At 36.4% G+C, this 60,948-nt stretch overlaps 4 protein-coding genes across 4 annotated transcripts; 3 read left to right on the plus strand and 1 right to left on the minus strand.

Moving 5' to 3' along the window:
* The first annotated feature begins 11,611 nt into the window (after nt 1-11,611).
* LOC131894986 (olfactory receptor 6C6-like) lies at nt 11,612-12,571 on the plus strand. Its single transcript, XM_059245362.1, has one exon. It carries the CDS (start codon nt 11,612-11,614, stop codon nt 12,569-12,571), a length of 960 nt encoding a protein of 319 aa, XP_059101345.1.
* An 11,869-nt stretch (nt 12,572-24,440) lies between these two features.
* Nucleotides 24,441-25,403, plus strand: LOC131894925 (olfactory receptor 6C6-like). The gene has a single exon (XM_059245292.1). It carries the CDS (start codon nt 24,444-24,446, stop codon nt 25,401-25,403), a length of 960 nt encoding a protein of 319 aa, XP_059101275.1. The 5' UTR covers nt 24,441-24,443.
* Nucleotides 25,404-43,383: 17,980 nt separating this feature from the next.
* On the plus strand, nt 43,384-44,343 carry LOC131894950 (olfactory receptor 6C6-like). The gene has a single exon (XM_059245318.1). The coding sequence runs from the start codon at nt 43,384-43,386 to the stop codon at nt 44,341-44,343; it is 960 nt and encodes a 319-aa protein (XP_059101301.1).
* A 13,725-nt stretch (nt 44,344-58,068) lies between these two features.
* LOC131895327 (olfactory receptor 6C6) lies at nt 58,069-59,019 on the minus strand. Its single transcript, XM_059245771.1, has one exon. The coding sequence runs from the start codon at nt 59,014-59,016 to the stop codon at nt 58,069-58,071; it is 948 nt and encodes a 315-aa protein (XP_059101754.1). The 5' UTR covers nt 59,017-59,019.
* Nucleotides 59,020-60,948: the final 1,929 nt, after the last annotated feature.

Below are 60,948 nucleotides of genomic sequence, written 5' to 3' on the forward strand. Positions count from 1 at the left end.
GTAAGATGAGGCATAACACTCAAATAAAGGCTGGACAAGGTAAACCAGTAGGAGGAAAGGGGTCCTGTATTCAGGCAAAAGAGTCAAAGACACCTGCCACTCCCACTATTAGGAGTCCAACAAAAAACCCAAGCTAAACAACCACAGCATGTGTGCAGAGGACTTAGTACAAACCCATACAGGCTCCGTGATTGCCTATGTGCTCTGCCTACTTGATTATTTGGGCTGTGTTCTCCTAGTGTCATCGACCCCCTCAGGCTCCTACAATCCATCCTCCCTGTCTTTGTGGGATTCCCTGACCTCTGCCTAATGGTTGTGAGTCTCTGCACCTGCTCACATCAGCTGATAGAAGCCTTTATGAAGATGATTGGGTTAGGCACTGATCTGTACCATCACATGGGCAAAAAAGTACAACACACATCCTGATCTAACAAAAATGAGAATGTGCTAAATGTCACTAGCTGATTCTCCTGAACAAAAGAAGAGATTGAGTCAATAGAATACTGTGGGTATTTGTTATCTCCAAATCTATACTTCTGTGTCTACTGACAGGCATTCATCACATTTTGGATGTTTTCTTTCTACTTGGCCAAACTGTATCTTCAATGTCCCAAGTAATCCCACATTTATTCTGGCATAAAATGGACAGGAATAAGAGCAGAAAGTGTGGTGTAGGACAAGATAGAAGAATGAAAGCTTACACCTCTGAGTAGAATGTGCTTTTATGTTGGTTACCTTAAGTAGTCTTTATAAACTCTCCTGAGTAACTGCACTTCATAGAGCAGAGAAATAAGATGGGGAAGTAGGAGAGAAGTAGGCATTCTATGTCCTTAAGTATCTCATGATTGTTTTATGGTTAATAATAATTGTCAACTCAACACCTAAGAGAAAAGCTTACAAGTACACTTGTGAGGGATTTTGGAGATAAGGTTAATTGATGCTGGAAAAACCCATCTTATTTGTGGGTGGGAACACTCCCTGAACACTAGATCATGGACTATATAAATGGATAGGGTAAGCTGAGCACTAGTAAGCATGCACCAATTCATAACAATTCTTGACTGTATATGTAGTGTGACTAGTTGTTTCAGTTTCTTGCTGACATATCTTTCCCTACAATGAAGGGATGTAACGCAGAATTGTGAGCCAGACAATCTCTTTCTCCCTTATTTTGTTTGTGTCATGGTATTTTATCACACCAATGGTGAAAGGAACAAAGACAGTTTGTGTACATGCATATGTTGTGATGGGTTTTTAACTCCTGGATCACTGTCTTCTGTGTTAAGTACCACAATTTCAAGGAAAAAAATTCATGATGTTAAGCAGGAAAGAATAAATAATTATTCTACTATCTCTTTAGCATGACTTAACTTGAATCCAATGTCTTAGGGGTGGTCCTTTCTTCCTGAGAAATGGTCTATTGCTAGGTGATTGACTTTCCCAGCTGAAATAATGGATCTCTTTCAAGGCCAAAAATTCTATTCTATTGCCTAGGAATTTTCTATTAATGAACATTTTTTGCTACTCTAACATCCCCCATATGAAAATGTAACTCAAAAATTATTTAGGAACCAGATCAGGGATCAAAATCCCCAAACACTTCTGACATCTCTGGCTTCTGGGAAGGACAAGAGGCCCAAGTATGTTTGTCTTTATCCATGAAAGGAACTGGTTACTTTTCTTGTGAGTCTTTGTCCTAAACTCTGGAGCCAGTGTTCACCTCCTTTTTCATCATCATCTCCACCCACTCTAAAGAAGTACCACTAACTGCCATCATGGAATTTATGCAGTGACTAGTCTGCCTTCTTCCATCTCTGTGGGGCTATAGGTGTATAGTTAAGGATATTCCTCCAGTCGGCCCATCTAAAAGGACCCAAAATCTGCATCAGCAATTTTATTTATAAAACTCCACAATATAGAAAGAAAAGCAATTCTTTAACTAGTGGCCAAAAAGATATGTGAAGGAGAAATAAAGACAAGAGTTATTAGCATTACATGACCTAGGCAGATAATCAGGAAAACCAAAACAAAGCCTAATTTTTACATGTTCAAAACAACATCTTCTACAATCTCTTCGATAGGCTTTTGAGAAAGGGTCTTGCAATGTAATCCAGACTGGCCTTGAGTTCCCCATTTAATATCAAGTATTCCACAAACATGTAGGTATCCTTATCCTCTTCCCTTATGTTCTTCCCTGCCCACTAATTCCTATTTTTAAGGATCTGAACTGATCTACAGAGCCACAAATACTCTAATACCAAAATTAAATAGAGAAACAATGAGCCATAGATCAATTCTTCTGATGAAGATAAATGCAAAATCCTTAACAAAATTCTAGAAAAATTGCATATAATAAAAACATTTAAGAGATCAAATGCTATTTTGTATATGTTTCATTCTACAGATGAAAAAGGAGTTTTACATACACAAAATATCACAGGAGTTAAATCAAGAATAAAAATCACATGGTTGATCTCAATAGATCAAGAAAAACCTTTAACAAAATTTTACATACTTTATGATAATTATGATAATATCTGAAAAATTCTAAGAATAGAAGTCTACAAAATATATATGACAGACCCACAGCCAATATTATACTAAATGGACTAATGGAATATTGAAAATGTTCCCCTAAAATCAGGAACAAGGCACTTTTATTCACCATCCTCATCATGTTCAACATATGATTGCATTCTTAGAGCACTAAGTCAAGAGAACAGAACTAAAGGGTACAAACAGAAAAAGCACTAAAATTCCTCCTAGTTCCACATAACTATATTTTATACCTAGACAACATTAATTACTCCATCAGGATATTTTTAGATCTGATGAACAAATCTAGTAAAAACAGCAGAAGAAATTGATTTATAAAAATATGCAGCTTTTTAGTACTTACAAAAATACTAAGCCAGGCGGTGGTGGCACAAGCCTTTAATCCCAGCACTGGGGAGGCAGAGCTAGGCAAATCTCTGTGAGTTTGAGGCTAGCCTGGTCTACAGAGTGAGATCCAGGACAGGCACCTAAACTACACAGAGAAACCCTGTCTCAAAACAAACAAACAAAGAACAAAACACTAACCATGAAATTAAATATGTATAATAAAAATATACACTGGAGAAAGGTAATACAGGATACTAAAACATGCATAATATCCCATGTTCATTATCTTGAAAAAGTTATATTGTGTCAGTGGCCATATTATCTGAAGCAACCCACACATTCAGTGCAGTAACAATCACAACACCCATGCCGTTCTTCATAAGAGCAGAAAACAATACCAAAATTCAAACAAAATCTCCATAGATTCAACATACCCAAATGAATCTTGACAAAAATAGAATAGGACTGAGGTTTCTCAATAGACAATTTAAATTTATGCTTCAAACCCATAGTGACAAACCATAGTGAATGGTATTGGAATGAAAACAAGCAGATGAATTAATAGAATATAAATACATTCAGCTACAGCCATGACTCTTGACAAATGTAAAAACAAATGGTAGAGAAGAGACAGACACCTTAACAAGTGGTAGTGGTACATCTAATTTAAATGATAAAAGCTAGATTAATCTCTCTACTCCTGTATATCAGCTTCAGATAGAATCATGATCTCTTTATAATGTATTTTCGTTCTCCTTCATAAATCAGTTCCTTATCATGTTTTCAAAAATTAGTTTATTGGACAGTTTCACACAATTATATAATATACATTGGTCATTTTCACCTCTATTACCTTCTCTTGTCCTCCCAGTCCTTCTAGTGGAATCCTTTAAACTTGAGTGGGGAGTCATTTACCAGAGCATGGGCAACATACCACTGGCTATGACACTGAAGAAAATATCTTCCTATCTATCAGCAGCCATTCACTGTTCTCATGGGAGAGGAGAGATGACTCAGGCTGGAATGTTGAGGGACTTACCCATGTGCAAGTGACTATTGGTGTTGTTAGACCATAAGTGCAACAACTATGTCATACACAAAAGATAGGGGTTCATAGCCTACCTCCTCTTCCCCTGACTCTTAAATTTTTTTTTTTTTTTTTGGTTTTTTGAGACAGGGTTTCTCTGTGTAGCTTTGCGCCTTTCCTGGAACTCACTTGGTAGCCCAGGCTGGCCTTGAACTCACAGAGATCCGCCTGGCTCTGCCTCCCGAGTGCTGGGATTAAAGGCGTGCGCCACCACCGCCCGGCGACTCTTAAATTCTTTTACTCAACTCTTAGGCATTGTGCTGTTCCCTGAGCCCAAGAGGGGAAGACATATACACATATATACATATATACATACATACAAATATGTATTAGCATACATATCAATAGTCACTTTTTTTAACCTGTTGGCCAGTTACAAGTCTTCACAATAACAGACATCTACTCTAATCAACACTAAATACTCTTACCAATACTAATGTTGATAAGTGCTAATCTATGGCCATAAACAAATACTTTGAAGACATAATGATAGCCATAACATGTCCCAATAATAGCTTATTCCCCAAGACCTAGAGCCTCACTAGTCATGAGCTTTTGATGAGGTTTACAATAAGCAGGAACTTCCTTCTTCGAAGCAGCAATAAGTTAAATCAAAAAGTGATTAGTGACTGCCATAAGAATCATGCCACTATTGCACCAGGGATGCAACAATTTGCCAGACCATTTAACTATTTGGTCTTCAGAGTCCACAGCTGGGTAAAACACGGATTTTTCTCTCTCAACAACCTGCATGGCAAATTCCTCCAATATGAAATCATGCCATCAGGGCTTAAGCTTCTACCTTAGTTCCATCTTTATTTCTGTGTGTATTACACCTAAACAATGAGATATCTTCAACAATATAGTCATCACTTATCTACGGTGTGAAACCATAAGAAATGCCAATAGCCTGTTTGGTTTGGGAGGCCCTAGGAGGCTCCTTCACTAAATTCTAGAAAGGTATCATACTTTTGGCACTGATGTTTTCCTTTGGTAACACATGGTTCTGGGATGAATATTATTCATGCTGGCACTATACTTTAATTCAATTCATTGACAAAAGTTAGATATACTATTAAATTAGCTTACACAGTAATTTGGTTTCTATGGGGCTTTTTTAACTGTCTTTAGTTTTGATTAACACCTCCTACTGTTTTCTCTCCTCTGTATTTCTTACCTCCCACCCTCTCTTAAGCCTTTTCACTCTCAGTATCCCCCAACTTTCATATCACACCTGTTCTCATACCCTCCATATCCTGCCCTCTTTCTCCTCCTCCTGTGGTTCTTTTCTAATTCTCTCACATGTACAAACATTAACTTCAACTTGAGCAAAGAAATCTAAAATTTTGAAGGTAGAATCCACATATGAGAGAAAAGAAGTGACATTTGACTTTCTGTGTTACCACTTTTAGGTAAACTCTTCATTTAGATTTACCTCTTCATTTCAACCATTTCCACACAAATTTCATAATTTCGGTCTGTTCTTTCTTCTTTATACTCCTGAATAAAATTCCATTGTGTGTATATATCACAATTCCATTTTCATTTTATTAGTTGATGACCAACTAGGGTGATTCTCATTCCTAGCTATTGTAGGTAGAGAAACTATGAATATTGATGTACAAGGGTTTTTATGGTATCCTATGGTAGCTTAGGAAGTGGGGTAGATTAGTCACACCATAGTTCTGTTTTAGCTATTTAAGGAAATAAAACACTGAGGTGTTTTTAGTATTTAATATGGCTTATATCATGGTCATAGATATGTTACAATCTCCCCAGAATTTACCACACTTTTCCATTTGTTTCTTTGATAATAGCCACTCTGGCTAGGGTATGCCACATAGAGTATTCAAAGTAATTTGATTTTCATGTCTTTGGAGCTAAGAATATTTAACACTTTTTAAAATGTTAATAGATTTATATTCTTATTGTCAGGGCCTTCTTTTTTATTGAATGGGTTCCAGGGCCCAATTTTATTGAATAGCTGTTTTTCTTGATGTTTGCTGTTTTGAGGGGTTATTTTATGTTCTACATGAATCCTCTGTTAAATACGTACTTGACAAATATTGTCTGATTTTGTGGACTTCCCATTCATTCAAATAGCAGTTTTTATTGCTATACACTGTCTTTTAAATTTCAGAGGATTCCATCTGTATGCCTTATTTCCTAAGTAACATATTCAGAAAGTCCTTACCTATGCCAGTATTTTGTAATTTTTTCCTGCTTTTTCCTCTTGCTGTTCAGTTATTCAATGTGATGATTTTGTCCTTCTTTTCTTTTTCTCCTCAGTCTATCATAAAATCATTATAGCAACACGAAATAGAATCTTCTTTCTAAAAATAATGAATGCTGGTAAGGATGTAGGCAAAGGAACCCTAATGTACTGCCAGTGTGAATGCAGATTACTTCACTCACTCTACAGTATAAAGACATCACAAAATAACTATAAATATAATCACAATGTTTAACAGATCAACCACTCCAAAGTATACACTCACAGGTGTCAGTCACTATACAAGATATGAGTGAATAGCCATGTTTACCATGTTTATTGAAACACTTTTCACAATATCTATATCATGGAGTCAGCCTAAGTGACTGTCAATAGGGAGATATATTAAGAAAATAAAGTAGATAAACATAATTAGTAATTTTCAGCCCCCCAAAACAACAAAATCATGTTAGTTTCAGGAAAAGGGATAGAACTGGAGCTCAACATATAAAACAGTAAGTCAGATTCCCCAAGACAAAGATCACGTGCTTTTTGTCATATGTGGAAAAGAAAAATGTTTTTATGAAAGTAGAGAGAAGGAGTCACACAATTATTCTGAAAAGTATGTACAACCTATAAAATGCACTTTGAGTACATATATGTGCATGTCTCTGTGTGGGGTTGTGCATGTAAGTGTAGTGTCTCTGGAGGCCATAAGAAGGTGTAAGACCTGAAGAGCTGTAGTTACAGGTGGTTGTGAACCAGGCAATGTGGGGCTTAGGAGAAGAGTTCAAGTCCCCTGCAAGGGAAGAACAAGTTTGTACCTCATCTTAAGTATTCTTAACTATTGAGCCCTCCCTACAGCACCGATAAATGCACCTTGAATAGAAATTTAAAACCAAAACCCCACTCTGTGGTTGAGGAGGTAAGAAACAAGGGTCCTGATACACTGCTGTTGGGAATTTAGTTTAGATTCACTTATGGTTTACTTCTTATTCAAAAATTCTAATTTTAAGACTTCATCCAAATACTAAATACTGTTGTTAAATATTAAGGGATTTTGAAATATTCTGTCTATTCTTTGAGAATTTCATACATGTATAAAATGCATTTTGAGCGTAGTCACTGTCCAGCTCCTCCTGAATATACCTCTAACCAAGTATCTCCGAAGCTCACATCCCTTTCTTTTTCTCTTTTTATAGTCCTCTGAGTCTAATTAGTGCTGCACATATGAACATGGACTTAAGTTTTTAAATTATACTTTATAATGTGCATGTGCACTATCTTAGACATTAGTGTACTGTTCTAATTGCTAAAATTGAAGAAATTTTTCTCCTAGAAATTGACCTCTAAGAGAGGAATGGTATTTCCTTATAAAATAAACTATGCAGCTGTAGGCAAGGTTGAAATCCCTCCAAGCACTTATGTGATGAATTGTTAAAGAAATAAGCCAGATGAAATGGGGTATTTGTAGAATAGCACACTCAGATTAGAGTTAATTGGTCTATGACAGGTTGTCTTTTCACATCTAAAATTATCAATTTTAATAGCCACTTGAAATATTCTTTATTTTCTCTGATTCTAAACCCAGAACTGTGTAACTATAATTTCAAAAGATGGACATGTGATATAAATCAAACACAATTCTGGAACTAATTTTCTAGAGTCATAGCTTTAAAAAGGAAAAGTTTGTGCATATATTTTTATTTCCATAAAAAGTACTTCTGTACCTAAATCTGTCAGTCCCTTAGGAAATGATGGTCTTGGTTTACAGTCACCCTGAGAATTCATGGTTCTTAGATGATTTCCAATAGGACACAGATGCACAGCTCTTCTATTACGTCAGACACAGTGAATTTTCATATTGTTCTGTATGTCACACTTAGCCAGGTTTATAATACTCCTGATAAGTGAGTTGTAGTAAGCAATAGAAATGGTGATTTCATGCACCTTCCCACTAAGCAATAAATTAGTCAAAACTATATCTCTAAGACAATGTGAAAATCAGTCATGTATTTTAAGTTAGGATGAAGTAAGCCAGAATGATCCAACCATACTCTATGTTTACCAGGATAATGGCTGAAATATGCAAGGGCACATACACCAGGAATCTACATATACAAGTGAGGAGAGCCATTGAATCAATAAAAGGCTAGTATTTTAATATCTTTTTATAGAGAAGTAATTTTAAATTATTACAAGTGAGATGTAGCAATGATGTAACAGCAGATAATATTTAAATTTTTATTCGATATTTAAAATATCCAACAAAATTCAATGCATTTATATTTACTAGATTGTGATCACATCATCTCATAGTGTAATTGGTGTTGTTATCCCTTTCAGTATATAGTGTGAGGATGTGTGGTTATGTAATTGTTGAGGCAGAACAAACCAATAGTTTCAAATGAGGAAATTCCATGGTAAGTGTTACAGTATTAATCATGTGGTTATATTATAGATGAATAAATTTGAGGATGCTGACTATTTTTTCAAGCTGAAGCTGGCTTGGTATATAGTTTCTTTATCTAAGGCTGCTTCACCTGCCTAGAGAACTCTGTCTCAAGTCTTCAATCCTTCAGAAACCATTTACAGGTCCAAATGCTCAGAAATCTCCGTCAGTAAATTCCTGTAACTGACAAAGGAAAGTACATTTATTTTCAATTATCATTTACTGCCCCATATGTTTATTTCATATTTGTACTGTTTTCAAATGAACAGTTTGCAGGTTGCAAATGATTCTGTTATCATCATCAATGCAAAACACATGGTGTACCTAAAATAGATTTTCTACTTGAAATGTCTTAAATCATTTCATTGTGATAATTTAAGAAGCACCTAGTAGGAAATTTTTCCCTAGAGATGTCACTAATTCTTCATAGTAGCCAGGCTCTACAGACTGACTTATAATTAGAATTTGAGTAAAGTGTTGCATAAAATCTTTTATAAAAAGAGTAATTTTAAAACTATGACTTCTGAAAACAGCCTCTCTTAGTTGTCCCCTGCAGTAAATTCAAATCACAGTAGGTTTTTTTCATGTTTGATCTAACTCATTTAACTTCAAGTATATAAAATTGGTGAAATAGTGATACATATATATATATATATACACATATGTGTGTGTGTGTGTGTGCATATATATTTCTCAGTACACAAAAGATTGTTGATATGTTTCAATAATCTAATGGTACTATGAATAGAGTCTAAAATATGTGTCCATTTCATTCATACTCTGTAATGTGTTTTAAATTTATTATGGACTTTCTATGTGGTTTTTTTTCCTTCTGATCATGCTCACATGCTCCTGCCTTTGTTTGTACACTAGGAAATAAGCAAGATGCACATTAATAACATAACCATTCCCTGTTTAAAAGACCCATCCATTGTACACTTATACTAAGAAATTATCTTCCACAATATTACATTTATTTTCCTTGAGTTAGTCACATGAGTAAAAAAATAAGAACTCTTTAGGCTTTCATAATTGTTTATCATTCTCTTCACTCCATGATTTTCTTAATGTGTGAAGATAGGTATATATTTCTCTATTTGTACAGTAATTTTCTGTGTGTCTCACACCAGTAGATCCTATCTATTTTAAAACCTCAGAAATACGAAAAGCATGATATGTTGCTCTCCTTAGGAACATCATCAAACTACTCCAAATGATATTACATTGGAAAGGAAGTTGAATCTGGGATAACACTAGAGATGCATAATTTGGATCCTCATAAGAAAAACAACTGACCTCACCTGTGTTTGTTATATGAAAATATCTAAAAAAAAAATGGTATCACTAGCCATAAAACAAAATCACTAAGAATGAATTAGTTTAAGTTTTGTTGGATTGAATGAAGTAAACTCAACACACCAATTCTAGCTACTAAACAGTAGATGTGTTCATGAAAGCCAGATACAGATTGTTGTTCATGTGTCATTTTAATCTACTAACAATTTAAAAGTTTAACTAGGAATTTATATGCCATCTTAATTCCTGTGTAGTATACAGAGCATATGCATCTTAGAAACCTTAAGGATATTGTAATTATTAACATATAAATTTTACTTTTGACACTTAAAGAACTATAAACATGATGGAATATATGAAGGATCATTATTGAATCAGATACTCTAGAAATACAAAATGTTTGTCTTATGTAACTCTAATAGATTAATAAACCTTGCATATGTACATGAAACACCAGTTTGCAATGTATAGGTTGTTATTTTTTTCATAAAGATCTTTTTTCCTCTCTGACACCCATCACGAGACAGAGGACAGTAATGGGAAAGCAAACAAAAAAGGATTTTATGGTAGCAGGTTTAAATGACAACTCAATTTAAAACTTGTAACATATTAGAATACATTTTACAATCACATTGTAAAATTATTCATTGAAGTTTTTCCCTCTTAGAAATTTCCTAAATGTGTATGTAGCACGAATTCTAAAAGGTCTTGTAATAAAAACCTGGGAGCCTGATGTTGGGGTAAATGCTGAAAGATCAGAGAGACAAAGGAACAAGCCACTGCTTTGTCTCACCTCACCAACTCCACGAATCCTCTGATTGAATATCTCTGAGTCTTCCATCAAAAGGGGTCCAGCTGAAAAAGCCTTTAGTTCCTGTCTTCCCATGCCTTACATACCTTTCTCTGCCCAGCCATCACTTCCTTCCTAGTGCTGGGATTAATGGCCTATGTGCTTCCCAAATATGGGATTAAAGGTGCGAGATCTCAAGTGCTGGGATTAAAGGCATGTGAGTCCCAATTATTGGGATTAAAGGCGTGTGCCACCACTGCCTGACATTTATGTTTAATCTAGTGACATGTTCTGTTCTCTGATCCTCAAGCAAATTTTATTGTGGTACACAATATATCACCACATTGGCTTTTCAGGCTCAGGAGTCCTTGAGGTAAGACTTGGCAGCAGCTTGTTCCTTTTCTCTCTGATCTTTCAGCATTTACCTTAATATCTGGCTCTAGGTTTTTTTGTTATAAGACCTTTCAACATTTGTGTTACATATGTATCCTTAAATCATTAGGTTTATGGCTCCTGGGAAAGAAAGAATCTCCTATAAACATTATATTATTACTCTTAAGGCATTTCATTTTAAAATATCACACCCTTGAACAATCCATTGGGATAAAGTATATCAAAAGGACAGGCACCGATGGACATTAACGAAACTGAGGAGCTCTATGTCGAATGACTGACATGCCTCCTGTAAGTTTGTACAGACAGAAAATAAGAGTTCTAATAAACATGCTGAAAAGGCAAAGGACCAGCACATGGGATGAACTCTAAGATGATATTTAAAAATATCACTGTTTAAACTTCTCAAACTAGAATGTTCTAGGATGTAAAAGGAACAACTTTTAAATTTAGTTTTTTTTATTTTTTTCCCTGTAGACTTAGTAGAAAAAGAGAGAAATGAAGAACCAATCTGTGGAGATAGTGTTCATTTTGCTTGGACTGACAGGTGACCCTCATCTACAAATTCTGATTTTCCTGTTTCTGTTTTTCAATTACATCTTGAGCCTGATGGGGAACTTAGTGATTATTCTCCTCACCCTGCTGGATCTCCGCCTCAAGACTCCAATGTACTTCTTCCTCCGGAATTTCTCCTTCCTAGAAATTGCATTCACATCTGCCTGCATTCCACGGTTCTTGATGAGCATTCTCACTGGAGATAAAACAATTTCCTACAATGCTTGTGTAGCTCAATTATTCTTCTTCTTTCTGTTATTAATCACAGAGTTTTACCTCCTGGCTGCCATGTCCTATGATCGCTACGCTGCCATCTGCAGACCACTGCACTATCCCATCATCATGAACAGCAAAGTGTGTCACTTGCTGGTCATCAGCTCCTGGGTGACTGGGTTCTTATCCATCTTCCCTCCTTTGATGTTGGGACTCAAACTGGAATTCTGTGCTTCCAAAACCATAGACCACTTCCTATGTGACACTTCTCCTCTCCTCCAGCTGGCTTGCACAGACACACATTTCATAGAATGGATGGCTTTCGTCATAGCTGTGATGACACTGGTCATCACCTTGATCTTAGTGATCCTCTCCTACACACTCATCATCCAAACCATCCTCAAGTTCCCTTCAGCTCAACAACGGAGAAAGGCCTTTTCCACCTGCTCCTCACACATGGTTGTTGTCTCCATTACTTATGGGAGTTGTATCTTCATGTACATGAAAACATCAGCCAAGGAAAGGGTCACTTTAAATAAAGGTGTAGCTGTGCTCAACACTTCTGTGGCCCCTTTGCTAAACCCTTTCATTTACACCCTCAGGAACCAGCAGGTGAAGGAAGCTTTCAAACAGGTACTTCATAGATTTTGTTCTGCTCAAAACAGTGAATTAAGATTTAGGCATAAATAGCATGCTGTTGTAACATGACTGAAAAAATGAAAATGATTGTCACATATATCCACTGTGGCCTATGCTAGTTTTCTCCTTTACTACTTAGATCATAGTGAGCATTCTAATTGCTCTATGCTCATTTTTCAGAATAGATCTTCTGAATCATTGGGAGGAAACTGCTTCTTCAATCCACAATGTGTAGTTCTATCTTTACTCAAAAAATCTCTCTTCTCATTAATAATAGGTTTATTTACTAAATGTATTGTGTAATTGAACGCTGTTAGATATAATGGAATAATTTTTATGTATATTAATTGCTAAGCATTTCATTAGCAGTTTAATATTTTGCATTGCTAAGCATAGAGGCAAGTACAGAGTATGTGTGAATGAGGTTGCTATGGAAAATAACCAGAAAATCTGAGTTAATTTAAAGATAAAATTAGTCTTCTAGAAGGAAGGATCCATATGATGAACCTTATGAGATAAATGAAGGAAATAAAGCTTCAAGGGGACTGTAATGAGAAGTATAAAGCATGTAAAAGAATGAATTGTTTCTCCTGTAGAGTTATAATTAACAATTAGTTGATGTATTTTGATGGCTTCATAGGAAGAAATAACTTGACTTCATGCTTTGATGCTATTTTTCATATTTCTTCATGGTCCTGAATCCTAGAAATGATACTAGTTGTGAAAAAGTCAATATGTAACTTGTTTACATGTTGGTTTGAAGAAATTTCTATTTGTAAATTAAAATTTTCTAATGAATGTTCTTCAGTCATTTTTTTACAAAATTAATGATGTATCTCTTATATACTACAGTATAACTTATTTTAATCTAAATGCATTGGAAAATTTCACAGCCATGGAACTATGCTGTAGGATGTCTCTCTGTACCCTGTGAATATGTGTTGCTCTCATTGATGGATAAATACAGCTGTTTGGCCAGTGGTGAGGTAGAATAAAGTTAGGCAGTAGAATCAAACTTAAGATGGACTTGAAGAAGGGTGGAATCAGGGTAGACGCTGCAACCCACATGAGAAGCAAGATGTGAAAGAACTGGTAAACCATGGGCCATGCTGCAATACATAGATTAATAGAAATGGGTAAATTTAAATGGAAGAGCTAGGCAGTAATAAGCCTGAGCCATTAGCTAAGCATTTGCAATTATTATATGGCTCTGATTATTTGGAAATGGCTGTGGAATAAGGCAGGACAAAGAAAAGCCTCCATTTACAGAACTACATAAAATGTGATATTGATGTTTTTTCTTCACCTTTTCTCTTATTTTTTCCTGGATATAAATAAAAATGAAAACAACACAACTTCTGAGACACATTATTTTTATTAATTTTTAAAAATCACCATACAAAGCCATGGCCTTCATTATGACATTCTCATACACACATCACTGTTCTTTTCTCTAAATTTCTCCCCATTGCTCTCCTATAACCTCTCCAAGTTCCCTTCCTTCCTACAATCTCAGCTCTGCTTTCAAGGCTCAAGTTCTCTACTATGCTTTCTTTCCCCACTCCTTCAATGTCTCTACCTATCAGTCACCCCCACCCCCCGAACACTCCACATCTGTTTGCAATTAAATCTAGTGTCCACTTCATGGATTTCCTTGAGAAGGGGAAATAGAAGAGATCTCCTGGCAGGTAGGTAATAGAAACTTGAGGAAGCAGGTTGGGACTGCAGGGCATGGGGAGCAGGTTGGGGTGGGATGGAGTGGGGAGTAAGGGCAGAGGCTGATGGGGTGTGGGGCATTTCAGAGTTTTGAGGAAAACTGGTACCAGAGAAACTCCCAGGAATCCACAAGGATGACCCAGCTAAAACTCATAGCAATAGTGGAGAGGGTACCTGAACTAGCTATCTACTGTAATCAGATTTGTAACTACCCTAATTGTCATCAGAGAGTCTTTATCCAGTAACTGATGGAAGCAGATGCAGAGATCCACAGGCAAGTACTGGGCCAAGCTCCAGGAGTCCTCCTAAAGAAAGGGAGGAGGGATTGTATCAGCCAGGGAAATCAAGATTATGACAAAGGAACCCACAGAGACAGCTGATCTGAGCTCCTGGGAGCACATGGACTCTGGACCAATAGATACAAAGCCTGTATGGGACTGACCTAGACCCTATGCATGGGTGTGACAATTGTGTAGCTTTGTCTCCTGGTAAGGCTCCTAGCAGTGAGATCAGGACCTGTCCCTATCCCTGGAACTTAGCTGACTTTTAGGAACCTGTTCTCCATGCTGGATTACCTAGCCTAGCCTTGATGCAGTGGAAGGAGTTTGGTGCTACCTCAACTGAATGTTCCATGCTTTGTTCAAGCCCATGGGAGGCCTGCACCATTCTGAATGGCGAGAGAGGAGTAGCAGATGGAGAGGGGGTAGATGGGAGTGGGGAGGGGACAGGAGAGGAAGGAGGGGAAACTGTGGTGGGCATGTGAAAAATGAAAAATATTAATTAAAAAGCTTAAATATAAAAAAAAATATCTAGTAATCTTTCAGGCAACTTAGAGAATGCTGTTCTCCTATCTGCACAAAAGCGACTTCATGCTTTGTGTGTTTTCCTTTTGTTTTGTTATTTTTGTCTTATTGGTTTTCTTTCCTTACTTCTTTCTTTCTTTTTTTTTTTTTGAGTGAGAACATAAAGTTTGGTATTTAGGGAGGTGTTACAGAAAACAGGAGCACACTACTGTTTGGGAAAACTCTGGTTATTTCATTTGTAGGGAAACCAGAACAGTGGATTGAAGGATGGAACATCCTGTATTCTGATTAAAGAGTGGGGAATGTAATTATTTTAAAAATTAGCTGGATTTTAAGCCAGGTGGTGGTGGCACATGTCTTTAATCCCAGCACTCAGGAGACAGAGCCAGGCGAATCTCTGAGTTTGAAGCCAGCCTGGTCTACAGAGTGAGTTCCAGGACAGGCACCAAACTACACAGAGAAACCCTGTCTCAAAAAAACAAAAAAACAAACAAAAAACAAAAAAACTATCCATGAAGATGAAATATGTATAATAAAAATATACACTGGAGATAGGTAATACAGGATACTAAAACATGTAAAATATCCCATGTTCATTATCTTGAACAAGTTATATTGTATCAGTGGCCATATTATCTGAAGAGCAGAGAACAATACCAAAATTCATGCAAAATCACCATAGATTCATCATACGCAAAAAAATCTTGATAAAAATAGAATAGTGCTGCGGGGGAGGCTTTGCCCTGGAGGAGGTGGGAATGGGGGGTGGGCTGGGGGGAAGGTGGGGGGGCCCGAGGGGGGAGAACAAGGGAATCCATGGCTGATATGTAGAACTGAATTGTATTGCAAAATAAAAATTAAAATTAAAAAAAAATAGAATAGTGCTGAGATTTCTCAATAGACAATTTAAATTTATGCTTCAAACCCATAGTGACCAAATATAGTGAATGGTATTGGAATGAAAACAAGCAGATGACTTAATAGGATATAAATACATACAGCTACAGCCATGACTCTTGACAAGTGTCAAAAACAAATGGTAGAGAAGAGACAGGCTCCTTAACAAGTGATAATGGTACATCTAATTTAAATGATGAAAACTAAATTCATTTCTCTACTCCTGTGTAATATCAGCTTCAGATAGAATCATGATCTCTTTATAACGTATTTTTTTTCTCCTTCATAAATCAGTTCCTTATCATGTTTTCAAAAATTAGTTTATTGGACAGTTTCACACAATTATATAATATACATTGGTCATTTTTACCTCTATTACCTTCTCTTGTCCTCCCAGTCCTTCTAGTGGAATCCCTTAAACTTGAGTGGGGAGTCATTTAACAGAGCATGGGAAGCATACCACTGACTATGACACTGAAGAAAATATCTTCCTATCCATCAGCAGCCATTCACTGTTCTCATGGGAGAGGAGAGATGACTCAGGCTGGAATGTTGAGGGACTTACCCATGTGCAAGTGAATATTGGTGTTGTTAGATCATAAGTGCAACAACTATGTCATACACAGATGATAGGGGTTCATGGCCTACCTCCTCTTCCCCTGACTCTTAAATTCTTTTACTCAACTCTTAGGCATTGTGCTGTTCCCTGAGCCCAAGAGGGGAAGACATATACACATATATATATATATACATACATACAAATATGTATTAACATGCATATCAATAGTCACTTTTTTTAACCTGTTGGCCAGTTACAAGTCTTCACAATAACAGACATCTACTCTAATCAACACTAAATACTCTTACCAATACTAATGTTGATAAGTGCTAATCTATGGCCATAAACAAATACTTTGAAGACATAATGATAGCCATAACATGTCCCAATAATAGCTTATTCCCCAAGACATAGGGCCTCACTAGTCATAAGCTTTTGATGAGGTTTACAATAAGCAGGAACTTCCTTCTTCGAAGCAGCATTAAGTTAAATCAAAAAGTGATTAGTGACTGCCATAAGAATCATGCCACTATTGCACCAGGGATGCAACAATTTGCCAGACCATTTAACTATTTGGTCTTCAGAGTCCACAGCTGGGTAAAACACGGATTTTTCTCTCTCAACAACCTGCATGGCAAATTCCTCCAATATGAAATCATGCCATCAGGGCTTAAGCTTCTACCTTAGTTTCATCTTTATTTCTGTGTGTATTACAGCTAAACGATGAGATATCTTCAATAATATAGTCATCACCTATCTATGGTGTGAAACCATAAGAAATGCCAATAGCCTGTTTGGTTTGGGAGGCCCTAGGAGGCTCTTTCACCAAATTCTAGAGAGGTATTATACTTTGGGCACTAATGTTTTACTTTGGTAACACATGGTTCTGGGACGAGTATTATTCATGCTGGCACTATGCCTTAATTCAATTCATTGACAAAAGTTAGATATGTTATTAAATTAGCTTACACAGTAATATGGTTTCTATGTGGCTTTTTTAACTGTCTTTAGTTTTGATTAACACCTCCTACTGTTTTCTCTCCTCTGTATTTCTTACCTCCCACCCTCTCTTACGCCTTTTCACTCTCAGTATCCCCCAACTTTCATATCACACCTGTTCTCATACCCTCCATATCCTGCCCTCTTTCTCCTCCTCCTGTGGTTCTTTTCTAATTCTCTCACATGTACAAACATTACTTCAACTTGAGCAAAGAAATCTAAAATTTTGAAGGTGGAATCCACATTTGAGAGAAAAGAAGTGACATTTGACTTTCTGTGTTACCACTTTTAGGTAAACTCTTCATTTACATTTGCCTCTTCATTTCAACTATTTCCACACAAATTTCATAATTTTGATCTTTTCTTTCTTCTTTTTACTCCTAAACAAAATTCTATTGTGTGTATATTTCACAATTCCATTATTCATCCATCAGTTGATGATCAACTAGGATGATTCTAATTCCTAGCTATTATAAGTAGAGAAACTATGAATATTGATGTGCAAGGATTTCTATGGTAGCTCAAGGAATGGAGTAGATGAGTCACACCATAGTTCTGTTTTAGCTGTTTAAGAAACTAAAACACTAAAGAGTTTTAATATTTATTATGACTTATATTATGGTTATAGCTGTTACAATCTCCACAGAATTCACCACACCCTTTTATTTGTTTCTTTGATAATAGCCACTCTGGCTAGGGTATGCCACATAGAATGTTCAAAGCGATTTGATTTTCATGTCTTTATTGACTAAGAATATTTAACAGCTTTTAAAATGTTAATAGATTTATATTCTTATTGTCAGGGCCTTCTTTTAGTTCTAGGGCCCATTTTTATTGAACAGTTATTTTTCTTGATGTTTGCTGTTTTGAGGGGTTATTTTATGTTCTACATGAATCCTCTGTTAAATACGTACTTGACAAATATTGTCTGATTTTGTGGACTTCCCATTCATTCAAATAGCAGTTTTTATTGCTATACACTGTCTTTTGAATTTCAGAGGATTCCATCTGTATGCCTTATTTCCTAAGTAACATATTCAGAAAGTCCTTACCTATGCCAGTATTTTATAATTTTTGCCTCCTTTTCCCTCTTGCTGTTTCAGTTGTTCAATGTGAAGATTTTTTCCTTCTTTTCTTTTTCTCCGCAGTCTATCATAAAATATTATAGCAACATGAAGTAGAATCTTAATGAATGCTGGTAAGGATGTAGGCAAAGGAACCCTGATATACTGCCAGTGTGAATGCAGATTACTTCACTCACTCTACAGTATAAAGACATCACAAAATAACTATAAATATAATCACAATGTTTAACAGATCAACCACTCCAAAGTATACACTCACAGGTGTCAGTCACTATACAAGATATGAGTGAATAGCCATGTTTATTGAAACACTTTTCACAATATCTATATCATGGAGTCAGCCTAAGTGACTGTCAATAGGGAGATATATTAAGAAAATAAAGTAGATAAACATAATTAGTAATTTTCAGCCCCCCAAAACAACAAAATCATGTTAGTTTCAGGAAAAGGGATAGAACTGGAGCTCAACATATAAAACAATAAGTCAGATTCCCCAAGACAAAGGTCACGTGCTTTTTGTCATATGTGGAAAAGAAAAATGTTTTTATGAAAGTAGAGAGAAGGAGTCACACAATTATTCTGAAAAGTATGTACAACCTATAAAATGCACTTTGAGTACATATATGTGCATGTCTCTGTGTGGGGTTGTGCATGTAAGTGTAGTGTCTCTGGAGGCCATAAGAAGGTGTAAGACCTGAAGAGCTGTAGTTACAGGTGGTTGTGAACCAGGCAATGTGGGGCTTAGGAGAAGAGTTCAAGTCCTCTGCAAGGGAAGAACCAGTTTGTACCTCATCTTAAGTATTCTTAACTATTGAGCCCTCCCTACAGCACCGATAAATGCACCTTGAATAGAAATTTAAAATGAAAATCCCATTCTGTGGTTGAGGATGTAAGAAACAAGGGTCCTGACACATTGCTGTTGGGAATTGCTTAAATCTCACAGAGAAATATAGTTTAGATTCACTTATGGTTCACTTTTTATTCAAAAATCCAATTTGAGGACTTCATCCGAATGCTAAAGACTGTTGTTAAATATTACAGAATTTTGAAATATTCTGTCTATTCTTTGAGAATTTCATACATGTATAAAATGCATTTTGAGCATATTCACTGTCCAGCTCCTCCTGAATATCCCTCTAGCCAAGTATCTCCCAAGCTCATGTCCCTTTCTTTTTCTTTTTTTATAATCCCCTGAGTCTAATTAGTGCTGCACATATGAACATGGACTTAAGTTTTTAAATTATACTTTATAATGTGCATATGCACTATTTTAGACATTAGTGTGCTGTTCTAATTGTTAAAATTGAAGAAATTTTTCTCCTAGAAACTGACCTCTAAGAGAGGAATGGTATTTCCTTACAAAAAAATCTATGCAGCTGTAGGCAAGATTGAAATCCCTCCAAGCACTTATGTGATGAATTGTTAAAAGAAATAAGGCAGATGGGCTGGAGAGATGGCTCAGAGTTTAAGAGCACTAACTGTCCTCCACAGGTCCTGAGTTCAATTCCCAGCAACCACAAGATGGCTCACAACCATCTGCAATGAGATCTGGTGCCATCTTCTAGCCTGCAGTCTTACATGCAGACAGAATACTGTATACATAATAAGTAAATAAATCTTAAAAATAGAACAAAAAGAAATAAGCCAGATGAAATTGGGTGTTTGTAGAATAACACACTCAGATTAGGATTAGTTGGTCTATGACAGGTTATCTTTTCACATCTAAAATTATCAATTTTAATAGCCACTTGAAATATTCTTTATTTTCTCTGATTCTAAACCCAGAACTATGTAACTATAATTTCAAAAGATGGACATGTGATATAAATCAAACACAATTCTGGAACTAATTTTCTAGAGTCATAGCTTTAAAAAGGAAAAGTTTGTGCATATATTTTTATTTCCATAAAAAGTACTTCTGTACCTAAATCTGTCAGTCCCTTAGGAAATGATGGTCTTGGTTTACAGTCACCCTGAGAATTCATGGTTCTTAGATGATTTCCAATAGGACACAGATGCACAGCTCTTCTATTACGTCAGACACAGTGAATTTTCATATTGTTCTGTATGTCACACTTAGCCAGGTTTATAATACTCCTGATAAGTGAGTTGTAGTAAGCAATAGAAATGGTGATTTCATGCACCTTCCCACTAAGCAATAAATTAGTCAAAACTATTATCTCTAAGACAATGTGAAAATCAGTCATGTATTTTAAGTTAGGATGAAGTAAGCCAGAATGATCCAACCATACTCTATGTTTACCAGGATAATGGCTGAAATATGCAAGGGCACATACACCAGGAATCTACATATACAAGTGAGGAGAGCCATTGAATCAATAAAAGGCTAGTATTTTAATATCTTTTTATAGAGAAGTAATTTTAAATTATTACAAGTGAGATGTAGCAATGATGTAACAGCAGATAATATTTAAATTTTTATTCGATATTTATAATACCCAACAAAATTCAATGCATTTATATTTACTAGATTGTGATCACATCATCTCATAGTGTAATTGGTGTTGTTATCCCTTTTAGTATTTAGTGTGAGGATGTGTGGTTATGTAATTGTTGAGGCAGAACAAATCAATAGTTTCAAATGAGGAAATTCCATGGTAAGTGTTACAGTATTAATCATGTGGTTATATTATAGATGAATAAATTTGAGGATGCTGACTATTTTTTCAAGCTGAAGCTGGCTTGGTATATAGTTTCTTTATCTAAGGCTGCTTCACCTGCCTAGAGAACTCTGTCTCAAGTCTTCAATCCTTCAGAAACCATTTACAGGTCCAAATGCTCAGAAATCTCCGTCAGTAAATTCCTGTAACTGACAAAGGAAAGTACATTTATTTTTAATTATCATTTACTGCCCCATATGTTTATTTCATATTTGTACTGTTTTCAAATGAACAATTTATGCTTTACAGGTTGCAAATGATTCTATTATCATCATCAATGCAAAACACATGGTGTACCTAAAATACATTTTCTACTTGAAATGTCTTAAATCATTTCATTGTGATAATTTAAAAAGCACCTAGTAGGAAATTTTTCTCTAGAGATGTCACTAATTCTTCATAGTAGCCAGGCTTATAAGTAAGCCAAACTTACTTATAGTTAGAATTTAAGTGTTGCATAAAATCTTTTATAAAACAGAGTAATTTTAAAACTTTGACTTTCTGAAAACAGCCTCTCTTAGTTGTCCCCTGCAGTAAATTCAAATCACAGTAGTTTTTTTAATGGTTGATCTAACTCATTTAATTTCAAGTATATAACATTGGGGAAACAGTGATACATATATAGTGTGTGTGTGTGTATATATATATATATATATATATACATACATACATATATTTCTCAGTAGACAAAAGATTGTTGATATGTTTCAATATTCTAATGGTCCTATGAATACTATCTAATATGTGTGTCCATTTCATTCTTACTATGTACTGTGCTTTAAACTTACTATGGACTTTCTATGCATTTTTTTCCTTCTAATCATGCTCACTTGAAACATGCTCATGCCTTTGTTTGTACACTAGGAAATAAGCAGGATGCACATTAGTAACATATTCCCTGTTTAAAAGACCTATCCATTGTACACTTATATTAAGAAATTATCTTCCACAACATTAAATTTATTTTCCTTGAGTTAGTTCACATGAGCAAAAAATAAGAACTTTTTAGGCTTTCATAATTCTTTATCATTCCCTTCACTCCGTGATTTTCTTAATGTGTGAAGATAGGTATATATTTCCCTATGTGTAGAGTAATTCCCTGTGTATCTTACACCAGTAGATCCTATCTATTTTAAAACCTCAGAAATACAAAAAAAATGATATGTTGCTCTCCCTAGGAGCATCATCAAACTATTCCAAATGATATTACATTGGAAAAGAAGTTGAATCTGGGATAACACTAGAGATGCATAATTTGGATCCTCATAAGAAAAACAACTGACCTCACCTATGTTTGTTATATGAAAATATCTAAAAAAAAAAAAAAAAAAGGAATCACTAGCCATAAAACAAAATCACTAAGAATGAACTAGTTTAAGTTTTGTTGGATTGAACGAAGTAAACTCAACACACCAATTCTAGCTACTAAACAGTAGATGTGTTCATGAAAGCCAGATACAGATTGTTGTTCATGTGTCATTTTTATCTATTAACAATTTGAAAGTTTAACTGGGAATTTATATGCCATCTTAATTCCTGTGTAGTATACAGAGCACATGAATCTATAGAAACATTAAGGATATTGTAATTATTAACATATAAATTTTACTTTTGACACTTAAAGAACTATAAACATGATGGAATATATGAAGAATCATTATTGAATCAGATACTCTAGAAATACAAAGTGTTTGTCTTATGTAACTCTAATAGATTAATAAACCTTGCATATGTACATGAAACACCAGTTTGCAATGTATAGGTTCTTATTTTTTTCATAAAGATCTTTTTTTCCCCTCTGACACCCATCATGAGACAGAGGACAGTAATGAGAAAGCAAACAAAAAAGGATTTTATGGTAGCTGGTTTAAATGACAATTCTATTTAAAACTTTTAACATATTAGAATACATTTTACAATCACATTGTTTTACTCTTTGAAGTTTTTCCTTCTTGGAAATTTCCTATATGTGTATATAGCACGAATTCTAAAAGGTCTTGTAATAAAAACCTGGGAGCCTGATATTGGGGTAAATGCTGAAAGATCAGAGAGACAAAGGAACAAGCCACTGCCATGTCTCACCTCACCAACTCCACGAATCCTCTGATTGAATATCTCTGAGTCTTCCATCAAAAGGGGTCCAGCTGAAAAAGCCTTTAGTTCCTGTCTTCCCATGCCTTACATACCTTTCTCTGCCCAGCCATCACTTCCTTCCTAGTGCTGGGATTAATGGCCTATGTGCTTCCAAAATACTGGGATTAAAGGTGCGAGATCTAGCCGGGCGGTGGTGGCGCACACCTTTAATCCCAGCACTCGGGAGGCAGAGCCAGGCGGATCTCTGTGAGTTCGAGGCCAGCCTGGGCTACAAAGTGAGTTCCAGGAAAGGAGCAAAGCTACACAGAGAAACCCTGTCTCGAAAAACAAAAAAAAACAAAAAAACAAAACAAAAAAAAAAAAAGGTGCGAGATCTAAAGTGCTGGGATTAAAGGCATGTGAGTCCCAATTATTGGGATTAAAGGTATGTGCCAACTACCTGGCATCTATGTTTAATCTAGTGGCTTGTTCTGTTTTCTTGATCCTCAAGCAAATATTATTACAGTACACAATATATCACCACATTGGCTTTTCAGGCTGAAGAGTCCTTGAGGTAAGACTTGGCAGCGACTTGTTCCTTTCTCTCTCTGATCTTTCATCATTTACCCCAATATCTGGCTCTGGGTTTTTTGTTATAAGACCTTTCAACATTTGTGTTACATATGTATCCTTAAATCATTAGGTTTATGGCTCCTGGGAAAGAAAGAATCTCCTATAAACATTATATTATTACTCTTAAGGCATTTCATTTTGAAATTAAATTTCAAAATATCACACCCTTGAACAATCCATTGGGATAAAGTATATCAAAAGGACAGGCACCGATGGACATTAACTAAGCTGAGGAGCTCTATGTCGAATGACTGACATGCCTCCTGTAAGTTTGTACAGACAGAAAATAAGAGTTCTAATAAACATGCTGAAAAGGCAAAGGACCTGTACATGGGATGAACTCTAAGTTGATACTTAAAAATATCACTGTTTAAACTTCTCAAACTAGAATGTTCTAGGATGTAAAAGGAACAACTTTTAAATTTAGAGTTTTTTTATTTTTTTTTCCCCTGTAGACTTAGTAGAAAAAAAAGAAAAATGAAGAACCAATCTGTGGAGATAGTGTTCATTTTGCTGGGGCTGACAGATGACCCTCATCTACAAATTCTGATTTTCCTGTTTCTGTTTTTCAATTACATCTTGAGCCTGATGGGGAACTTAGTGATCATCCTCCTCACCCTGCTGGATCTCCGCCTCAAGACTCCAATGTATTTCTTCCTCCGGAATTTCTCCTTCCTAGAAATTGCATTCACATCTGCCTGCATTCCACGGTTCTTGATGAGCATTCTCACTGGAGACAAAACAATTTCCTACAATGCTTGTGTAGCTCAGTTTTTCTTCTTCTTTCTATTACTAGTCACAGAGTTCTACCTCCTGGCTGCCATGTCCTATGATCGCTATGTAGCTATCTGCAAACCACTGCACTATCCCATCATCATGAACAGCAAAGTGTGTCACCTGCTGGTCATCAGCTCCTGGGTGACTGGATTCTTATCCATCTTCCCTCCTTTGATGTTGGGACTCAAACTGGAATTCTGTGCTTCCAAAACCATAGACCACTTCCTATGTGACACTTCTCCTCTCCTCCAGCTGTCTTGCACAGACACACGTTTCATAGAATGGATGGCTTTCGTCATAGCTGTGATGACACTGGTCATCACCTTGATCTTAGTGATCCTCTCCTACACACTCATCATCCAAACCATCCTCAAGTTCCCTTCAGCTCAACAACGGAGAAAGGCCTTTTCCACCTGCTCCTCACACATGGTTGTTGTCTCCATTACTTATGGGAGTTGTATCTTCATGTACATGAAAACATCAGCCAAGGAAAGGGTCACTTTAAATAAAGGTGTAGCTGTGCTCAACACTTCTGTGGCCCCTTTGCTAAACCCTTTCATTTACACCCTCAGGAACCAGCAGGTGAAGGAAGCTTTCAAACAGGTACTTCATAGATTTTGTTCTGCTCAAAACAGTGAATTAAGATTTAGGCATAAATAGCATACTGTTGTAACATGACTGAAAAAATGAAAATGATTGTCAAATATATCCATGTGGCCTATACCATTTCTCTCCTTTACTACTTAGATCATAGTAAGTATTCTTACTGCTCTATGCTCATCTTTCAGAATAGATCTTCTGAATCACTTCTTCAATCCACAATGTGTAATTCTATCTTTACTCAAAAAATCTCTCTTCTCATAAATGATAGGTTTATTTACTAAATGAATTGTGTAATTGAATGGTGTTAGATATAATGGAATAATTCTATATGTATATTAATTGCTAATCATTTCATTAGCACTTTAATATTTTATTAGCATTGCTAAGCATAGAGGCAACTATAGAGTATGAAATTACTCTATAGTGTGAAGGGAGTTGTTATGGAAAATAACTAGAAAGTCTGAGTCAATTTAAAAATAAAATTAATCTTCTAGAAGGGAGCATCCACATAATGAACCTTATGAGATAAATGAAGGAAATAAAGCTTCAAGGGGACTGTAATGAGAAGTATAATACATTAAAAGAATGAATTGTTTCTCCTGTAGAGTTATAATTAACAATTAGTTGATGTATTTTGATGGCTTCATAGGAAGAAATAATTTGACTTCATGCTTTGTTGCTATTTTTCATATTTCTTCATGGTCCTGAATCCTAGAAATGATACTAGTTGTGAAAATGTCAACATGGAATTTGTTTACATGTTGGTTTGAAAAAATTTCTATTTGTAAATTAAAATTTTGTAATGAATGTTCTTCAGTCATTTTTTACAAAATTAATGATGTACCTCTTATATACTACAGTATAACTTATTTTAATCTAAATGCATTGGAAAATTTGCACAACCATGGAACTATGCTGTGGCATATCTTTCCATACCCTGTGAATATGCATTGCTCTCATTGATTGATAAACAAAGCTGTTTGGCCAATGGTGAGGTAGGATAAAGTTAGGCAGTAGAATCACACTGAAGATGGAGGTGAAGAAGGGTGGAGTCAGGGTAAACGCTGCAACCCACCCAAGAAGCAAGATGCGAAAGAACTGGGAAACCACAGATCGCATGGCAATACATAGATTAACAGAAATGGATTAATTTAGATGTAAGAGCTAGACAGTAATAAGCCTGAGCCATTGGCTAAGCATTTGCAATTATTATAAGGTTCTGCAGGGCAGGACAGAGAAAAGCCTCCATTTACAGAACTACATAAAATGTGATATTGATGTTTTTTCTTCACCTTTTCTCTTATTTTTCCTGGATATAAATAAAAATGAAAACAACACAACCTCTGAGACACATTATTTTTATTAAATCACCATACAAAGCCATGGCCTTCATTATGACGTTCTCATACACACATCACTATTCTTTTATCTAAATTTCTCTCCACTGCTCTCCTATAACCTCTCCAAGTTCCCTCCTTCCTACAATCTCAGCTCTGCTTTCAAGGCTCAAGTTCTCTACTGTGCTTTCTTTCCCCACTCCTTCAATGTCTCTACATATCAGTCACCCCCCGAACACTCCCACATCTGTTTGCAATTAAATCTAGTGTCCACTTCATGGATTTCCTTGAGAAGGGGAAATAGGAGAGATCTCCTGGCACAGTGGGTGATAGAAACTTGAGGAAGCAGGTTGGGACTGCAGGGCATGGGGAGCAGGTTGGGGTGGGATGGAGTGGGGAGTAAGGGCAGAGGCTCAATGGGGGCAGGGTGAGGCTTTTCAGGGTTTGGGGGAAACCTGGTGCCAGAGAAACTCCCAGGAATCCACAAGGATGACCCAGCTAAAACGCCTAGCAATAGTGGAGAGGGTGCCTGAAGTGGCCATCTGCTATAATCAGATTTTTAACTACCCTAATTCTCATCAGAGAGTCTTTATCCAGTAACTGATGGAAGCACATGCAGAGATCCACAGGCAAGTACTGGGCCAAGCTCCAGGAGTCCTCCTAAAGAAAGGGAGGAGGGATTTACAAGCCAGGGGAATCAAGATTATGACAAAGGAACCCACAGAGACAGCTGACCTGAGCTCCTGGGAGCACATGGACTCTGGACCAATAGATACAAAGCCTGTATGGGACTGACCTAGGCCCTATGCATGTGTGTGACAGTTGTGTAGCTTGGTCTGTTTGTAAGGCTCCTAGCAGTGAGATCAGGACCTGTCCCTATCCCTGGACCTTAGCTGACTTTTGGGAACCTGTTCTCCATGCTGGATTATCTAGCCTAACCTTGATGCAGAGGAAGGAACTTGGTGCTACCTCAACTGAATGTTCCATGCTTTGTTCAAGTCCATGGGAGGCCTGCACCATTCTGAATGGCAAGAGAGGAGTAGCAGATGGAGAGGGGGTAGATGGGAGTGGGGAGGGGACAGGAGGAGAGGAAGGAGGGGAAATTGTGGTGGGCATGTGAAAAATGAAAAATGTTAATAAAAAAGATTAAATTTAAAAAAAAAATCTAGTGATCTTTCAGGCAACTTAGAGAATGCTGTTCTATCCACACAAAAGTGACTTCATGATTGTGTGCTTTCCTTTTGTTTTGTTATTTTTGTCTTATTGGTTTTCTTTCCTTTTTTTTTGAGTGAGAACATAAAGTTGGGTATTTAGGGAAGTGGGAGGAGCTGGGAAGTACTGAGAAGGCAAAAGAGCACAATAAAATCACTACATAAGGAAAGTATTTTAATTAAAAAGTGAAATTTCAAATAAATAATATTCGATTTTCACTTTATATGTGCATTTCCAGCCTAAAAAGAATTTAGAGGTCTCCCAGGCTGTGCTCCCTGCCCTGATTTGGTGAAGCTGCTGTCCATTGCACTTATTCTTTGCCAGCTTTCATTCCTTTTTGTCAATAGTTTTTGGATTTGCTTAAAGTTCAAAAGAATAAATCATTACTTAGATAAGTGTAAAAAGAAGGTATGTTGAAATGCCAGGTCCTGAAAACTGTCATCTTTTCACAGTGCCTCTTCATGGGAGTGGGGCATCCCATTCCTCAAGTCTCATTCTCTTTGCAGAGGTGTTTATGAAATAATCCTTAGAAGAAAACAAAACTGTGGGAGACACATTGCAATCCTGTTGATAATTTTAAGAACTCATTCTTTTTTATATTATAATGATATCATTTTCCCCTTCCCTTTCCTCCCTCCAAACTGTCCCATTTACCCTACCTCCTTGTTCTTACATTTCATAGTCTCTTTTTCTTTAATTGTTGTTTCATGTGTATGTGCATATGTGTGTGTGTGTGCAAGTGTGTATAAATATATAAATATAACCCATTCAGCCTGTATAATGTTACTTGTATGTATGTTGTCAGGGCTGATCTCTTGCTGTTGGATAACCAATTGGTGTGCTCTTCCCTGGGAAAGGCTATTGTTCTGTTCTCAGCACTTTAGCTGAAAAATAATTCAAAAGTGATTTGCTGGACAACGTTTAGGATTTGGGTCAGAGTCCTAGTGGAAAGTGCAAGTGATATTAGTGGGAAATGGCAATGATTTTAGTGATGTCTGAATGTTTCCTAGTGATCTTAGCACAAATGTAGATGGTTCTCAAACCATAAAAACCCATCATAGACGTCATACTAGTTCATCACCCTGGATGCAAAGAACAAGTCTCTTCTGTACCTCCCAATATCGAGTTATACACAAAAATCACCCTTCTGAAAGTCTACAATAGAAACACTTGGGGAAATAGATGCTGTGAAACAGCTTCCCTGCTTCTCCTCATCTTTTAAGAAGGTTGTGAGTGATGCTGATATGTTGGCATACAGTTAAATGCAAATTCTGTGTAAATGAAAATACCTAAAGCCATACTGTCAGAAGTTACCACTCGTACTTCTATCGTTGATCATACTCAAGTCTATGTTGGGAATAAGTCAAAATAAATTGACTGAATTTTCATTTTTTCTAGAGTTTGTTTTCACTTGTAGGATCATTTTAAATTCTAGATCTAGACCATTATGAATACTCAGATCCATAAAATGCAATCATAATATTTCAAACTCCTTGAACGCCCTGGTTGAAAGGCCAAGTTCTATAGGACACAGTTCAATAGAAAGGATATTTATGTATGTATATCAAACTTTAAAAAAATTACATTCTACTGTACATCTTTTACTTTTCCAGAGATAAACTACATCTATATTCTCTATGTATTCCCAAAGAGAAAAGATACATTTCCAAGTTCTACAACAGATTCTTTCCAGTCAGTAATTTTTGTGTCCTGCAAAGAAATTTATTGTTATGGGTTTACAAGTGAGTTTAATCAAGAAGCTCTAAGGATTAGTAATAGTTATAGAAGTTGCCACAAAAGATGTGCTCTGAGAAAGTAAATGTTGATAGTTTCATTTATTATGAAATGTGTTCTTTACAAAATTGTTTACTGTAGGAAGCAGATAAAATTTTGAGTAAATGTATTTATTTATTTATTTATTTATTTATTTATTTATTTATTTATTTATTTTTTGGTTTTTCGAGATAGGGTTTCTCTGTGTAGTTTTTTGCCTTTCCTGGATTTCGCTCTATAGACCAGGCTGGCCTCGAACTCACCAAGATCCGCCTGTCTCTGCCTCCCAAGTGCTGGGATTAAAGGTGTGCGCCACCACTGCCCTGATAAATGTGTATTGTTTGACATGGGTGCAGCTATCTCAAGGACCCTGATGCTTCAGGCCCATAAGAATGGCAGTCTTCCCCTGGTCAGGCTAAGAGGAATGGCAAAGCCCTCATCTGGTGAGTATGCAAATGTTAACACAGTGTACAGAAATCAACTGCAGCTTCTTCAACTGATGTCTACAGCAAAACTGATCCCCTACAGAGACCTCTTAGCAAGGCTAACTAACCCCTTGACTTCGCACTGTGCATAACAAATGTGCTGAGTTTCTATATCACATAATAGGTAAGCTCCCTCCAGGCAAGCACTAGATACTGATCCCAGATTTTCTGTATGTGTGTCTGTCATATTTAAAGTGCCATTTTCATTTTCATATCACTCCAGTCAGATTTCCAGGACCAAACCATGCTGGGTGCAGCAACTTACAAATATATTTTTGGTATTAAAATGCATTATAGTGGTCCATAAAGATGGTTCAGTGAATAAAAACCACTTGCTATGCAAGCACAAGGAACAGTTCAGATTGCCAATCCATTTTTTAAAAAGAGTTGTAGCGACAGTGCCTGCAATCCTAGCACTGGTGAGATGGAGACAAGTGGATTCTGAAAGCCTGATAGCCAGTCAGTCTGGCACAAATCGTGAGCCGTAGGTTCAGTGAAGAAACTGTTTCAAAAAGCAAGGTAAAGATTAATAGAAGAACATAGCTGACATCTGGCATTCATATGCATATGCACAGATAAGCACGGCCAGTCATACAAGTGCACACAAGCACACCACACATGCAAACAAAATATGTAAATTTTTGTTTGCAAATATTCATTATACATGGTAACAAATTTCATAAAGACTTTTAATACAATTATAACATGTATTTTGACCATATTCACTCCTCCTTTCTCTTTCTTCTCCATCCTTGTCCCATTATTCCCATTCACACTCCAACTCTCATGCTCTATAAGTATATGTGATGTAATGTATATCTCTATCTGCAATCTAAGATCCACATCTGAGACCAAACATCCTGCTGCAGAGGGGCCCAGCCCCCAGCAGATCAGAGAAACTGGAGAGGAGATGGAGAGTAGGCAAACTCCTGGACAGACCCACAGACACACTTGGGAACTTTGTCCAAGGGCCAAAGCTTAACTCTTCACTTTTCTTTTCTCTCTACTGCATGCTCTTACTCTGATCTCTGCTGACCTTTGACGCTGTTGTTTTTCTTTACGTTTTCTTCCCAGTTGTTTCCCTTCTTATCTTTCTTGATGTTTTCTTTTCACTTCTTCCCTGGTATTTCCCTTCTACCTTTTCTCTGATGTTTTTCCTTCCACATCTTCCTTTCTGCATTATCTATTTTTCTCTTATCCTGTTTATACCCCCTAATACAAAGATTTCTATGCAAGAAAAGATTACCTCTCAACCACAAGTGACATATCTTCCAAAAACAAATTAAAATCTTTATGTAAGAAATTACATGAAGATCACAAGTTACACGATTTCCTTAGAAGCTCACAAATAGTTAAACTTTTTTTGTATTAATTTTTCCACCTTCACCCCAAAGCAATGATTCTTTTATAATTGATAACAAAGTTTTAAGCAAGTCAAAAGTATATTTCAGCCAGTTACTTTTGTAGGCAGGTAGCTGCTTGCAGATTCAGTGTAGCAGATTCCTACAAAACTCCACTCACGTGGCCAGCTGACCATCTATTTTTCTTTATACACAACAGGGTCATTTAATTTACTTTCACAACTTTGCTGTTTTAAAGGCACGTTCTTGGGCCTATGATTAATTCTGTACGCTACATGACCAAGGAATTCAGGCCTAACCATGGATGTAGGGATATAATTGCTTTCTTTAATCATCGGCCTGTTTTACCCCAGGCAGAATTCATGGGTCTGTAATGCTTGAAACATCCTGGTTCTTATTTTTTATTCTCTGTAAATCTCATAGCTTACAAAATGGAAGGTGACTTCTAGTCTATTTTTTTTTTTTTTGTATCTCTTAATGGAGCGATTGGCAGAATAACCTAAACCATTTCACTAATCATCTTTACTAACTGCCTTAACTCCCCCACCCCTGTATCTTTTAGGCTAAATCAGAAAGTCCAATTAAATCATAGATCTAACTAGTCATCATTGCTCCTATAAGAATTATTTGAATTCTTCATTATTATCTGCAAGTAAACTTCCCAGAGAGCAGTGGGATTTTCCCAAGAAAAGAAACAATCACACTATACTGGATCCAGTAGGATCCTTTCTATAGTAATCACATCATGCCAAATACGACAGGACCAACTGTGGCAGCAGCAAGCAGGAGGAAGCATGGCAGGAGCAAGGGGCATTCTGGAGACAATACCCAACACCCAGGGCTTTGCCTCTCCAGGGCTTAGCTTTGCTATTTGGTGAACTGAACTCCATAAGCTCCATTGCTGACTGCAGCTCCTCTGACATGGCCACCAACAACATTCCGTATTTGTTTTTCTGAATCTGAATCATTTTACTTAATAATATGCTCTCCAGTTATATCCATTTTCTTGAAAATGACATCATTCTGTACTTCACTGCAGATGTGTGGGGGTGGGGGTGGAGGGGTGGAGTGTGGGCAGGGTGTGGGTGTATGAGTGTGTTGACAAAAACCTATGCTGACCCCATGATTTAGTGTGAATAGCACTGCAATAAACCTAAGCTTGCAGTGGTCTTTGCGGTATTTAGATTCAGAGACCTACAAGTATACACTCTGGTGTGATATAGGCATATTAATCGGTAGGTTTAATTTTTAAGTCTGTGAAGACATGTAGAATAATTCAATGATAATAATTCTTTTAGTAGTAAGTATAAAATACATTATAATTTTGTATTAAAAATGATAATTTCAAGCTGCTTATTAATTGCTATCAAGGTCCAAAATACAGTTATAACACAATGAGAGTCTAAGAAAATCAACCAAGGAGAGGAAACATTGAGGAGGGTCACAGAAAAATTCTATTCTATCCCATTCCTGAATCCAAATTAGTGGAAGAAACACCCACACAAAAAAAGAGATTTCCCTGGCTAGAAGCTGTTCGAATTTTGGAATGCCCAAACTGATAACCATGCTTCCAGAAAGGAATCTTCATTTTCCACTCCAAGAGAAGTGTTAGTCAAGATAAGTTAAGTAGGTACAAAAGAAAGTGGAAATAAAAAATTTTGTGCTTGAGAAATACCATATAATATATTGATTTCAACCAACATGATGTGTATATGGCATAGCACTGGGTCTTGTTAATAGCAAATTCAAAGTTTAATTTCACACATATATACATAATGTCTTTACCATGCTGATTTTTGTTTAGATTTTCAAGCTAGCATGCAAAGCAGTGGGCTCCATTATGAGACATTTACACATACTTTGCTCTTACGTGTCTTGTCTCCCCACTGGCATCCCTGTCGCTTTGAGATCTTGCTGATGGATTTCTCTTCAATATAGCAATAAAGGAGGAGAAAACGCAGGCATGACTGAAGGTCAGCCTACTCGGCACTCTGCACTTCTAAATGAGAAGCATGCCGCACCGTGCTCCTAGTGTTCTCAGAAGTCACAAAACTGAATTCTGAAGTAGGTGAGTCAGTGACTGGCCTGCTGATGAGTCTGCACCTCCAAGTCTCCTGTTAATGTGCTTCTTCAGAACAGAGACCCTGGTGGTATGAGCGCTCACTGTCCAGTCTCCTGTGAGGTGCTAGCCAATCACAGTCAGTAGGCTTCCATATATAAGTGTTGTTCACATGCAATAAAGGAGACGCTATTCCCTGAAACCATCTCTGGAGTGGTTCATCTCCACGCTTTTCACGGAGACCCACAGGCATGGCAGTCTTGGGGGATACCCTGGTAAAAATGGATTTGCTTCTCCTTTCATAGCCCTCCTCCTAGGTTTTTGTTTGGTTGGTTGGTTGGTTTGGTTTGGTTTGGTTTTTGGTTTTTTTGAGACAGGGTTTCTCTGTATCGCTTTGGAGCCTTTCCTGGAACTCACTCTATAGCCCAGGCTGGTGAACTCACGGAGATCCGCCTGTCTCTGCCTCCCGAGGGCTGGGATTAAAGGCCTGCGCCATCACCATCCGGCTCCTCCTGCTAGTTTTAAGATCAACACTCACACCTTCACACCTTCATACATATGTATGTGTTTCCACGCATGTGCGTGTGCGTGTGCATGTGCGTGTGCGTGTGTGTGTGTGTGTGTGTGTGTGTGTGTGTGTGTGTTCCACACAGGAAATAAAACACAGTATTGGGCTTTATGAGACTGGCATATTTCACATAATATGATTTTTAGTGTGATCCATTTTTCTATAAATTGCATGATTTCAGTAGTAAAGGCTGGTTGTCCCATGAGTATGTGTACCACATCTTAATTATCCATTGGTCTGTTTTGGATGGATATCTAGGCTGGTTCATTTTCCCTGCTATAGTGAATAGGGCAGCAATGAACATAGATGTGGAGGTACTTCTGGGGAAAGACTTTAGTGTTCCTCGGGTACATGTCCAACATTGGCATAGTTGGGTGGGTAATTCTATTTCCATTTTTTTGACAACGAATTCAATTTTCCAAGTGACTGCACCAGTTCCAATTCCTCCCCGCAGTATAAGGGTTCCTCCTCCCCACATCCGTGACAGCACTTTCTGCCATTTGCTTTATTAATGATGGCTATTCTGAAAATAGATGTTTTACATACAATATAGATTCTGTTTATGATTTCCCTTCTCTCTACCCCTCCTAGCTCCTCCCAACCTCCCCTCCCATCTGGACCCAACCTCTTTCTGTCTTTCCTTAGAAAATAAACAGACACCTAAATGATAAAAATAAAATGAAATAGTAAAAAACAAACATATGGAAATGAGATAAAACAAACAAACAGAAGGAAAAAAAGCTGAATAAAAGGCACATGAAACAGATATAGATGCAGAGATCCAGTCATTCACACATTCAGGAATCCCATAAAAACACCAAACTGGAAGCCATAACAATAATTATCATAGATATATGTTGTAATGCCTATATATATATATATATATATATATATATATATATATATGCTGTAGAGTAAAAAAAATATGTATGCATTAAATTTTTTAAAAAGGGGGAAAAGAAAAACAAACAAATAAAAAGCTCTAACACAACATGAGACAAAGAACCTCCAAAAATGTCTTTGAGTTTATTTTCTTTTGGTCATCTACTTCTTGGCATAGGGCCCAAACCCTTAAGAGTAGTTAGTTTCCCCAGTGAGGCTTTCTCGGGGAAAACTAAATTTTATTTGCAAGTGAATATCACCTGGAGGCAGCTTCTGGCTTAGAATAGATGCATGTACACACTTCTTTCAGCTTTAGAGCCCCATCTGGTGTAGACCCCTACAGGCCCTGTGCATGCTGCCTCAGGCTCTGTGAGTTGTGTGTGCTGCCCCTGCTGTGTTTACAAGGCCTTGTTTCCTTGGTGTCCTCCATCCCTATAGCTCTTACACTCTTTCTGCCTCTTCTTCCAGGAGGTTCACTGAGCCATGAGGAAACTGATTTGATAGAGACAACTTTTGGGGGGCTGAGTATTCTGAGATCTCTCACTCTGCATAATTTCTGGCTGTGAATCTCTGTATTTGTTCCTATTTACTGCAGGAGGAAGCAGTAACCTAACAAAATGGAAAATATTTTTACAACTACACACCCAGTAGAAGGCTAATATTAAAAATAAATATATAAAGAACTCAAAAATTATCTATCAAGAAAACAAATAACCCAATTTAAAAAATGGTGGTGCAGACTCTGTGAGCCCATATGAGCCCTGTTTAGTTGATTCAGTTGGCCATGTTCTCCTGATGTCCTCCATCCACCTGACTCCTACAAATTTGCCTTCCTCTCTTCCACCTGAGCTACGAGGACAGGGACCCAACCCGATGGAATTCTCCAATTTAGATTATCTCTCCACATAATGTCTGGCTGTGGGTCTTTGCATCCTCTCTCAATCTGCTGGAGGAAGCCTCTCTGATAACAACTGGACTAGGCTCTGAACTAATAGTATAGCAGAAAATGATTAGGAATCATTTAATTGCTTTTTTTTGCCAGTGGGTTAGGTTCTATCCTAGGTTTCTGGGCTATCTAGTGTAGCTAGAGTTTTCCTGCCTGGCCCACAGTCAGGACAAATCTCTCTCACCTGCCAGTCCCACAGCCGCTCAGACCCGACCAAGTAAACACAGAGACTTATATTGGTTACAAACTGTATGGCCGTGGCAGGCTTCTTGCTAACTTTTCTTACAGCTTAAATTAATCCATTTCTATAAATCTATACCTTGCCACATGGCTTGTGGCTTACCGGCATCTTCACAGGCTGTTTGTCATTGTGGCGGCTGACAGTGTCTCTCTGACTCAGCCTTCCACTTCCCAGCTTTATTTTCCTTGTCCCGCCTATACTTCCTGCCTAGCCAATGGCCAATCAGTGTTTTATTTATTGACTAATCAGCAACACATTTGACATACAGAACATCCCACAGCAATCTAGTCTCCAAGAGACCTGCATGGGTCTGCACCAGGTCTTCTGCATATGTGTAATAGATGTTAGTTTGGTGTTTTTGTGGGACTCCTAACAGTGGAAGTGGCTGTGTTTCTGATTCTTTTGCTTGCTCTTGGGACACTTTTCCTCCTTTTGGGTTGCCTGTTCAGCCTCAATATGAGGGCTTTTGCCTTGTCTTATTGTATCTTATTTTGTTGTGTTTGGTTGTTGTCTCTTAGAAACCTGCTCTTTTCTGAAGGGAAATGGAGAAAGAATGGATCTGGGGGAGAGGAGAGGTGGAGGGCAGTCGGGAGGAGTGGAGGGAGGAGAAACTGTGTTCAGGATGTATTATATGAGAGAAGAATCTATTGTCAATAAATAAATAAGCAAAGCAAAACAATTGTTATACAGATCTAAATAGATAATTCTCAAAAGAGGAAACTCAAATGGCTGAGAAACACTTAAAGACATGGTCAAAATTCTTAGTTATCAGGGAAATGCAAATCACAAGTACTTTGAGATTTCATCTTACACCCATCAGAATGGACAAAATCAATAAAACAAATGACAACTATCCTGGCAAAGATGTAGAGTAAGGGGAACCTCTCATTCATTGCTCGTGGAAATGCAAACTTATATAACCTCTATGGAAATCAGTGCGGTGATGCCTCAGGAAGCTGAGACTAGATCTACCTCAAGACCAACTATACCACTCTTGAGTTTATATACCCAGAGGACACTTCATCCTACCACAAAGACACTTACTCAGTCATGTTCATGGCTGCTCTATTCATAACAGCCAGAAACTGAAACCAGCCTACATGTCCCTCAACAGAAAAATGGATAAATAAAAAAGTGATACATTTATACAATGAAGTATTACTCAGCTGTTTTTAAAAAAATGAAATCTCCGGGTGAATGGATAGGACTAGGAAAAATAATCCTGAGTAAAATGAAATCCCTGGGTGAACTAGAAAAAAAAATAATCCTGAGTAAGGTATACTAGATCCAGAAAGATAAATATGACATGAATTAGCTTATATGTGGATATTAGCTGTTATGTCTATGATAACCAATCTACAATCCATAGAATCACAGAGGTTAGGAAATAGAATAGGCAATTATGGAAGAACAGGGGCCAGAGGGATGGAATAGGAGGATCAAGAAGGAAGAGGGAGAAAGGGGGGATGAGAGAGGGAATATGCAGAAGGACAATTAAAGGTAAGGGCCATTTGAAAATAAGCAATCCCTATAGTTCTTACACATATATAGTAGATACATATGCATATATATGATTATATATAATATGTATAATATAATAGAATATACTACATATATAATTAGATATATCAGTGTATAAAATCACTTGCATGTGTTCAGTCATAGCCTCCGGGCATTAGGAATTGCATCAGGTTGCCCTGGGAAATAAGCCAAAGCCACAAAGAGTCAGCCCCTGGCTGACCATTTTACTTCACCTACAGAAACTCAGGTAATACAAGCAACTCACCCTGAGAAACCACAAAAACAGCTGTAACTTCCTCATCTGTGGGGATGGGAGAAATATTTAGAATGTAGTTAGGGATTATGCTGGTTTAGTAAAGTGGCACTTGTAGGTTCTACTCCAAGAATCATGATCCTACTAGCCACGGATAGCTGGCTAGATTTCTAGTGCCAGGGATGACTGTAGTTCATAGGCATTCTGAGTCTGTGTTACCTCACCTTTGTAAAATATTCCAGTTTCATCTATTTTCATGCAAATTTTATAATTTTGATTTTCTTTGTGCATAGATAAAACTCCATTTTGTGTATAATTCACATTGTCATCTATGGAATACAAGAAATGCTATATATAGTTCATGCTATAGTTCTATATTTAGCTGATTGAGAAACACAACACTGAGTTGTTGTGGGTTTTTTATTTGATATGATTTATTAATGGTTCTGCAGTCACACACTCACCAGCGCTCCCCACAGCCTTGGCATCATCCATTGTCATTTGTTGTCTTGATAATAGCCACTTTTACTGAGGTAAGTTAGAATGTCGGAGTGTTCTCATTTTGCATTTCTCTGTTGACCAAGAATGTTGATCATCTTTTAAAATGTTAATAGATTTATGTCTCTGCTTTTCTGAATTCTCTCTAGATGCATGGGTCATTTTTATTGGGTTGCTACATTTTTAGCTCTTTTATATATTTTAGATATTAGAACTCAGTCAATATGTCACTGGCAAAGACTATATCTCATTCTGTAGAATGTCTGTTAATTCACTTAGCAGTTTACTTTTCTGTATACAAGCTTTTTAATTTCATAATGTTCCATCTGTCAATTTGGGGTCTTATTTCTTAAGTAACCAGGGACCTATTCAGAAATTCCTAACCTGTGCCTGTGTCTTAAAATTTTTTTTTATATTTTTTTTCTCTTGTTGTTTAGAGGCTCAGATGTTATACCATTCATTCACTGAGGTGACTTTTTATCCTTTTTTATCCTTGGTCTATCAGGAAATATTTTTAGCAGTGTAAAATAAAATCTTACATATAAAAATAATGTATGCCAGTAAGGATGTAGGGGGAAGGAGCCCTGATACATTGCTGGTGTGAATGTAAATTAGTACATTCACGACAGAAATTAGAAATCAGTATAGAAGCATCTCAAAATAACTGGAAATAAAATAATCATGTTTACTAGGTAAACCACTCCAAAGTATATATCCAAGGGCATCCAAGGGAACTATACAAGAGATGACAGAACATTTGAATACTATTCACAATATCTATATCATGGACACCATCTAAGTGACCATCAACAGTATATTGAGAAACATTATTTATGAATGTGTGTGTTTATGTTATATATAAAGAAATACTTTAAATTTAAAAAAACAAAGAAAACAAACTCATTTTGGTTCAGGAAAATAGAAAAAAAACGAGAGTTGAGCATATAAAACATATTAAGTCAGACTCTAAAGACACATGTCAAATATTTTTTTGTCACAAGTGGAAAAGGGGGAAAAGATTGTATGAAAATAAAAAGAAGTGAGTCCACAAGCTTAGAGGAAACAGGGCTTTGATAGGATTTAGCTTAAATTTGATCAGGTTATCTTTTTCTATCTCATATTATCACTTTTCATAGTCACTGGGAAAATTCTTCATTTTCTCTGCTCTAAACCTGGAACTGTATAACCATAATTTCAAAAGATGGATGTGTGATAGATAATCAAACATCAATTAAAGGTGACACACACCTTTAATCCCAGCACTCTGGAGGCAGAGTTCTCTGAGTTCAAGGCCAGCCTGGTCTACAGAGTAAGTTCCAAGACAGCCAGGGCTACACAGAGAAACCATGTCTTGAAAAAACAAAAAAACAAAAAACAACAACAACAAAAAATATCAATCAATAACAGATTCTCTGCAAGTGTGGTTTCAAAAGAAAAGGCTATGCATACATTTTTTTTATTTCTATAGAATGTACTTTTGTATCTATTTTTGGCAATCCCTTAGGAAATAAATGATGGTCTTGGTTTGCAGTTACCCTGAGAATTCACTTTCTTCAACACTTTCCAATAGGACACAGAGGTACAGCTCTTCCATTACGTCAGAGACAGTGAATTTTCATATTGTCCTACATGCTACCCCTTGCAAGGTTTACAATACTTCAGATAGGTGAATTGTAGTAAGAAATAAAAATGGTAATTCCATACACCTTTGTACCAAACAATAAATTAGTAAATATAATATCTCTAAGACAACATGAAAGTCGATCATATATTTCAGATTAGAAAGAGGTGAGTAGAGATGGTCCATCCATACTCTTTGTCTACCAGGATAATGGCTGAAATATGGAAGTACATGTTCACCAGAATCAAGATAAACAACCAAGGAAAGCTTTTAAACTAATAAACGGTAAGTGTTTTAGTACATTGTTATATTTACCTATAGACATATAATGGCAAGTGACTATAAGATGCAAAAATACTTTAACAGAGAATATTTTAATTCTTATGTGATATTCTTAATACCCAAGAAAACTAAATACAATTGTATGTCTTGGCCTGTGAGTTATATAATCTCATAATGTAATTTGTGTTGTTTTCCCTTACATTATACTGTGAGAATGTGTTGCATATGTAATTGTTGAAGCAAAACAAAGTAGTAGGTTCAAATGAGAAAATTCTAGAGTATTATATAATTAGACATTGATATCAATGTTGTAAGGGGCACAAATCTCATATATGATAAGTTACTTTATTTTTATCTGTATGTCCTGAAGAACCTTTGAGTCTATGACACTGTCATTTACAAATGTTCTAAGGTTACATCAGAGTTGAATAAATACTAGGATGCTGAATATCTTTCAAACCAAAATTAGTTTGGTATATTAGGTATCTATATCTCAGGCTGCTTTATCTGCCTGGAGTGCCCTGTCTCAAGTCGTCAGTTACTGTAGAAACCATTACAGGCCCAAATGTTCAAATATAAATTACTATAAAAGACAAAGGGAGGACATTTTTTCCAGATAATTATTGTTTTTTTATATTTTATTTTTTTATTTGTACTGTTTTCTAAAAAATAACTTATACTTCACAGGTTGCAAGTAATTTTAGTTTATCATCAGTTCAGAACATATGACCTTATGCATTTTATACTTTCAATGGCTTACATTCTTTCATTATGATAATAAAAAAGTAATTTTCCCTAGAGATATCACTAAAACCTTATAAATGTCTCATAAGTGAATTCTAATTAGAATTTAGATAAAATCTTACATAGAAGCTTTCAAAAATAGAGTATTTTAACACAATAATTTAAAAAAAAAGAATAATTTTAAAACTAAGACTTCTCAAAGCAGAATTTTCTAGTGAGCCCACTGCTACAAATGCAAACCAGAATGCTTTTTACTTGCTCTTACTTTGTAACATAATAAAATATGAATAAATAAATAAAGTGTGAAATGCTGAATGTTTTTCTTAATAAACAAAAGATTATTGCTATGTGAGCATTCCAATAGCACCATGTACACTATCCAAAATTTGTTTTCACTTCATCCCTGTCACATACTGTGTGTGTGCAAAATTTGCTAGATTCTTTGTGGCCTTTTCCCCTCTGATCACACTCACTTGAAACACATCCACACTAGGAAATAATCAGAGGTCTGTTTGTTGTTGTTGCTGCTGCTGGGTTGTTGTTGTTGTTGTTGTTGTTGTTGTTGTTTTGAGACAGGGTTTCTCTGTGTAGTTTTGTGCCTTTCATGGAACTCACTCTGTAGCCCAGGCTGACCTGGAACTCACAGAGATCTGCCTGGCTCTGCCTCCTAAGTACTGGGACTAAAGGCGTGCACCACCACCGCCCGGCCAGAGATCTGTTTTTAAAGTGCTGCCTATATCATATACTTATGTTCCATAACTTATCTTTCATATATTTAACCTTTGTTCTTTAATTCCTTCACATGAAAAGGAAAAATAAACATTTTATGCCTCCATGATCACTTATGTTTCTCTTCACTTTGTGTATTTTATATGTTGTAAAAAAACCACATATATTTCTCCATTTCTGCAATAATTTACTGTGCATCTAATATTAGTACATTCTATCTATTTTGAAACTATGGAAATACAAAAACTGTTATGTAACTGTCAATAGAAGCAGCACCCAACTGTTCTAATGAAATTGTATTGGGAAGGAAGTATTCTCTGGAATGTCACCAAAGATGCACCATTTGGAATTCTTATAAGAAAGACAATTGAATTCACCCACGTTTCTTACAAGAAAATATTGGGAAAACAGTATAATTAGTCGCTTAAAAGTCATTAAGAATCAATTAGTTTAAGCTTTGTTGGGTTGATTAAAATAGACTCAACAAACAAATTCTAGTTACTGATGTGGACAAAGACTGTTTCTATGGCTGTTTATACTAACTGCCAAATACTTGTTATTGTTTGTCATTTTGATTCTACTTCACAAATTAACTAGGAGGAAATTACAAGCTATCTTAGTTCCAATGCATTGGACAAAATGTGACTTTTCTTCTAAGCTTTAAGTAATATTATTATAATTATTCACTTGAAAATTGTAACATTTATAAAACTATTAAATTGGTAGAATAAATGAAGGCTTAATACTGAATTAAGATACTCTAGAAATGTAAAGTATTTTGTTACAATAGTTTTTCTAAAAAAATGAATGAGCCTTGAATATCTATTTGAAACTTTGGATTTACATTTATATGTGAAACCCCAGTTATTATTTTTATCATACAGATCTTTCCCCTTCTCTCACTTGTCATAAGTCAGAAAACATGAGTGGGCAATCATACTTTAAAAAAAAAAACAGAGCTTATGGTAGCACGTTGAACTGTTGATTCAGTTTTGAACTTTTATGTTCTTCATGCTTCCCAGTTATTTTCTAAGCACCATCCTGACCCTGCAAAAATCTCATGTAATGTTGCCATTTATTTAAATTCTTCATTGTTTTTCTTTCTTAGAAATTTTGGATATGTGTATCCCTAAATTAGAACTTTTATGACTACTGGAAATATACATAGTTATCTAATACAACCATAAAATTTTAAATATTATACACCTAAAAAGTCTAATGAAATAAAGTACAGGAAAGATGAGCAAAGAATATTAATGAAATGGAAGACCTATATTTCCAATGACCAACATTCACAGTAAATGCACAATCATAGCATACTCAACCCTTTACAAGAAGGGAAATAATCGTTGTTTTAAACATACTAATAAGGTGGAGGACAGGTTCATAGTAAACTCTAAGATAATTTTTAAAAATATGTGGACATTGGTTAAACTTCTGAGTAAGAAATTTTCTATGTTGAAACAGTTTTTAAGTATGTACTTTTTCTAAAGTTCTTTTGTAGACAGGTTGGAATAAAAGTGGAATGAAGAACCAATCAGTAGAGATTGTGTTCATTTTGCTGGGGCTGACCAATGACCCTCATCTACAAATACTGATTTTCTTGTTTCTGTTTTTCAATTACATCTTGAGCCTGATGGGGAACTTAGTGATCATCCTCCTCACCCTGCTGGATCTCCGCCTCAAGACTCCAATGTATTTCTTCCTCCGGAATTTCTCCTTCCTAGAAATTGCATTCACATCTTCCTGCATTCCACGGTTCTTAATGAGCATTCTCACTGGAGACAAAACAATTTCCTATGGAGCTTGTCTAACTCAATTATTCTTCTTCTTTCTGCTACTAATCACAGAGTTCTACCTCCTGGCTGCCATGTCCTATGATCGCTATGTAGCTATCTGCAAACCACTGCACTATCCCATCATCATGAACAGCAAAGTGTGCCACCTGCTGGTCATCAGCTCCTGGGTGACTGGGTTTTTATCCATCTTCCCTCCTTTGATGTTGGGACTCAAACTGGATTTTTGTGCTTCCAAACTGATAGACCACTTCCTGTGTGACACTTCTCCTGTCCTCCAGCTGTCTTGCACAGACACACGTTTCATAGAATGGATGGCTTTCGTCATAGCTGTGATGACACTGGTCATCACCTTGATCTTAGTGATCCTCTCCTACACACTCATCATCAAAACCATCCTCAAGTTCCCTTCAGCTCAACAACGGAGAAAGGCCTTTTCCACCTGCTCCTCACACATGGTTGTTGTCTCCATTACTTATGGGAGTTGTATCTTCATGTACATGAAAACATCAGCCAAGGAAAGGGTCACTTTAAATAAAGGTGTAGCTGTGCTCAACACTTCTGTGGCCCCTTTGCTAAACCCTTTCATTTACACCCTCAGGAACCAGCAGGTGAAGGAAGCTTTCAAACAGGTACTTCATAGATTTTGTTCTGCTCAAAACAGTGAATTAAGATTTAGGCATAAATAGCATACTGTTGTAACATGACTGAAAAAATGAAAATGATTGTCAAATATATCCAATGTGGCCTATGCTAGTTTTCTCCTTTACTACTTAAATCATATTAAGTATTCTTATTGCTCTATGCTCATCTTTCAGAATAGATCTTCTGAAACACTGGGAAGAAACTGCTTCTTCTGTCCACAACATGCAATTGTATCTTAACTCAAAAATCTCTCTTCTCACAAATGAAAGGTTTATTTACTAAATGTATTGTCCAAGTAAATATTGCTAGACATACTGCTTTACTTCTATGTGTGTATTAATTGCTAAGCATTTTATTTGCAGCTTAATATTTCATGTTGCTAAAAATAAAGACAAATTCAGAGCAGGAAATTATTCTGTAATGCAATGGAGGTTGCTGTGGAAAATAACTAGAAAATCTGAGTTGATCTAAAGATTAGTCTTGTAGAAGGAAGCATCCAAATGATGTATCTTGTAAGAGGAAAGAAAGTAAAGATTGAAGGGCATTGTGTTGAAAAGTATGAAGCATCTAAAGGAATAAGATGTTTCTCATCTAGATTTAAAATCATTAAGAATCAGTTGTCAGAATAATTAGATCATTTTGTCAATAGTATCAAAGCAAAAGAGCACAGCTTTGTCATCAAAAGGAATTAAAGACGTTTGTTCAGAGCCAAATTTGAGTGGCATGGCCTAGAAACAGATTTATGTTACCTTTAGTTTCACATTCCTGTTGGAAACAGTCTTATGAAGGTTTTTGTTTGTTTGGTTTTTGTTTTGCTGTTGTTGTTGTTGTTTGTTTTTTACTTTGGATAACAGAACAAAGAAAGCCAGAAATCAAAATATTTCTTAACTACATGGGTGGAAACATCAGGAAGGTGGTGGATTACAGAAAGGTGGGGAATCTTTCCTGTATGCTTCAGATGTTTACTGATGGCATCCTTAGCTTTTTGGTTGTAGAAACTACTGATCTATTAAGTTAATAGGTTACAAAAAGGGTTTTTTTCTGCTCTTTTTGAATTTGTAACTATTTTTATCTGTTTATTTAAAATAGATATTTTTCTCACATAATACATCCTGATTACAGTTTCCCCTCCCTCTACCGCCCCAGTTCCAACCCATCTCCCCTCCCATTCTGATCCACCACCTTTCTGGCTCTCATTAGAAAACAAACAGGCTTCTAAGGGATAATAATAAAATATAATAAGCTAAAATAAAAACCAACACATTTTGGTTGTCCTACAAAACAACCAAACAGAAGAAAAATAGCCTAAGATACAAGAAACAGATATAGATGCAGAGACCCACTTGTTCAAACTCTCAGGAATCCCAGAAAAACACTAACCTGAAAGCCATATTAAACTGAAACCCATATATATATATACACACACACACACACACACACACACACACACACACACACACACACAGTGTCAAAAGTTTTTTGTCTGTTAGTCACAGGATTTATTTCTGACAAAGAAGTGGGCAAGGAATTGCTGTTCATCGGCTAATCTAGATAGGTGAGGTTGTCAGCATCTGTATCCGTAGTATTCCCACCTCCCACGTCACAGAAGCTCTAATCAGTCTATCATCCTTTCGGCACACAGCTTCTTTCCAGGAATTCTCATTGACAGTAAAAATAATGTGACTTCAAGCTTTGATGCTAATTAAGAAATAAGAATATTTCTTCATAGTTGTGAGTCCCTGAAATTATACTAATTTGTGAAAAAAGTAAATGCATCATGCTTTTATACCTTGGATTGAAGAAATTTTCTATTTGTAAATTGAAATTTTCTAAGGAATTTGGCTTTGGTCAATTTTCACCAAATTAATGATGTACCTCTCATGTAAAAGGGCATACAATTATTTTAATCTAAATGCACTGGACAAATATTCATTCAAATGGAATTACAAAAAACACAAGAATGACTTTTTTCTTTGTCTTTTTCTTTCTCGTTATAATTTTTAAATTAAATGCACAAAAGTAATGGTTTTCATTACAGAATTTTTATACATATGTGTAATAATAGTTTTTCCTAATTAATCTCCCCACTGCTCACCCATGCCTTCCTGTAGCCCTCTTCATCTTCATGTACTCCATTATCTTTTCTTCCCACCTGCCTTCAGGTCTCCACCTCCTCTCTCCAGTCACTCTCCTGATACCTCCCATGTCCTTTTGTAATTAAATCAAAGTATCCACAGCTGGTATTTCAGTCACTCTGTGTAGTCTTGTCCCTTTTGAAAACCTTAATCAAAGAAAATCCTCAGTTTGTCCATTACATCTGGAGTTTCTGACTTAACATAAAAATTTGAGGTCTCCCAGGCTGTACTTGATTCCCGGTGCTGATTTGATGTGGCACCCTCTCTGTGGCACTTTCTTCTTTGACAAATTTCCTTCCCTTTTGACACTGTGTTGGCATTTTTTCTTCTTTCAGAAAATCACAATAATGAGTTATTACTTCAATTAGTGTGGAAAATAGGTATAAGGTAGTGTCAACTTCTGAAGTTTTTATCTTTCCAGAATGCAGCTTTGTAGGAGCATGGCTTGACTGTCTGCCAAACAGAGTTCCACCCAATTCTCCTCCAGGTGTGGGGGTTTAAGAAAAATCCTTAGAAGGTAACAGAACTCATGGAAGTAAGGGGGACTTTGTGGATGGTCACAGTGGGCAGAGAAACCAACTGTGAAGAGGTGAGAATAAAAACTCAATTCAGATTTACTTCGTCAACCTGCATCAAGACTTCAGGGAGTCTGAAGCTAGAAATTTAAACACAGTGTAATTTGGGGTGGAGGAGGAGTTTCCTGGTGTAACACAATCCTCAATGCACAAGGAAGGGTAATTACATCAAAACTCGACTTGGGGTACATGTCATTTCTTCCAAGAAGATTGGGATCTAGAAATAGGGTACCCATACTAGTTTAAAGGCCTAAGGAAGGGTCAGGCCTGGTCTCAGTCCTACAGACAGCATAGAGGTCATTTGGGCTATTAGGTACCTCTAGTCCTGGTTGTGCAACTTGGGGGAGCCTCTGGCTATGTAGATAATATAAGGGTCGTTTGGACAATTAGGCATCTCTGGTACTAGTTGAGGGACCTTGATATGGCCTAGCCCAACAGATAACACAGAGCAACTGTCTATTAATCACTTCCAACTCCCAGATTTCTGGGTGGACGGACAGGTTTTACATTTTTCCCATTGGAAAGACAATCCTGCATTGCTTAACTTTTCTGGTTTCTCTGGAGGACTGTGGGAGCAAGGACCTTCATGCTGTGCTCCTATCATGGAAGGACTCATTTCAATTCTCTTGCTGTCTTTAAGAACCCATTCCAGCTGATACTGAAAAGTGTTTACTTGTTTATTACTTCAGCAGACAGTGCTCAGCCTTCTTGGAAAGAGCTGGTGGGGCTGAAGTATGAAAATTGCTGATAATGTTTAGCATTTATTTTAGAACTCTGCTTGGAAATGCAAGTGATATTAGTGGAAAATGGCAATGATTTTCAGTAATGTCTTAGCACAAATGTAGATGGTTCTCAAACCATGAAAACCCACTATGGATGTCATAATTAGCTCATCATTCTAGATACAAAGAACAAGTCTCCTCTCTGCATCCCAATACCAAATCACACACAAAAATCACCCTTCTGAAAATTCTACAGTATAAACACTAAGAGCAATAGATGCTATAAAAAAATAGCTTCCCAGCTTCTTCTCATCTTTTAAGAAGGTTGTGAGTGATGTTGATATGTTGGCATACAGTTAAAGGCAGATTTTGTGAAAATACCTAAAACCATACTGTCAGAAGCTACCACTCATACTTCTATCATTGATTATACTCAAGAGAGTGTATTGGGAATGGGTCAAAAGAAGTTGACTTAATTTTAATTTGTTCACAGTTTGCTTCTATTATGTAGGAACATTTGAAATTCAGACCACTGTGAATATGCAGATCCATAAGATACAGTCATAACACCCCAAACCCCTCCGAAGCCCTAGCTGAAATGCCAGGTTCTGCGGGCCATAATCCATAGTTCAGTGGAAAGAATAATTAAGAAAGGGTAACAAACTTTGTAAAATATATTACATTATACCATGGATCTTTTACTTTTCTGGAGATAAACTTCATCTATATTCTAAACCCTATGTATTCCCAAGGAGAAAAAGAGGCGTTTCCAAGTTCTGCAACAGATTCTTTCCAGTCAGTAATTTTCATACCCTGTGAAGAAATTTATTGTTATAGATATAAGTGTGGGGTTAATAAAAAAGGTAATATTAACAATATTAACAGATGCTAACATGAAACATGCTCTGAGAATGTAGATGTTTATAATTTCATCAATTACAGAATGTGTTCTATTATATAGTACTTGCAGATATACATTTGAATACTAAATGCACAATTATAGCCTAGAGGGGTGGCTTAGTGGACACGAGACTTGCTATGCAAGCACAAGGAACTGAGTTCAAATTACAAATACCCATACAAATGCTGTGTTGGTACCGGTGAGCTGGGGACAAGCAGATCCCAGGAGCTTACTAGCCCATCATCCTGCCACACATCGTGAGCTGCATATTCAGTGAAGAGACAATTTATAGAAATAAGGTAGAGAGGAGTAGAAGACACCTGACCTCTGGCCTCTCTGTGCACACACACAAATAAGTACAACCATACACAAAAGTAAACACAAATATATGAGGCACACAGACTTACACACAAATACACACACACACACACACACACACACACACACACAAACACACCACAAACACACAAAATGTATATTACAAGATTTTGCATATTTAAAGGACCAGGGATTTTTCTCTCCTTTTTCTCCAGCAATATTTTTATTTATTTTATTAACTTTTACAGAATTATACATGTATAAAGTACATTCTAATGAGTACAATCCCTTCATCTCTAAGTTCCTTCCCACTCCTAATACCCACTCCACCTCCCTAAATATCCCATTCCCACATTCTTGTTTTTTTTTTAAAAAATGATTTCTGTATGGCATCTGTTTCCTAACTATCCATTGTTGATGGGTGATGGTACTCTGCATGCTGTGAATGCGTTGTTCCCATTGGTTGATAAGTAAAATGCTGATTGGTCAGTAGCCAGGCAGGAAGTATAGGCGGGATAAACAAAGAGAATTCTGGGAAGAGGAAGGCTGAGTTGGGAGTCGCCAACCAGACACAGAGGAAGCAAGATGTGAAGGCAGAACTGAGAGAATGTATCAAGCCATGTGGCTAAACATAAATAAAAGTTATTGGTTAATTGAAGTGTGAGAGCTAGTCAGTAATAAGCCTGAGCTAATGGCCAAGCAATTTTAATTAATATAAGCTTCTGAGTGATTATTTTATAAGCAGCTGCAGGGTCTGTGGGGCTGGGCAGGACCAAAGAAAAATTCAGCTACACATTATGGTCTGTGGGTCTCCTCAGTGAATACACAACTAAAAACAGTGGCAATCCCTTCTCCAGAATTCATCAGTATCTGGTAGTTCAATTGGGAAGGATAGTACTCTGTGAGCCTCTGCCCAGTCCCTGATTACAGTACAGAGGCCAATATTTTCTATGCCCCTTTCAGGCAGCCCTAATTTCTATAAGGTCATGACATCACTGGCGGTGTTATGCCCAAAAGACAGCATTTCCCAACCTTTCTTCCCATCTTTGGACCCTGAGATTTTTTCCCACCCCTCTCTGTAATACCGCTGTGCCTTCAGTAGGTGAGGTAAATGTCCAGCTTAGGGTTGATCATTCAGTCACTTATTATCAGTACCTTAAGCAGACAAGTGACCCTGCATTCACAATCATTTACTACAAAGAGGAGCTTCTATGTGTAATGCTAAGAGTAGCATCTGTCTATTTATATAAATGTAACATTTAGAAGGCAGTGTGGTGATATGACAATTTAGCTGAACAATGGTATAAAGTATGTGTAGCTGTAAAGCTTCTCTCTGGGTCCTGCCAAGCCCCCACAGTCCTGCAGCCCACTTATAAAATAATCACTCAGAAGCTTATATTAATTAAAATTGCTTGGCCACTAGCTCTGGCCTACCACTGACTAGCTCTGACATTTAAACTAACCCATAATTCTTATTTATGTTTAGCCACATGGCTTGGTACCTTTTCCCAGTTCTGCCTTCACATCTTGCTTCCTCTGTGTCTTGCTGGCATCTCCTGACTCAACCTTCCAGTTCCCAGAATTCTCCTCTTTCTTTGTCCCACCTATACTTCCTGCCTGGCTACTGGCCAATCAACAAGTTATTTATTAACCAATCAGAGCAACACATTCACATCATACAGAGCGATTCCCACAGCAAGTATGCCCCCACTAATTGTAAAACCTCATCAGCCAAGGATTTTTGCCTGTATTTTTTTACAATACCATCTTTGCATGGTTTGAATGAAGCCAACTTAATCATGATGGCTGATCTTTTTGATGTGATCTTGAATTCTGTTTGCAAGTATTTTGTTGAGTGTTTTACATCTGAATGAGTCATGAAAATAGGTTTGTAATTTTTTTCTTTCTCTCTTTTTTTAAAGCTATGTCTTACTACAATTTTGGTATCAATGTAATAGTGGCTTTATTTTAAAAGTTTGGAATCATTTCCTTTATTAGTTAAGAAAGTCTTTTGTCGGTGTTTCAATCCTATTGCTGGCTATAGGTATGTGTAAAATGTTTATTTTCTTCTGTTTAATTTTGGTAGGCCAAATGCTTTTAAAAATTAATCTGTTTAAAAAAATTCTAGTAGTGTAGTATCAGCTTTTAATATACGTCCTAGTACTAAGATGAAACCCATGCTCAACATTGCCTAAGTGGCTAACAACCTAAAACTAGATAGGCTGTGGACCTAGAGAAAACCAAATACTATTGTTTTGCTAAAGGAATGCAGCAATTAAATGACTACTAACAACATTCTGCTATGCTCACAGATAAATATCTTGTTCAGCCACCACCATCAGAGAAGTTTCATCCTGCAGTATATGAGAACAAATATAGACAGTCACAACTGAACAAAGTACAGAGAGTAGGAGAGCTTGGAACACTCAGTCCTAAAAAAAAAATTAAAAAAAAAAAGATATATCTATCAACTCCCTCCCCTCGGAGATCAGGGAACTGTGAAGGAAGAGGCAGGAAGATTTTAAGAGCCAATGAGGATGGAAGACACCAAGGAAACAGGCCTTCTAGACACAACAGCACTGACACACATACAAACATACAGATGCCAGAGGAGGACGTTAGGTGTCTCTATCACTCCTGGAATTATTTGCTTGAACCAGAGTCTGTCACTGAATCTGGGGCACACTCTTTGGCTAGGCCTTTGGCCAGCTAGCTCCAGGGTGTCACTAACTGTGCCCCACCCAAGAACTGGGGAAACATTTGACCTCTCCTATGATTACATGGGGGTGCTGAATTCCAAAAGGAGGTCATCACGCTTGCATAGCAAGCATTTTGCCCAGTGAGCTATTTCCTTAGGCCCTTCTGTTTATTATTACATTTGGCATTTTTATACATTCTAGGAACAAGTCCTTTTGCAGATATATAATTTCCAACTATGTTTTTCTGAACTTATGTATTCCTTCTCAATCATAAAATGTCTTTTGAAAAGCAGAGGTTCTTAATTTTATTTATTTCAATTTATCATTTGTTTTCCTTTTGATAAGCTAGTGAAAGATGATAACATCTCTATTTCAATAAATATTTGAGTCATCTTTATTGACACATTCAGATGCTTTCAAAATATGATGACATTGTTTAGGAAAATGAAAATAATGAGAAAAGTGAATATATGTTAATCGTCCTGATAGTCCATTTAGTTTTACACTTAAATGCCTCAGAAATGTTACTGGTACTACAGTTCATGAGTTACTGCAGAGAAAAGATGAATTCAAAGAATGAAGAATTAATGCAAGAATTTAACCAGACATTTTTAGTTAGATACTAAAGAAAATCTCATGTTCGGTTCATTTTTTTCTTTCTCTCCTGTTTCTTTCCATAATTATTTTATCCAGATAGGTATTAAATTATATGAAAATAAAAATTGTAGTCAATTATTTTTGTACAAGACATGAAAGAATTGTTGTAGTCGGAAGGTTTCTCCAGTCCTGCCCAGACCCCATGGTCCCACATTCTTCCAGTCCCACCTGGCCCCTGAGGTCTTGCAGCCACTTATAAAATAATCATTCAGAAGCTTAATATTAATTACCAATTGCATGGCCTAGGTCAGGCTTCTTGCTAGCTAGCTCTTATAACTTAACCTATTTTTATTAATCTCTAAGTTGCCACATGGTCATGGCTTACCAGTACGTTCACATCTTGCTTCTCCTGGCGACAGCTGGTGTCTCCTTCCTCTCTTCACTCTCTCCCTTAGATTTTCCCACCTCGCTCTATCCTCCCCTGGCATAGGCCAAATGGTTTTATTTATCAACCAATCAGAGCAACACATATTCACAGTGAACAGAAGACATTCCACAGCACTTCCCATTTTATGTCTAATAAAAAAGGAGGGTTTTAACTTTAACATGGTAAAATTACATATAATAGAACAGTTGTCAAGCAGGAATTACTGTTATAATATTTAGTCTATTTGTATTTGGCAAAATTAAAGAAAATATTCTATCTGTCCTATATTTGTGAGTCTAAAGTTTTATATCTAATTTATCTATCATGACTAAGAAAAACTATAAGTATAACTATCTAGTCTTCAACTACATCAAAGACCCCAGAAGGATATAATATTACCTAAGTAAACAAGAAATGCAACTTTCAAAAATCTGGAAATGACAGAAACATCTGCCTGCCTGAACAGTCATCCAGAGTTCCTCTGTAACATTATGGCATCCATCTTCAGCCAATAGGCCTAGATTTTTTTAGTCGCTTCTCCCTGTGTCCTGTAGGATATTTGGCAGTCTCCTCTGCTAAGCAGGAACCTGAAAAACCATTTTGCCTTGCAAATTTCAGTGGTCACCTTCCTATGGGTCCTGCTTGTCCAGTTTATATAACATATTATCAACAGTCCAGACAACAACATTTCTTGCCCAAATGATTATTTTTGCCAAGAAGAGATAAATTCCATATAGAGTATATAGAGTGTCTTTGATGTCCATCTTTCTCTTTGAAGTAAATGGGTGTTGCCAAGAACAGACATGTCTCACTCTCCAGAAAAGTCTAAGTTTTTAAAACATTTTAAATGCCATATTCTGTAGGTCTTTGAAGTGTTTGAAGATCACCTACCTAATTGAAATATATCTATGTCTATCTAGAAAACAACTAACATGACTATAAGTGTGCTTATCATAGATGACTACTAATCTGTATTTCTTAATTATACATTACAATGTCAAATGAGCTGTACAAACATAATACCTTAAACAAGAGTAGAAATATACATACAGTATAACAAAATTAACTTTAAATTTGTAATAAACTAAAATCTATAGCAATTTAAAACATGTTACACACGTTGTTGCTCTTTAAAAGTAGATTCAATAATCTACCCTTTCATCCTATCATACCTATCCCCCTTTTTTCTTTAGTATGATATTGACTATGACCAATAACAATTTGTAGCAAATCTCTAAACAAAGACAATATCTATAATTCAGTTATTGGGAATGTGGGTGTAGTTTTCTAGGCTACTTCCTGCTGATTGTGGGCACTGGTAGTCTTATGAGGATCCTGAGAAAATTTGAGATAATTGTCAAGTCTTGGGAGGACTGGCTATAACCTTTGTTTGATAGATACCATCTGTTATGGTTCAGGAGGTCTGGCTTGATCAAATCTGATTCATCTTAACCTGAAACAAATCCATAGCCTCCAGCTTCCTGTGGAAACAAAAGCAGAGCCTCCTTTCCAAAGCAACATATCCTTAGATCCAAATTTTGAAGTCAAGATAACTTTAAAATACATATATTGGTTTGACTTTGCAGCCTTTATAATCAAATATCTTTCTGCAGTTAAAAATCTGAAAGACAATATAATCCAGATTCTCTGTGTGATTTCCATCTTTACATGGCTTATTTTTATATTACTTTTACTGTCTCTTTAAAGACTTTTATTTATAGACTATTTCTTTATATAACTGCATATGTTACTTTTCCTCTCTCTTCCAAGCCTATGTACATTTTTACACACACTGTAAACCATTTAGAGTTTTATTCCATCTGAACCTGTTTTTTGTGCATATGTGTTGCTTTAAACTGTAGCGTGGCTAGGACTGAAACAGCAGCTTTGGCTGCTGACTCCACCCATCTCAGCTCCCATCGTGGCAGTGGTACTTTACTGCCAGCTCACCACCCATCTGGGAAGCAGTGGATCTATGCCTCCACCTAGCAGAGTATAGCCCAGAAACATTTTTTTAAACAATCAAAAGCTAGTAAATCTGCCACACAGCATGCTGTGTGGCTTAGAGACACTACTGTGTACTGCAGCAAGAATCTGCCATGCTGTGTTCAAGCTCACACACCACAAACTCACCATACTGTAGCTCGTGGCTTGCCTGAGACACAACTAGGAAGCTGTCTTTAGCTCTGTTTAGAATCTGTTTTTAAAGCTTTCTCGGGTTTTAGGTGGAAACTTGAGCCAACATGTTGGGCAACCAAATGTAGTCAGAAGGTTTCTCTGGTCCTGCCCAGGCCCCACAGTCCCATATTCTTCTGGTCCCACCCACCCCCATGGTCCTATGGCCACTTATAAAATAATCATTCAGAAGCTTAATATTAATTACCATTTGCATGGCCTAAGGCAGGCTTCTTGCTAGCTAGCTCTTATAACTTAACCCATTTTTATTAATCTATAAGTTGCCATGTGGCCATGGCTTACCAGTATTTTTACATCTTGCTTTTCCTGGTGGCAGCCAGTGTCTCCTTCTTCTCCTTTCTCCTTTCACTCTCTCCCTTGGATTTTCCTGCCTGGTTCCATCCTGCCCTGCCATAGCCCAAACAGCTTTATTTATCAGCCAATCAAAGCAACACATATTCACAGCATACAGAAAGACATCCCACAGCAAATTGTGTTAATTCAAAGCAATACAGCAGCTGTTGCTCTATGAGACAGAATAAAATTACTAAGGCAAAAATAATTATTGATGTAATTTTCATGCACTCCTTTAAGACTATGGATGTGCTTTGGGGGAGTTCAGTTGAAAAAGTACAATAGGCAATAAGTTCGCTGAGAACGCAAATGGATAACTTTTCTGTTTTATTGAGTAATAATCCCTTTAGAGTTGCTCGGGGAGTGAGCAGCTCAATTCTAAAGCCTTGGACATGAGAATAGCCATTTATGTCACACTATAAAGAGAGTGCAGGCTCTGTCTTATGGTGTAAAGTTCCAGTTATTTAGGAATTGTGAGACAAGGCAGAAAGTTCTGATTATATTATCACATTAGTTAATAAAATATTCCAAATCAATAAACTAAGTAGTTCATAGTTAAGAAAATCACTCCAACAAAGTAAAACAGATTTTTTCTTTGTTCTGACTTATAAAAGGAAGGATACAGATAAGTATCAGTGAAATAACCCTAAAGCCTTACACTCGTAGGAACAGTCACTACAGTAACATAGAAACCATGACTGAGATCAGTGGACTTAGTCTGGAAGATAGGAGGTGAGAAATGGGAGGGGGAAATGCCATGTTTCATTCACCTATGGGCTAAGTGGATGACTTAAAGGCTTAAAAAACAAAAGAAATGATAGGTGGAAGATAGGGTATGTCTCAGTATTTATCAAGCCAGAATAGAAACAAAAATAATTATATCACTCTAAAAACATTGTAAAATATCAGTATTTACTACATCTTGGTTCCCATGGAGTCCCTGCTTGAACAATTTAATCCCATTTGGGAAACAATTACACATTTAGGTTATTTCTGAGTGTGCCTTAAATGGTCTATAAGATGGTTACAAACAACTTTTAAATAATTAGTTCAGTGATAATCATTTGATTTAGCTTCACAATCTTAAATTTTAATTAAGCTTCTATTCCTCTCTTCGATTGATCTGACTATCTGTATGCTAGACCCACTGTCATGTTTACATACTGCCTCAAAATTTACAATATTTTAAACCAATGACCCTCATCAGCCCTCTGTCTCTAATACAGACTATGTCTGATATTATTTACAAGGATAATCTCTCTAAAATTAAAAGTTAAACACTCAAGTGTCCATCTTGCACACACTTTCAATGACTTCTGTAATTGTAAGACCTATGTACAGAATATGCTTCAAGATAGAAGGTGCATATTAAATATATAATGATATATGCCAGATATCTCAGCTAAGAAACACTTGAAATAATAACTTGGAATATCACAAAGAAATGCAAAATGTGTGAGGTCATAAATATATGATCTAATTATTTGGCAACATGGTCATATATTTAATATAACATTTGTACCACAAATCATATGCAATATAATTCAAGCAAAACAAAAATATTTTAAATATTTGGAAATTATTGACATGATAGATTTAAATCTACACACTTTACTGAATAACAGATCCTGTCATGTTTTGATCCATTCACCTCTGCCACCTTATTGCTGCTTTCACTTTCATTATTACATTAAGGGAATTGTGAGACAGGCATCTTTGTGTCTTTAGAAGTTCAGGTGTTATCTTTTACTGAGTGGTACATAGTATCAATAGAGTGGATTCACTGAACAACTGTGTAGGTTGCGTATGTCCTATGTAATACTTGGAGAAATTAGGACAGAAAATCTTGCCTAATCTGTACAGAGAGATTGTCTGGTAAGGTGAGAGTGTCTGGTAAGGGGGTTGTGTCTGTGTTGTGGAGGTGTGAAGTACATGAGTGCTCATGTATGGATGCTAGAGGAAAATTCTTAGGGATAAATTCTCACCATGGATTCTGGGAATCAAACTCAAGTGCTCACATTGGCATGGGAAGGGTTTTTAACCACCAAATCATCTTGACTCCTCTCCAGATAAGTTCTTAGAGGCCCTTTAACCATAAGTTATGCTCACTTTGCAATGCATAGATTTGTTTAGTACCCTTGTAGAATTTGCATGTTCTTGTACCTTACTATTCTTTCCTTTATTTTTCAATCTTAAAAATGATTTCCTTATATTTTGAGATTACATTTCTCTCCTCACTTCCCTCTTTCCAATCCTCCTTGCTCTCTTTCAAATTCACATCCTAGTTTTTATATTAATTGTTGTTATATATGCATTTTTTCACCTTGGCATGATTATATTCTCTTGAAAGATTTTTCCTTGAAATTCCACAAGAGTCACACCATCTGTCCCACAATATTTTTGAGACATTTCATATAATGATAATTTAGCACCACATAATAATATTTGGTTTAAGTGTTTGTGGCCTATACAGATATTGAAGACCACTTACAGGAAAGTAATGAGTGTCTCCCAATAATTAGATATTATAGATATACATTGCATTGATGTTCAATCAAATAATAAATCACACATAGAAAATTGCTACTATACAAAGTTTATTTTATTCAATACAATGGTTTCTGGAAATAGGTATGTAATAATAATATATACTCATAAAAACTTTCAGAAAGGAATTGGAGGAAGTTAGTTATCATGGAGTACAATCTTTCAAGGAAAAGTAGAAAAGTAGAACTGAGTGACAGGGTTCTTCGGGGGGGAGGGGGAAATCCCACATATGAAGTAACTGCTGTCATAGAAAAACACAAAAATCATAAAAAATATATGAAATAGATTTTCCATTTTAAATGTGTGGTTGCTGTGTATATCACAATTTTAAACTGTGTTTTGAAAAATGCAGTCTTTGTAATACATCCCAGAATACTTCTTTCACCTGCTGGTTTCTTAGTGTATAAATGAAGGGATTCAGAAGAGGAGCGATTGAAGTATACAGCAAAGCTACGCCTTTGGACACGGTTACTCTCTCCCTTGCAGATGGCTTAATATACATAAAGATGCAACTGCCATACGTTATGGAGACAACAATCATGTGAGAAGTGCAGGTGGAAAAGGCTTTGGTTCTTTGCTGTGCGGAAGAGAAATTCATAATAGTCTTAATGATGAAAATGTAAGAAAGACTCACTAGTACCAGTGTGACTACAAGTGTCACCACGGCCAAGACAAAGGACATCATTTCTAGGACATGAGTGTCTGTGCAGGAGATCTGTAGGATAGGAGAAGTTTCACACATAAAATGATCAATTATTCTGGAATCACAGAAATCTAGCTTTAGACCCATGGCCAATGGGGGAAAGATGATTAAGAACCCAGTTACCCAGGAGCTGATGACAAGTTGGTGGCACACTCGGCTGTTCATGATGATCGGGTAATGCAGTGGTCTGCAGATAGCAACATAGCGGTCATAGGACATGGCAGCCAGGAGGTAAAACTCTGTGACTCCCAACAAAAGAATAAAAAACAACTGAGCTGCACAATTATTATAAGAAATAGTTTTGTCTCCAGTCACAATGGTTGTCAAGAATCTGGGAATACACACTGTTGTGAACATGATTTCCAAAAAGGAGAAATTACGGAGAAAAAAGTACATTGGAGTCTTGAGGCGAGGGTCCAGCAGGGTGAGGAGCACAATGATTAAGTTCCCCATCAGACTCATCATATAATTGAGAAAGAGAAACAGAAAAACTACAATTTGCAATTGTGGGTCATCTGTCAATCCTAAAAGAATGAAGTCAAGTTCCACTGATTGATTCTTCATCCCCTTTTGTAAGCCTTAGAGAACTAAAAACAAATAAAATATTTTATGTGCATTAGAATTTATATAACTACACTAAAGCAGAAGAGGAGATACATCATTTGCAAATGTTTTCTAGCCTGAAATTTCAGGTTACACATAATTATATGCCATAGGTTAATTACAGACTTGTCCTAGTCTTTTTGTGTTCAACATTCTTCACATAAAACACCTCCACCCTTAAAATGTAATAGTATTTTTCTCATTAATTTGCATAAGTGCAAATTAACACATTCACTTCCAAATGTCCTCTGTTATCAAGCAGGCCATAAGCTTCTGGTCCTCTGAGCCTGGATTACAGGCCGTGCCACTGGCTCTAGCTTATTTGTGGACTTTTTAAAACATATTTTTGAAATTATAGTATAATTACAATATTTTCCCTTTCCCTTTCCTCTCTCTAAACCTTCCCATGTATCCCACCCCCTTGCTCTCTTTCAAATTCATAGACTTTTTTTTATTAAATACATGTATATTCCTAAATACGTAAGTACAACCTGCTCAGTCTGTATAATGTTACTTGTGTATCTGATTTCAGGGCGGACAGTTCGGTGTTGAGTAAGCAGTTGGTGCTCTCTTACCTTTGAATGAGTTCACTAAAGCTTCTTCTTTGCTATTTTTATTCCTTTTTCATTTGTCTTATTAATATTGTTTTCCTTTGCCTATACTACTTTTATGAACCAATTTTTGGGAAAAACAATGTATTAACAAGCAATGAATTTTCCAAAAATCAGTATTAGTGAATAATTTTAAAATTGGCTTCTGAAGATGCTCAGGCTTCAGTTTTCATCAAGCAAATGTTTACTTTTTATTTTCCTGTTATCCTTAACATTCATATGTGAACAGATTGCTAGATATTAATCATTTCTGAATGATGTAGGTTTAGCAAACTTAGATTTATGATTATGATAATAAGAATGGCTTATTACAGAATCTTCACACCACTTTATAAAACAGTCAAAGAAAAACAAATATAGAAGTAAGTTAAAAATAAAGTACATTAATCTGTTAACACATAACCTCAAAATATCTACCCCTTAAAACATTCCATAAAATATAAGAATTCAGTACTCCAAATGCAATTCCCTTAATTGGACTTACTGTGCATTAGCCTTCGTTTCATATTACAAAGTTAATTTAAAATCAGCATGGACTCACCTTTTCATGTCTATCAATCGTCCTGCTTTGTCAGTTAAAGATAATTTCAATTGTTTATGTGATTGTTATTTTACTATCCAGTAGAAATACTTTTACTATTTTTGTCAGAAAAGGCACAATACACGTTATACTTTCATAAAGAATTTTCACATTCCTTCAATTTCACATTTACTGTGGAAACTTGAGATTATGATGGTAATTTTAACATGTGCCATCTGACAGGCTGAATTTTGTGAAATCTCATTCTTAGTGTTGAGATCACTATCATCCCAATCCTCCAATTAGATGTCATTCTTCAAGATGAAGTAAAAATCGTGAGTCATAAGAAGAATATGAAATCATTGCTGAAATATACACAACTCTTACAACAAAGAGATGCCTCATAGCCAACTGTGCACTTATAATAATGCTCTGGTTCTACCATTTCCCTCTTCTTACTAACTCAAGGGAATCTACTGAAATTACAAATCCTCTCTAGGGATTACTGTTACAAAATACTCATTATTGATAATAAAAGATACCACAGTAGTCTAGTCTTAGTCAAGGATTAGAAAAAGCATCCCATAGGAGTCATGAATGACTAAGAAAAATCAAGAAAATTTATCAGGAGCAGCAACAGTTCATTGTAGTTGCTATGTATTTTCAAAATTAGCCCCTGTTGGGGCTATGATTTATAAACATTCTATACTTCTATAGACTGTCTTTTTTAATCCTGTTGGTGTTTTCTTTCTTTATTTATTT

The sequence above is a fragment of the Peromyscus eremicus genome, chromosome 18 (genome assembly GCF_949786415.1).
Source record: "Peromyscus eremicus chromosome 18, PerEre_H2_v1, whole genome shotgun sequence".
Lineage (NCBI taxonomy): Eukaryota > Metazoa > Chordata > Mammalia > Rodentia > Cricetidae > Peromyscus > Peromyscus eremicus.

Bases quoted from the DNA above. Each gene is read 5' to 3' on its own strand.
- LOC131894986 (XM_059245362.1), top strand. From the start codon at position 11,612: ATGAAGAACCAATCTGTGGAGATAGTGTTCATTTTGCTTGGACTGACA.
- LOC131894925 (XM_059245292.1), top strand. From the start codon at position 24,444: ATGAAGAACCAATCTGTGGAGATAGTGTTCATTTTGCTGGGGCTGACA.
- LOC131894950 (XM_059245318.1), top strand. From the start codon at position 43,384: ATGAAGAACCAATCAGTAGAGATTGTGTTCATTTTGCTGGGGCTGACC.
- LOC131895327 (XM_059245771.1), bottom strand. From the start codon at position 59,016: ATGAAGAATCAATCAGTGGAACTTGACTTCATTCTTTTAGGATTGACA.